At 44.4% G+C, this 72,089-nt stretch overlaps 5 protein-coding genes across 5 annotated transcripts in view; 2 read left to right on the top strand and 3 right to left on the bottom strand.

The window, feature by feature from the left end:
• Window positions 1–21,541: 21,541 nt before the first annotated feature.
• Window positions 21,542–21,967, bottom strand: LOC308322084 (profilin-2-like; the record flags this gene model as incomplete). Its single annotated transcript, XM_080773279.1, has 1 exon — window positions 21,542–21,967. One exon carries the CDS (start codon window positions 21,965–21,967, stop codon window positions 21,542–21,544), a length of 426 nt encoding a protein of 141 aa, XP_080629405.1.
• Window positions 21,968–23,792: 1,825 nt separating this feature from the next.
• LOC308322215 (neutral alpha-glucosidase AB-like) lies at window positions 23,793–26,567 on the bottom strand (the record flags this gene model as incomplete). The annotated part of the gene is made up of 1 exon (XM_080773409.1): window positions 23,793–26,567. The coding sequence occupies one exon, from the start codon at window positions 26,565–26,567 to the stop codon at window positions 23,793–23,795; it is 2,775 nt and encodes a 924-aa protein (XP_080629535.1).
• Window positions 26,568–28,643: 2,076 nt separating this feature from the next.
• Window positions 28,644–29,912, top strand: LOC308322214 (UBX domain-containing protein 6-like; the record flags this gene model as incomplete). Its single annotated transcript, XM_080773408.1, has 1 exon — window positions 28,644–29,912. One exon carries the CDS (start codon window positions 28,644–28,646, stop codon window positions 29,910–29,912), a length of 1,269 nt encoding a protein of 422 aa, XP_080629534.1.
• A 4,727-nt stretch (window positions 29,913–34,639) lies between these two features.
• Window positions 34,640–37,518, top strand: LOC308322213 (hyaluronidase PH-20-like; the record flags this gene model as incomplete). Its single annotated transcript, XM_080773407.1, has 2 exons — window positions 34,640–36,038; window positions 37,511–37,518. 2 exons carry the CDS (start codon window positions 34,640–34,642, stop codon window positions 37,516–37,518), a joined length of 1,407 nt encoding a protein of 468 aa, XP_080629533.1.
• A 15,710-nt stretch (window positions 37,519–53,228) lies between these two features.
• Window positions 53,229–72,089, bottom strand: part of hspa9 (heat shock protein 9) — a 23,194-nt gene continuing 4,333 nt past the window's right edge. The window contains exons 4-16 of the mRNA XM_080774520.1: window positions 71,899–72,080; window positions 70,722–70,846; window positions 70,318–70,391; window positions 67,904–68,010; window positions 67,528–67,690; window positions 66,110–66,202; window positions 63,045–63,254; window positions 62,354–62,581; window positions 57,777–57,999; window positions 56,955–57,049; window positions 56,691–56,783; window positions 55,790–55,930; window positions 53,229–54,621 (exon numbers count right to left, since the gene is read on the bottom strand). Coding sequence (XP_080630646.1) covers window positions 54,535–54,621; window positions 55,790–55,930; window positions 56,691–56,783; window positions 56,955–57,049; window positions 57,777–57,999; window positions 62,354–62,581; window positions 63,045–63,254; window positions 66,110–66,202; window positions 67,528–67,690; window positions 67,904–68,010; window positions 70,318–70,391; window positions 70,722–70,846; window positions 71,899–72,080 — 1,821 coding nt within the window. The 3' untranslated portion in view covers window positions 53,229–54,534. The remainder of the gene's footprint in view (window positions 54,622–55,789; window positions 55,931–56,690; window positions 56,784–56,954; window positions 57,050–57,776; window positions 58,000–62,353; window positions 62,582–63,044; window positions 63,255–66,109; window positions 66,203–67,527; window positions 67,691–67,903; window positions 68,011–70,317; window positions 70,392–70,721; window positions 70,847–71,898; window positions 72,081–72,089) is intronic.

The raw sequence follows: 72,089 nt of genomic DNA, 5'->3' as shown, positions 1-72,089 counted from the left end.
GCCTGGCTTAATAGACAGTCTGGCTTCTTATCTCTGATTATGTGATCACAGATTTACTGATCCTTCTTCTTCATGGGGTATTAAGGCAGTTTGCATCCTTAATAGTTGCATTACAGCCCCCTTCTGTATATCTCATTATCTTTACTAATCTATTCAAGACTTACTGATACAAGGACTTAAGCTTCTAAAATAAATACTGCTGCTGTAATTAAAGAGAGAACATACTCTCAATAGTGGATAGACTGAATGATTAACTACCCCACAAATATAGTTTACATTTTACCACTACTATTAACTTAAACAGAATTATTAATATTGTAAGCACAATGATATTGTCGCATTGTGATATTTGGCCATAACTCCCTCCTCTGAGGGAGCTACCTTTGGGGAAGGGGGTTGTTGTCCAGACAGGGGCCAGACTGGTGAGGGTCATGGGTTCATGTAGCATGCCAAAGTTTGTGCTATTGCCATTGAGAATGCATTGGTCGTTTAAGTTAAATAACTCAGAAACTACAAAACATTTCAAAGTAAAAAGTTCCAGCATGTGTCTCCACAGTAAGCTGAATTTTACAAAGTGTGAATGGAGTTTCTAGGTGAAAGTGATTTTTTGAAGTGCCACTATCTGCCTATAAATGTCTCAAATTTGAAAGCAATATATTTCTAAAACTATGAAACATTTCAAAGATTCCTTTTCAGGCACACATGTCCACCGTAGGATGAACCTAAATAGGTTTGAATGGGGTTTCTAGGTGTAAGTATGTAGGACTAGTAGTGGGTGAAACGTTACAATATGTTGTAAAACAATGAGTAATGGTAATATTTAGTGGTTTTCACTTTTACAAAAACAAAAGAATAATAATATAATAATTCTTCTTAACCGTGCACTTGCACGACAGCAAACCTATTTCATGGGGATCATTCACCAAAAGCAGCTGATCTACAAGCTCACAAGCTGTCGTGATGTTGTGCAGCCTATATATTTTGGTTATTTGATTTTATATAGTGCTTAAATTAGTCCTTTAATGCAGACCGATACAAATAAGGCAACATAAACCCATAATAATTGAATAAATCTGGAAAACATCATTGGTTTGTAATCAGTTTGACTGCTTAATGAACAGTAAATACATCAGGATTAGGTTAAACCTGGCTGTTAGCCTGCTCGTCCAAAGCATTAGTTTCCATGGTAACTAATGTAGCATCACTTTCATGAAACCGAATCAAGCCTCAACAACATATCCAGGTTAACTGGTTAAGTTAATCTGGCAAGATCCACCAGCTTTCATGAAACCGGTTAATCACTGATCCAGGATATATTAAACAAGGATATGTGTTAAATCCCGGCTTAATCTGTAATCCAAGTTCCGTGGAACGGGCCCCAGGAAACATGATGCAACACAACACGACTGAACAATCACTACCAATCCAGATGGTGATTAGCCTGATTATCAGAGTGGGCAGGGTCTTTGGGCTGGATCCAGGCTAGCCCCACAGGTCAGAACCCAATGGTACTGAAGTTTCTGACATTTTTGAGACCCAGACCATGGGGTCCTATTCCACTGCTAACCTGCTACCTGGTACGCAAACATAAATACCTTCGGATTACCTCACAGGATCCTGTCAAGTCTGTGGAGACTTCCAGCTCAGCTGTAGGAAGGTCTCCAGCAGCACGTACTGGCTCCTCAGTGACAGTCCAGTCTTCAGCCGATGGCTCGCTTTCGCAGTCTTCCTCAGCAGATGGGTCACATTCGATCTCCTTAAGAAAATACAAGAGAGTTATAGACGGTCATTCACACAGAAATCCTTCCCCCCCCCCCCCCCACCCACCCACCCACCCAAAAAAAAGGGCTTACATTGGCAGTGCATCCCTGCCGGTGTAAATGTAACATCTGCACAGGGAATAGACATGCACACTTTATGCAGTTCGCCTTTGGCATCCTGGCAAACTGCGCCGTGACTCGTAAGGCAGTGGCTCAGTTGACATCTCCTCTTGCAGTGGAGCAAGATATATTGTGATCTTTCCATTGTTGGACACAGTCTTGAGGGCATTGGTGGTGTACCCGCCAGGGGCCTGTAAAATGACCGACAACTTCCGACATCCGGTACCACCTAATTTAAAAATGAAAGCGTGTCCATAAAAACCTAGATGATACATCAATTAATATCAGGCAAATGAGACTGTAAAACAATTTGAAGCGTGATGTTGATGTTAATGGTTAATGCGAAGGATTTTCTCTGGGGATTTTTATCATTGACAATGGTGAACAATGTTACCTGAAGACTTGTATAACATCCATCCTCCTTTCAATGTCTGCAGCTTGGGAAACTCGTCGAAAATTCGAGTTTCCATCTGTAAGACAAAAAAAATAATGAGAAGAAGAAGAAGAAAACAACCCACTATACAGCAAATTATCAATATGTATCATTTATCATTTAGCATAGACAGATACCTCATCATGGTCACATTTATCTGGCAGACTAATAAGCCTTTTTCCAAGCCCAGCTAATGCAAGCTGAAGTTCCTCTTCTGGTCCTTTGGGGGTGAACTCAGCAGGTCCCGGAAGGAATGTTGAAGTTGATCAACTTCACCACAGAAGTAGTGGCGGCGGAGAACCGTTTCTTCCCTCTTGGCTGCTCGGCTCTTGTATAAAGATGTTTAAATGGCCTGATGTGGGAATGATAACATTTGTGAGTGAAACCAGATAGGAACAAATGTATAAATATACACGTTTCCGTTTTCCATATGATGTACTGTATGCTTGTCATAACAAACTTAATCTGTGAAATGAGGGTGAATCTCATCTAAAACACAAGTTTGGTAACTGCCACATTATGAATTGTATGTAGAATTTCAAATAATCAACAGAACACAAGCTACATCATTGAGACAAGATGTAAACCTATTGGTCGGTCAAAGTGGAAGTTAAAACTAAAAGAGCACATCTAGCGGTATGATTAATAGTATTGGATTAAAACAGTAAGCTATCTCTTTGATCTTGGCTTGCCAACTTTAGTTTGAAATGCATCACCTTTTCATGGTCTGCCCCACCTCAGGAACACTGCTACATGGTAGGGTGGTCTGGAGCAAGCTGCCCCTCTGCAGGCCCTGCCTTGACAGGGCTTGAGGAATGACCAGCACTCTGGCCACTGTCAGAAGAATCAGTTTTATAGTCACATTGGTAACTTGGTAAGTACTTGTGCTACACTTTTGCTCTGTAAAGCACTTTGAGCTACATGTCCTGAAGGTGGTATAAAAATAAAAATCATCATCATTATATCACAGGTTTACAGAAGTTGGATAGCTTTAGTACAATTAGTAGTGCATCGTTCACATTTTACATGGTTCCTTACCTGAGCCAACTCCCGCCACTGACTGGCTGTGGCCTGCCCTGGCTGCAGTGGCTGGGTGGTACTCTGTTGGTTTCTAAAAAAGTTCATAGTTATTAATATTATCACAGTTTTAAAGAAGTGGGTTTAATTAGCTGTAGTGCATTGTTCCTAGATATTTACAGGGTTCCTACCTGTAGAGACTTCAGAGCGGACTCCTGCCATGACTGGCTGTGACCGCTGTGACCTGGCCTGCCCGGGGGTACAACTCATTGCCCACTATTGTCAATAATTCCCAAGGAAGCCATGCCCTGAGGACATAAGGTCTGTAAAAAAGACACGGTGCTTATTTTGGAAATCATGCTGTAAGATTAGCCCTGGCCTGCAATAAATAACATACCACAAGATGGCGCTACCTCTATATTCAAGTGATTGAATAGAGAATGTTAGAACTTCTCATTCATTTAATAGACTAAGAAGTCTGGGTCCGAGTCCACAATTTGGACAAACAAAATAGTGCAAACGTGTGTGTGTGTCTCTCTCTCTCTCTACTACTACTAGCGACACTACTAGTTAAGAAATGGAGAGAGAAATGTACAACAAAGTGGACGGTTCACCATCGTATCAAATCAAAAACAGGAGTAAATGAACAGTCTACTTGCACCGTGGCTAGTAGTTAGCCTAGGCGAGTATAGCCTGGTAGCCTACAGTTGAAACGACGCAACACTGCCAACAATACTGTAGTATCAATGAAAACTGTACTAACATAAGACCAGAATGCTTCAACTCATAATTCATTAAGAATGCATTATTTACAACGAGGATATAAAGCCAAAAACCAAATTACTTACAGATGCATGCATGGTGTTGAACATTTCTAGGCAGATTACTGATCATGTTGTCTCTGCTCTGACTGTCTCTTTCTTCTGCCAATGTCCCGCTTATTTCTTTGTATGTGTGTGCAGGTGAGCCAATGCAATGCGTCTGATTGGCTGATGAACCTATCAATCAGAATCAATTTTGATTGACAGGTCTATCAGCCAATCGTAAGATTGGCTGATAATAAGACGTAAAATGAACAAGAAGCCCGTCGGCTCCGTCTCATGCATATGGTCTCATGAGCAAATTTAGAACTTCCTGTCTGAGAGCTAGCAGATTTAAGACATCCGGTTGCCTTCAGAATAAAATAAGGTAATTTAATTCGTTAATTAAATAATTTTTACATTACATTAGTATTATTATTACATTACAGTTATTGTAAAGACACACATTATGTTTCTGTGTAAAAATAAGTAATTAAATAACATAAAAAAGTTATCTAAATGGATAAATGCTATTCACTGGAGTGCATGGACTTTATAAAGTGGACACTGGACAAAAGACGGCTCCGCGAGGCAACTATCTGGACATACCCACGCGTTCAGGGAGATGTCCTCTACCACACCCCACTCTCCGCTAAGCGGGAGAGGTGTAAAATTCACAGCAGCAGAGCTTCTACTGGGGTCAATGCTCAAAACAGTACCGTTTCCGGTGAGCCGGTTTAACGTGAGAGCAGATCAACTTGAAATCGCCTCGCCTCGCGACGGAGGCGCGCCGTGTCTGGTGGCCTTGAGCCACGGGAGGCACCGCCGAGCGAGGCGCTAGCCGAGCGAGTCGCCGTGCCGAGCGTTGCGACGGCCACCAGACCCGACTCAGCGCCGTCCGAGTTACGTCCCGATAGGCAGAGAATAGTATATATTAGTAGCCCCTAGTTTCATTTGCGAGGACAGCTACGCGTTCTGTCGCCGTTAGAACATCTGCGCCGAAGACGCCGTTTCCACGGCGACGGATGATGTCATTTCATTTTGGTCTGATTTCATCCAAATCTGATACACCGGACCCAGAATGGACACTGGACAAAAGACGGCTCCGCGAGGCAACTATCTGGACATACCCACGCGTTCGGGGAGATGTCCTCTACCACACCCCACTCTCCGCTAAGCGGGAGAGGTGTAAAATTCACAGCAGCAGAGCTTCTACTGGGGTCAATGCTCAAAAGAGTACCGTTTCCGGACCCAGAATGGACACTGGACAAAAGACGGCTCCGCGAGGCAACTATCTGGACATACCCACGCGTTCGGGGAGATGTCCTCTACCACACCCCACTCTCCGCTAAGCGGGAGAGGTGTAAAATTCACAGCAGCAGAGCTTCTACTGGGGTCAATGCTCAAAACAGTACCGTTTCCGGACCCAGAATGGACACTGGACAAAAGACGGCTCCGCGAGGCAACTATCTGGACATACCCACGTGTTCGGGGAGATGTCCTCTACCACACCCCACTCTCCGCTAAGCGGGAGAGGTGTAAAATTCACAGCAGCAGAGCTTCTACTGGGGTCAATGCTCAAAACAGTACTGTTTCCGGACCCAGAATGGACACTGGACAAAAGACGGCTCCGCGAGGCAACTATCTGGACATACCCACGCGTTCAGGGAGTGAAGTGTCAACATAGTGTCTTTTCCATAACATTATGACTTCCATTTTCCACGATTTCTTGTAATGTATAGAAAACGGTAAAATTGTCATTTTACAACTATAAGATGTGTAATTCGTAGGTTGTAGTGCTTGTTTAAATGTCTATATTTAAAATGTAATTAGCACAATGTTCATACACACCGTGTGTCTTTCTCAGAGTGTGCTGATACCAGACATTGAATAGGAGGAGAGTGGATACATGTCTGAACACTCTGGGGTCAATGTCCCTGTAATGTACAGTCCTCTTTCAGATCATGAAATGTTGGAACAACATCAATCCATTGCAACATTCAGACTGTTTTGGGGTGGACATATATCTCAACACTGTCCAATATGTTGAGCAATTAATTCAGGCAACATCATAATGAGATGCTGGGTGTGTCCAAATAAAATACAATTGTCAAACAATGTACTTTGTTGTTGTTTACGGGACTCGTCATTGTGAAGGTTTAAAGGTGCTATAGCACAGACTTTGAAAAAAACAGATGTATTCAACATTTGCACACAGCTTGTTTTCCTTCAACATGTCAATCAGTCCTCTTCATACAAGCCTTTCCTGATTCATTCATGGTGCTAAAACATTCATAAGGAATACATTAGTGATGGGTTATTAAAAAGTCATGAAAATTAACTTCACTTAATGCCACTCACACTGAACATTCACCATTGGTTTTTTTTAATGTTCTGTGAACTCTGCCATCGAGTTTTCTTTAAATATGGTGTTAATTGACATGACCCTGTGGCTGGTGGAACGTAGAAGCGTAGACCCTCATTTCCTGACATATCTGTGGAAAGCCCACTGGAGGCCGAGAAATCCCCTCGTCTGCGCTCTTGATACTGATGGTGTGGTCATCAGTGGAGCGCCAGGTGTAGACATGGTCATGATTATAATCCAGGGTGTCTGCGGAATTTGGACAAAGATACATAAAACTTATTTTTGTTTGGCTTCCTTGAGACAATGCAGAAGCATAGAATAAGAGTGAGCTTCTCAACAAGAGCTTCTCAATTTAAATAGTGATTTTGACTTGTACAGTATAGACTACCAATTGCAGTTAACATTTAAGAGACCGTAGCAGCTAGTAGACCAAAGCAGAGCATTCTGCAATAATAATAGCCAATCTACATAAGCTCAATGCATTGTGCAATTTTGTCACGCAAGCTTGAAAATATATATCTCACCTATACATTTAATAAGCAATGGTATATTTTGTCCATTCTGATCATTCCTAGGCTAGACAATGAAATACAATGTAATGTATAAATTGTCATCGTCCTCTTCCTCGTCACATGTAGGTTGTGGCCAGCAAACGTTCTTGATCATGTTCTACAAGGCATCAGATACAACTTTTGAAAGGTTGCGAAAGTGATATTCTTTGTAGAAAGGTTAAACATTCTCATTGCTTTAGGGGCGCTAGCCCCTCCTATATACACAGGTTTTTAGTTCAATGTTTGTTTTAAAAATCACACCCGTGTGAGGGGCGCTAATATATTAAAGTCTAACTCATGTTGATTATAGGTGATGTAATGGTGATGTAAAACAAACTGTCAAAACAAACATTAAATTCTCTTTATTGTTAATGGCATGTAATGTTTGTGTTAGGGACAAGATGACGTAAATTTTGCTTTCATTGTCACCAGGCATTTTCCGCTCGAGCTCCCAGACTGTGGAACGCACAGCCAGTGCACATTAGGGTAGCCCCATCCTATTTAAGTCTCGTCTGAAAACCCACCTTTATACAGAGTATTTTTTAACTACCTAATTAGCCAATTTGTACATACTTGCTTGCTATTGTTTTGTGTACCATTATAATTCTGTTACTGTGTGTTTCTTGCTTTTAATCCTGTTCTGTGCAGCACTTTGGAACTATGTTTTAAAAAGCGCTATACAAATAAAGTATCATATCATATCATTGCCCATAGATTCATGATTATCTCTCTTTTCTTGTATTTGCCTCTGAGATGGAGAAGAAGTAAAATAATTGAAAATGGTAAATATTCCAGTAAAGTGAAAATGTTGTAAATGCAGCCTACAGTATACTTATCTGTGTGCAGTGCGTGCGTGCGTGCGTGCACACACACACTAATTGAATTGGAAGCAGTCCCTGCAGCAACATTTAGAATGCAGCTTGGGAAAAAATCAATACCTGGATTGAAGTTCATTGCTGCAATAAATCTGAAATTACATGGAACCCATCCATATGTTCTTTTTTTGTTTTAAATGATGGATTTGCCTGCAACATTTGTACACTTTCAGAGTTAATCACCTAATCCCCACAGTCTTAGGAAAAACCAAACGGAACGAGAGTTACAACCCTGCGAGTAAATGTACAGTATATGTTACAGCAGTGGTTCCCAAACCTTTTTATGCCAAGGACCACCAATTGACACTTATTAGCCTGAGGACCTCCAAATGAAAATATACACCAGGGACCCCCAAAAGAGGAGATTTTTACAGCTCTAGCAGTGATTCTCAACCATTTTAATTTCAAGGACCCCCCAGTTTGACATGAATTAGTCTACAGACCCCCATTTAATGGCATTTCTATTTCTGGGACCCTCACTTTTATTGTAAAATAAATTAATTTAACTCTGAGAGTGTACAAAAACCATTTGTTCCATTTGTACACTATCATAGTTACGGACCCATAAGGGTCCATTTGGTTCCAAACAATAATTTAGCTGGGGACTCCCTGGAACTCCCTCAAGGACCCCTGGGGGTCCCCAGACCCCACTTTGGGAACCACTGTGTTACAGTACATGTGGTAAACCAGTGGACGTTGGAAACCGGTACATGAAGGAGAGGAGGAAAGAGGAGTGCCCATTTTTAGCTGCAAGTTGGCGCTGCAGGCCTGCACGGGTTGTGTTGGGCAATATTACTTAGGAAAGTATTACACTTAGTATGTATTAATTACTCTTTTAAAAATGAATATATTACTTATTACTTTGCATCAAGAAAAAACACAAGAAGAAAAACAACAGTGTTGTACCCTGCCCTTTTTTCTACTAATTATTTGTTCGGCCCAAATAAATGTGTTTATTGTCATGATTTGTCACAATCCGAGTTGACTTTGGCTTTAAAGGTCTTTAAATAAATACTTTCTGAAACGTCTATGGAAAAAATGAATGGGAAATTCTCTTCCAGGCCGTGCTTCAGGGGCGGGACTGCAAACGCAGCATTGCTGCCTTTCAAACGAAATTAAGTGGCAGAAGCAACTGTCACAAAACATCCTGATTAATTTCCCCACGTTGCTGTCTGTGACTAGTATTTTAGACAGACTTATAGCTTATTACGTAGACAGCACTAGAATTGCATTTTATGTAGTCATAGCACTTTATAGTATACTATATTGTATAATATATAGTATAGTATGTATAGCTGACAGATACTCCACTGTTACGTTCTTAGTTTATACACGATTCATGACAACTATTTTTTATATATGTGATGTATGACATGCTTTTGTTTTTGCTTAATGTAAGTCGGAAGTTGGATCAAGAGCGTCTGCTAAATGCCTAAATTGTAAATTGTGACTGCACAAAAAAGGAGCTAATGGCAACAGCAACATGCACAGGTACATGGCCAAACTCTCACAGCTGGCAGACTTCTCTGTATTCAGATAACAGTTTGGGACCTATCCCAGCCAGCACGCCTATGTGGGTCTGTTACGACCCCTTGTCTAGGGTAGGGAGGGGTAGGAGACAGCTTTTCAAAAGAAGTTTTAGATTTTATTATCACTCTTTTCTGTTTTAGCAGAGGCAAACTTCATCATAATGGCTTCAGGGTGCATTTAGAAAACTTGCTACACTAAAGAAAACCCTAACCTAACAAAATAAACAAACCAAAATACAATTGACTAACCTACTTATCTAAAACTAACAAAAACAGGAGAAAACAAGGAGTTGGATAAACCAAACAAAAACCTACCAAACACCCTTACAGGATGAAGTGGGCTTTGACTTAGAATAAGGATATACAGAAATATAATATACAATATAAATATGGAAATATAACTTAGGATCTTACTTTAACGAATTAGCAAATAAACAAGATTACAAAAGAAACAAACTAAGAACTAACATAAACCAAGAAGAAATAACTCAACTTATACTCACAAAGGACTAACAAACTCACAGAACTGAACATCAAAGGAAACAAAAAGAAAAGGGTTGCATTGGGTGGCAGACACGACAGAGCCTCTGCTCTAACTGCTAGCTGGTAGCTGTTGTCCTCAGAGAAGCCAAGTCAGACTGTGCATTTTATAGAGAACAGGCTATAATAGCTCAGCCAATCGCAGATGAGGGCGTGGATGGGAATCAGCGAATTGAGGAGGGAGGGGCAGGCACAAGTTGTGCCTGTCAATCTGCATCACCATCTGGGTTCAATCAGCCACTTCACACTCACACTATCAATCAGCACCACACCCAACTCCAGACTTCTCATTCACCTCCATTCACCACCTTACAGAAACACAAAAGGAAAACAATATAATACAAGCCACAAACTATACAGAATATTCCACCTCAACACAACATTTCCCAAATACAATAATCATAAGGACCTTGGTCCGTAACAGGGTCCCATATGGTTTAGAGGTGGGCTACCTATATGGGAGCCAGGTGGGCTATATGGAACCCATAAGGAAATGTCAGCGGGCACCAGATGGTTCACAGGGTTGCCCGTGTGGGCTTTAATTGGGTTCTACCTGGGCCCTAAGTGGGCCCAATGTGGCAAATATCTGTGGGGCTGACATGGGTCCCATATGGTTTCAAGGTGGGCTGAACTATATGGGCCTCAAGTGGGTTCCATATGGTTTAGAACTATATATATATATATATATATATATATACTCACATACATGTGTGGTTATAGCAGTGACTGAGACAGCATAAGCGCGCGTCCACAACTGGTTGTGGCCCACTTTTTGACCAATGTGGCCCTCACCCCAAGTTGAGTTCGACAGGCCTGCTCTATGTAATGGGCTGCGTCTATCAACTGAGATTCCTGGTACTTCCCTACAAAGCCAAAGTGCAGTAACTATACAAACACATTTTTTGAGTGGCAAATGGGTTTAAAATGGTTTCAACTGGTCAGCCAAATGAGATATACTGTAAGTGGTGTTACTCTAATTGTATCTCTATTCTTGACGTAACTGTTTATCCCCCAAAGTATCCTTTACACAAATAAGTTGGTGTGTCCAAAAACATAGTTTTGTGCCATAAAACTCATTCTTTGCTACACCGACATACAGACCTGTACATACTTGGTCCCTGATCGGCCGACGGACACCACCGACATACGCAGCCGATTACAGTACTTGCACGCTCTGCTTGCGCAAGTAATAATAATCTCTCACCTTTTCCTCTCTCTCTCTCTCTCTCTCTCTCTCTGATAACTCCCCCACAGCTAATTTCCCATCAGGTTTGCTCTGAAGACAGAGGGAAGACACACTCAACTGCGTTCATTTACTTCACAAAAATTAAGCACCACTAATGGGAGCATTTATCAGATTTAGGCAGCTAGGTTCTCTTTCTCACGCACGCACGCACGCACGCACGCACGCACGCACACACACACACACACACACACACACACACACACACACACACACACACACACACACACACACACACACACACACACACACACACACACACACACACACGCACGCACACACACACACACACACACACACACACACACACACACACAAACAGTGGTGGAGTGGACAATGAATATTCTCAAGTTCTCAGAAGTATACAAAGTACATTTCAAAATAGCCTGATGCCACCGAGAAACAATGTCGCCTGTCGCGGGTGGTCTGCGGCAGGCGGTATAGTGTTTCTCGACTGCGTCAGTCGAGTGTCATATTAATCCTCCCAGTTTCTCCCAGCAGCGCCGTAGCTGTTACCGGAAAGAGATTACATACGCCGGTAAGAAATTACATATCTTGGCTGTATTCTTGACAACAAACTGACGGGTGAAAACATGGCAACAAGGCTAATCAAAAAAAGTAAACCAAAGAACAAGATTTCTGGAAAGAATTTCCTCGTTTGTCAACAAAAGTGCTCTCAAGACTCTAGCTGGAGCCCTAATTCAGCCCTACTTTTACTATGCTTGCACCTCTTGGTTCTCAAACATCTCTACTGTATGTCACTAAAGACCAAGCTACAAAGCTCCCAAAACCAACTAATTTGACTACTCCTCGGTCTTGGGCCCATGACGCATCTTTTTGCAACCCATTTTGATAGTCTAGGGTGATTCCGGGTAGAAAACAGAGTTAAACAATTGAAAGTGGCACTGACATGTAAAATTGTAAATGTAGCTTTGCCCTCTATGCCCGCATACCTGACCCCCCCCCCCCCCCCCTTAGTAGAGTGATTACCTACTCTACCACCTCCTCTTTGTTCATAACCTGTACATACTGTATTTGTTATTTTTACCCATAAATTGAATTCCCAGATGGTGTACATTTTCCCTTCATTGTCAATGATATTTAATGTTTGTGTTGCAGACATTTTGTGGGGACAAAAGCTGTATATAGGAGGGGCTAGCGGCCCTCAAATAAACAAGCTTTGGCAAAGCCAAAGCTTGTTTATTGCAATCTTGCAATCTTGCAATCTTAGAAGAGACGTAAACCTATTTGACTGTGCCAAAACAGAATTGCCTTCATTGATGCATTAACAAGCGTCAACGGGCATCAGTTGGTCACAGGGAGGGAAAGCTACTGTGACGCATAAAGAATGGTAAATGGTAATTTGTGCATTTATATAGCGCCTTTTTCCAAGGCGCTTTGCATTAAATTTCATTTCACCCATTCACACACACACACACACACACACACACACACACACACACACACACACACACACACACACACACACACACACACACACATCCACACACCGATGGTGGAGGAAACCATGCAGGGCACCAACCTGCACAACCTGCACACAATTAGGGGTTCAGAGTCATGCTCAAAGACACTTTGACAGTAACTCTGAGGGAGCCCAGGTTCGAGCTGGGACCTTGACAGTAACTCTGAGGGAGCCCAGGTTCGAGCTGGGACCTTGACAGTAACTCTGGGGGAGCCCAGGTTCGAGCTGGGACCTTGACAGTAACTCTGGGGGAGCCCAGGTTCGAGCTGGAACCTTGTGGCCACCCCTGAGTCACTGCTGCCCCAGTGGCAGAAGCTTGCTCCTATTGAACAAATATGTCCTTGTTAAAGAAAACATATCAAATTGTTTCTGCAATTAAGTATGTATTTATTTAATTGATTTAGTCTGTATGGATTTGTGGGTGGTGGCCCACTTGCAATACCCGCATGGTCGACCGGTGGGCACACAGGTTGAGAATCATTGATCTAAAGGTAAAAGGTGCATTCAGACTTGAATAATGTATGTATACGCACCGGTCCCGTTCGCGCAACTATCGTCTTTGCATTGACTTTGTACTGTATGTAATCGCGCCGCTCTAACCATCCAAGTCTGAACGCAGCTTAACAGTGATGTCTTCAATCAGTTTTGAGCTGAAGAAGACCGACATTGGGCCCACCGACGCTGACCGCCCTTTCGACGACCTGCTCCAAATCGTCCCGATGTTTCTGCTTCCCTTCTGAAAACGGGATCTGTGAGGTTCACGCACAAGGACACAGCTCTCACAGTGGCCGTACAGAGATCGGATGGCCCTCAACAAAGTCCCCATATAACCGTAGCACCTCCCATAGAGCTTCCCAGGGGACCCGGTCATATAGCTTCTCCAAATCCACAAAACACATGCCGACTAGACCGGATATGCATACTCCCAGGGCCTCTCCTAGATCCCTGCAAGAGTAAAGAGCTGAAATGGAAGATAAAATTAAGATTAAGATTATGAAGGTAATTGAAGAAACACGAAAGCCAGAGTAGACGTTAAAATGACCTGATCTTTTAAAGTGATTATTAAGTAATGTTTCCAATGCAGAAGAAGAAAAAAGAAAAAGCATACGATCATTCCGTCATTATCATTCCGTGGTGCTTGTGTTGGAGGCCTTGTGGGTAAAGTAAAAAAAATAACAAGGTGCAATGACCTCTTTCCCATCTGTGGTGGTCATTCTCAACCTTTGTTAATGTTCAAGGACCACCAGTTTAATATTGTTTCTGTCGTGTCTCATAATGTCCAAAACTGGTATGTTCAAATAAAATAATTCAAATAAAAAAGTTGACAAAAGTATCATGCTCAAAACGTGCCACTTTGTCATGTTTCGAGCCGCATTTCGAGCTTGTGGATCTGCTACTTTTGATGCTTTTGTCTGACGCTGTATGTGAGGCGTTAATTTACACACAAAAAACACCAACATTTATAATACGGAGATAAGAGGTTTCTGCCCGACAACAGCGATATGCATCATACCATCGACCCTAACCCTAACCCGACCAGCATTTGATGAAATGTTTACCTTTGAGACCAGACCACAATCTTCAGTGTTCTTCCATTCTTCAATTTTATTGTCTACCCAGGCTTTTGTGAACATCCCAGAAAGTGTTTTAATTGAGCTAGATTGACAGACAGCATGTCAAATAGATAGCCAGATGGTATACAATGACGGTTACACGCATGCATCCAATTTATTTAAAATAAAATAACACAAAAGAAAATGGCTTATAACTTAAGTTTTTATCAAAATTCACACTTCTTCCGGCCCTTCAGATACGGTGGCCCCGAATTGGTATCACTATTACCTAAATATTATCCCTGTGGCATCGCCATGATGACCGCTAATTGGCATCGCCATGACGACCTGCTAATTGGCATGGGGTTGGCAGAAACTTGAGGCACGGAGATGAAGGAACCTCGGCCCAGATCTACAGGCCCCCAGCGTTGCTAAGAAACAGCTGCTCCACTGCACGTGTGCATGTGTGTGTGTGTGTGTGTGTGTGTGTGAGAGAGAGAGAGAGAGAGAGAGAGAGAGAGAGAGAGAGAGAGAGAGAGAGAGAGAGAGAGAGAGAGAGAGAGAGAGAGAGAGAGAGAGAGAGAGAGAGAGATTTTTACATTAACCACTTGAACCCTAGCATCCCTATTAGCCGAAAATAGCAGATCTACAAGCACTGCGAAGCATAGATATATGGTGTAGGGGGGGAAAGAGCAGGGTATAGAGGGTATGGCAAATTGAGTGGAAAAGGGAGTGTTTCATTCAACCAATCAGTTGGACAGAATCAATCAGCCATTTTCTGTTTGGATGTAGGACAGAAAGTATAGTTGTTCTGCCACTCAATAGGCGTTCCCACAAACAACTCTATGAACATATCTATGCAATCTATATGATAAGGTTGAATCTGCAACAAAATGTTATGCATTACTATATGTAGTGGGGGTCCCTGCTTCCCCCCCAAAAAAAAGTAGGGGGGGGGGGGAGAGAGAGAGAGAGAGAGAGATGCTAGGGGAAAAGCTCTGAACATCTGTTTGAAAGCATGTGGCTAATGGCAGCCATACATCAGGTAGAGTTATATATATGGACTAAGTCACTTTCACTGGAAGTCAAACACTTATAAATAGGTGGGACATCCAGCTGCTGTTGTGAATTCTGTAACAGAGGTTCTCAAGCTTTGTTTTGTGTCAAGGACCTTGAGACACATTTGGCCATGGAATCCCATGCAGGGACCAAGAAGAGACACATTTTGTTTAAAATAAAATCTCAAGATTTGCTTGGAGTGAGGAGCCCCCACCAGGAGGATGTAAAACCTTCATCCTACTCCTGCCGACAATGCTCCCCGGTGACAGGTGTCACCCCCAGCCCATAAGAGTACGTGCAATCATAATTATCATCCTGCAAAAAAATTATAACTGATGGCGATCAGATTCTCATTATGAATAGCCAACGTATAAATGGATAAAGTGATTAGAGTGATTATGCTGTAACAAATGTAGCTGGGTGGGAAACTGGGCCCGGACCCTCTCTCAAACATTCTCGGAAAAGACCCTCCAAATTGATATGGACAAACCCCATGCAGCACAAAAGCCTAATTTGGCATGCCTGTCAAAGAACTCCATATCTGGGCATAAAAAGGACACACACATAACTGGGTGGGGCATTCATTTGACACACCACCACAATGATGCACAACCTCACCCTTTATTAGCCAATTGATCACCCCTGATCACCCCCCTATGAGCACTGTTCTAGTATCTATAAATGCACCAAGTCTCTGTATGTACGTATGTCGCCGTCTTCAAATTCTACACATGCGTTCCACACCCCCGCGGGGAGTGCAGTGCCCGGTGTCAATTCGGTCGGACCCACAGTTGTCCAGAACCGCCACAGAACCCACAGTTGTCCAGAACCGCCACAGAAGGCCTCTGCCCGGGCTCAGGACAGGGCCCCTACCTGGGCTCTATATGGAGCTGTCCTGTTCTGTCATCACAACACTCCATATTTGGGCATGCCTGACACATATATTCCATATATAGGAATAAAGGTACACAGAGAGACAGATACAGGAATATCCATATGGGCATAAATGGGCCTTCCCAACGCTCCACCATTGGCCGCCTGCTCCCAATCCTGCGCGTCCAACCAGCGCTTCCACCCTGTCCCACCTGATGACATAAAGTCCCACTGAAGACTGTGTTCCGGGCCGCTGTCAGTCTGTCATTGTTTCTCTAAGAGTAGAGTAGTGACAGCGCGCCCTCCGTGCAGGGAAAGAGAGTACTGAACCTGTACATCTATTTACTAAGAAACCTCCTAAGAGAGTATATTACGGATTGTTACATAAAGTCATAATGTGCATTTCATTGAACTGTGAATAACGAGCAGGTAGTATAGTAAGTATTTTCCGTATTAGTATTCTCACTGTATCACGTTAGCTAGTTAGGCAGGCACCTTCACATGTACTTTTGTTTGACGGTATAGGCATAAGATTAGAGTAGTCAGTCAGTTAGGGTTTTCTTTTGTTTACCAGTCAGATAGTCAGTATTGGGAGGGGTTTAGTATAGGGTCCAGTGATAGGATACTTTTTGTTGTTTTCATTGCTTTTGGTCCTGCTCAGCCTGCTCACATATTGTTCACCATTGTAGCACATTTATTGTTTCACCCTGTATGCCACAGAAAAGTAAGAGATGACTATAAACTATACTCAATAAACAAACAGGAACTGTTACAGGCTTTTTATCCTACAATGAGGCCCTAGTTGGCTTGCAGTTCTCCCCTGCATCAAGTCAGACTGATCCCTTCACCTGCAGCAATCCTGCTCTTAAACAGGTGGGGCAAACCATCCTCTAATCAGTACGTGGTAAATAATTAACTCAACCACACGGCTAACTAAGGCCTACGAGTAATCTTCCACCTCAATACCTTAAAGGAATATTGAATATACATTTACAAATTTGACAAATAAGACCAAACATAATAGCATGAACAAACACCCCTCCTCTACAGTATTGGCACCCTCCAATCTAGAAAGGAGTGCCAGCACTGCAGAAGAGAGACAGGTGACAAACATAATGCAACTTCAGTGTCAATAAATTAAAATATAAACATTTAAAACTCTTTCAATCATTGTGTTAATTACAAAAAATGTCCAATATATATAAACTGTTACTTCCAGTCCAGCTGTTGGTCAATATTGATCAAGTTGACTGTGTGGTCTGTTTGCAAGATCCTTGATATTGTCTATAGGGCAATGTGGCTAGGTTGGTGACTAGCATTAGGAGGAGGTGCCAGATGTGGGCTGTGGCTGTGTATGGATCTTCCACACGCTACTGAGTTCACAGCTCAGTGTAAAATTAATAAAGTGTAAAAATGGCCAAATGTGGGAGAGTGCATTCGTCCAAACCACTGGTAGCTGGGGTGCCAGCCATCCGAAATTTGAGAGGACCTGTGATGTCATGACATACTTATTATTTATATTTTTTCAATTCATATAAGGTCCACAGAATGAGAGGTCTGCTCTGCCGGAAATACAGCGAAACAACGTTATGGCCATTTTTGTATACCCCACCGGCATAGACAACCAATATAAGGCAACATTTCATCATCTTTAATAGCATGTGACATGTCAAACTAGGGGGTTTTCATGATTCTGAATCCCTTCAAAGCATTAGTTTAGCACGAAAGACACTCCTATCACTGTTTTTAGGCCAAGGAGTGTTTTGCAAAACTAATGCTTGGAATGGATTCAGAATCATGAAAACCCCCTAGGTATCAACTGCTCTACTGTGGTTTAGATCCTACCTGACTGACAGTTTGATTTGATTTGATTTGATTTGATTTGATTTGATTTGATAGTTTGACATTTCACAGGCTACTATGATGACATTTTGCCTTATATTGACTGTATATGGTGTGGTATACAAAAATGGCCATAACTTTCGCAATGTTTTCTTTAAACGTTTAAATGTTTTTTTTAAACTGCGACCTATGGTCGCAACAATACCATTTGTATTATCAAAGGGGAGAAATAACAGACCAGATGTTTCCGAACATATTTTGAGTTTATAATGCACAGTAGGCTACACAGCGGCTGCTATGCTCACACACACACACGCACACTATATATACAGTGTGTATATATATATATATATATATATATATATATATATATATACACACACACACATACTGTATATTATTGAGGGGTGCTCCTATACACATGTATACAATGTTTGTCTTTAGTTCAATTTTGTAAACGCATTGACAATGAAGGGAAAAAGTTTGTTTTACATCACCATTATATTACCTAATCAACATGAGTTAGACTTTAATATATATAGCGCCTCTCACTTCACACGGGTGTGATTTATATATGTATATATATATATATATATATATAGAGAACGAAAATGCATCGCATGGATGCAACTGGGACTCACCTCCGCCCCACCCCCTCCTGGTGCTGCAGCCATCTTGGAAACTAAACACAATATAAACAATGGGAGAAGGGTGGGGCCGAGAAACATATTCTACAAATGTCTTCTAAATCATGACAGTTTTCTGAAAACCCTATGTTTCTATGTCAGTGGTTCTCAAACGATTTCATGTCAAGGACCCCCAGAATGAAAATATGTTGTTTCAGGGACACCCCCAGCCAGAAGCTAATATTTGAGTTAAAAACGTCCACTGTGAAAGAATATACATTCAAAGATTTGCGACACATTTTCACAATTTTTCAAAAATAGCAGATCTACAAGCTCATAACGTGGCACCAAGTGCCACGCTATGAGCTTGTGGATCTATTATTTTTCAATAGCTAAAGTATAACATAATGCAAACACCAAAAGGGGTTCCCGTCCTGAATGGGTTAAGAACTGATCGAGGCCACAAAATGTATTTTCCAGATGAAAAAAAGGAGACGATCGTCTGTCACAGCACATCGATGGACTTCAAAATAAGGGTTTCAATGAAGAATTTGAATAATTAATGAATTCATGTATACTTGGCAGTGAATGTGTTTTAATCCCCATTGAGGACTGATAATGATGCATCTTTTACAAATATTGCTGAAAAGTTCACATAAACAGGGCCATGCAAAGATCGTGGGGGGTATGTCGTCGTAATGCATAGTTATAGTCCTTAAAATGAAAATGTTTGCGAATCACTGATCTCAATATCATGTAACACCAGTGGTGTGATTAAACTTGCTTCTATGGGAGAACAAAAATCTAATAAAAATAAAGAAATAAAACCAATTACAATCATACAATTAAATAAAATCACAGCAATATGAAATATAAATACATAAGTAGGCTACAGTACTAGACCCAATAGAACCACCACCGCCGGGCCAAGGGATTCATTCATCACCGCGGCCATATGAACAAACACAGTTGTGTGAGTATAGAATCGTGAATAGAATAGTTACACAATCTCACACCGCATCGTGACACGTTATATGAGCTTGCATACCGGGCATTTCACTATTGGGACCCAATAGTGTAGTAGTTTGAGTAATGTCCTAGAATTGTAGGCCTACTGGATTCATAAGTGCTAAATGTATTGGCTATTTGAAATGTGATAGACATGAGCTTGAAAAAAGAAGAGAGAATAGAAGTACTCAAGTAAATGCACTTAGTCACATGCCTACCATTGGGTGTCAGCAGTGACAAGATATTCAGGAATTAGATATTGCAGTTTTGTATGTGTGAGGGAGAAAACCTTGTAGATCCCCAACCCAAAATAGGGATGCACCATGAGTTGGCTCTGTGACTGGACCGCATTTTTTTCCTCGTCTGAACCAAATATTTTCGCCAGAAGTAGCAACAACATATTGTAGATCTGCTCTGGATAATGTTCCCCCCGGAACTGTGGTTCAAGTGGTTCATGATGTTCAGCTCGTCGTTCAGTGACCAGTGATCAATAACTGACACAGATGACACTGTGAGGCTGAAGGGAGAGCCAAGTTAAACCCCCTTATACCCCTCCTCACATATCCCTGGGGTTTCCCAGGGCTCCGTGATAGCTCTGCCCCTTCCCACACAAACACAATTCTTAGTGGAATGCTTGCCACAGAACAGGGATGCCAGGGTTTCAAGGACTAGTAGTTACTGATTACTACTTACTACAGTGACTGAGTGCCACCTAGTGCGAACAAACAGGATGACAAGCAGTGAAGGAAGGGTGCAGACTGTTTTAGAAGGGACAACAGATATATTGTGGTCCCCCATCCCAGACACACTCTAGGATAGAGGTTCTCACCGTGGGGGGGCCCGAGTGGTCCTTGAGGTTCCTGTGGGGGTCACCAGCTAAATGATAGGAACAAAATGGACCGTCAATGGTCCTGTAACTCGAAGAATGAGGAAAAAGGTAGAAGTTAAATTAACAATGAGGATTTCAGTGTACAGTAGATTTGGGTCCTATATATGTATATATATATATTGTGTGTGAATTGAGGGGCGCTTATATATATATATATATATATATATATATATATATATATATATATATATATATATATATATATATATATATATATATATAGTGTGAATTGAGGGGAGCGCTCTTATCATCATACATCATCATACCTCATCATTCCGACCAATCACAATTGGCGTCCTCGCTTTTCTGTCCTCACTTTTCACCTCAATTCCGTGCTCAGACAATCAAATAATGGCTATGGGGTACACACATTGCTCAGCCAATCAAATCATCGCTATGGGGTACAAACACAAAGCATCATGGGCATAGGACACGCACGCACACACGAACACACACACACACACACACACACACACACACACACACACACACACACACACACACACACACACATATATATATATATATATATATATATATATAGAAAAATCTCGGTTGTCTCAGTTATTAACCACTTGTACCAGGGTCCCCTAGGGGTCTACATCCTCTCCTTTTTAGAACTCTTATCTCCTCAATGAAATTAGCTGATGGAAAGCAAGGGTGTTGTGCTTCACTGCTCCCACGTCGAGATAGCTTGACACGTCTGCTAAGAAACACTGAAACGAGTCATTGAGTGCAGTCAAAAGTCCACTTCTGCTTACTCGGCGCTATTCACGTACCACCGACAATCGTAAATTCATTGCCACCACATCAACGTTGCATTCAACATAGTAAAATCCTCTGGTTTGGACAGGCTGTCCGGCCTATAGTTGTTGAGAGTCAGAGCATCCTGATCAGAGACTCGCCAATCCCAATCTGTGGTTATATCACCTCCCTTTTACCTAAGAAAAGTCTGGACATCGGAAAATAAGCACTTCAGTATCCAGCCCTCCTCAGCTCGTCAATCATCTCAAACGTTTTCTTGTTGAGTGACCCGCCGTGGACCCCTTCACCCCCCATGACGACGACCAGCACCTTCTCTGCGCGGCCGATGGAGATGTTGTATGTGGGCTCTCCGTTCTCGTTCTTTGTCCGAATGTCCATGGTCCAGTCGTCGTCCACCTGCAGGCTGTCGCGGATGACAGAGCACTTCCTGTTGCACAGGACCAGCCCGTTGGTGAGGAACACCTCGCGGTCACGCCCCACCAGCACGTCAATCTCCTCGCTCGTCATGTTGGCAAAGGTGCCGCCTGAATGCGACGCCCACACGTACTTGTGCGCAGGCTCACCATAGCCAACAATGGCAGCATCCTGGCAGCTGCCATCCGCCATGAGGCTGTCCACGAAGCTTTGCCAAGTCATGGTTCGTTTTTTGTTGTGGAATTATATTGCAAAAAAGGTTGGGAGGAAAGTACTTTGAAGTCAAACGAAAATGAAGGATGTTCAACAGGCAGTGCTTTAAAGAGCTGTGAGCAAGCTGTTTGTATCGTAGTCAGGTTACAAAAGGTATATGCAGGAGGTCTCCCAGTTCTCTGTCGAGGTCAAAAGTTTATTTATTAAGAAGTGTAGTTTAACACATGTGAATGAAATGCCTTTTAAACGGGAGGGTGTGACATATATGTACAAATGTCGCTGACATATGTGTGACATCATGCCGTGGTTCTCATAGGGTCTGCGTCTGCTAATGATGTACATTGTTTGCCAGCCCAGTCTATGGACATTAACTTTTGTTTAGGGCACTAAGTGACTGCTAGGGCGTCATGTCGGCTGGCCAATATACACCTTGAGTGACTGATCTCGTTTTATTAGGCTACTTGTGCGACCAGACCGTGTAATACTATAATCGGCATGTCGGTAGCGTCGCACGGCCAATGAGGGATTGTGTATTTTGGTGGTGTCGCTCAGCCAATCAGGGATTGGTTGATGACTGGTACGTTTGGTCATTGGCTGAGTGATCGGCTGGGTATGTATGTATGTATGTTGGGGTAAGAACGGTGGTCCCTGACTGGCCGAGGGACAACACCGATATACGTGGCTGATTGAGATTTATATGTATATATGTATGTTGACCGCTAACCGGATAATAAAGTGCCATTATTGTTGGTGACATTTAGAAACCATTCTAGTGGACATCTTGTTTAATATCACTCAACAGATTTAAAGGTTATAAAGGAATCAGACAGAGTTATGTAGAGGTCTGCAGTTGTACCTCGGGAACAGAGACTGAGTCTTAAATCCCACACCCGAGTTTAGTCTAAGGGACCGAGACAGGGAGGGGATGTATGCACAGAGGTCTGTGATTGTGAGCTAACTTCTATATAGACAGTATTATATTGAAGCCTGGTGTACATAGGCCTGCTTGATTTGCCTGACCGACATGCTTGCAATATAGTATATTTTTGTATAGATATTTATATGCAACACATCGCATTTTGTGGAAAGTATATTAAGTGCAAGAACCTATTAATTACCTAAAGTATTTTTTTTAAACAGTTGTAGGAAAATAAATGTGTTTTCTATTTAAAGCAGAAATAGCATTTTAAAATGTAACCCCTTTTGGACGACTGGGTCAAATTTGGCACATACCAGTTAATGGCCAAATATAGGCTGTCAATGCCTAGTGGGTCAGTTTTGGCACATGCCAAGGTCTGGAAGTACTTTGACACCATCAAGTGGTTTGGAGAATAAATTACATTCATTTGAAAAAGCAGTAAGTGGAGATGACAGCACATGGCTCTAGGCTGCCAGTGTAAGACTTACTGACCAAATCTGAGATTAGTTGTCCTAAAATAAAAATACACACCAGCTAACTCAACTATAGAAATATTGAAGTAGATTACATTTGACCTTACTTTTGTCTCAGATTTTTGGCAATGTATGTTTGGGACAAATTTGACCCATCAGGCACTAGGACTACTGTCTGTTTGGGACAAATTCGACCCATCAGGCACTAGGACAAGTAGCCTTGGGAACTGAACCATGAGGTCCAAACTCAGGAGCTTTTCTCCTGTTTCCATAGTGCGAGACAACTTGGTGCACATGCATGGACATGACTTTAGCATGTCACATTTACATATGTACATATTTCCACCACCCAACCCTTGATGTTGCGTGCCAAGCAGTGAGGCATTGAACGCTGCCCTCCCAAGTACCAGGGTATGACAGTGCTACTCATTTTGTCACCAGGTTAATGGAGCACCACAGTCCACTCTGACCCGGCGTTCATGCCGGGCTTGTGAATCGTCAACACTGACATGGAGGGTTCATACTCGACCTCCAGTTGTCTCTCCTCCCGACCATCAGCAGTTATTAGGGTAACATTGCTGGGTTTTCTGGCTCCCAGTATGATGATGCGTTCAATCCAGGACTGTGTAGAATACTGAGCATCTGGAGCGATATTACTGGAAGAGAGGGTATTGTTGGTGAAAGACAAGCTCCTGTGAATAAACTCATGTTTCTTGTCAAAGTTAAATGTGTGGCCATCATCTATATAAAGTTCACCCTGTGCAGTTCCCTGGGCACTGAGGGCTACATGTAAGGTGTAGGGATCGTCTTCCATACAAGAGGATGACCTACGAACCCTATTCTTCCTGGGAATAATAGAACCACCGCGCTGGAATACTGGGATAGAACTCATAGTGACCGGGATATAAAGGTTCTGGGCGCCATTGTGCTTTTGGAAAGTCTGGACATCAAACCAGATCTCCCCTTGACCTGGTAGGTAGACAGAGACGCCCCTTGCCCCCTCTTCAGTCACTGGATGAACCAGCAGGTCTCTCCCAAGCAAGAACTGGTCATCCATAATAAATGTAGCAGTGTCCTGAGGATACTCCACCCACAGTGGTCTCATGACTGGTTGTCCTGTGCGGTGTGCGTGGTAGAACAGCTGATACCAGTGAGGCAGCAAGGCGTATCGCTGTCGAACTGCCTCGCGGATTAGCGCAGTGTTCTCTGGACCAAAGAGCCAGGGCTCACGACGGGGGGTGTCATGGTGGGCATGAGCCCTGAACAACGGTTGGTAAGCACCTGTCTGGTACCAGCGCACCAGAAGCTCACTGCTGGGAGTCTTGGAGAAGCCGCCCACATCAGCACCACAGTGAGAGATTCCCACCAGGTTCAGACTCAGACACATAGGGATAGAGATTTTCAGGTGTTCCCAGTCAGCAGTGTTGTCACCTGTCCAGACAGCACCATAACGCTGTGACCCAGCATAGAAGGCCCGGGTCAATACAAATGGCCGCTCTACTCCCCCTGACCTCTGGATCAGACCCTCTGCTGTGGCCATTTGCACATAAAAACCATAGAGGTTGTGTACGTCCCGGTGCTCCCAGGAGCCATGCATGGCGTCCTTGTGCATGGTGACCTCTGGCCCACTGAAAACTGACGGCTCATTCATGTCATTCCATATATACAAGTTATCCATGGATCCCTTGTATTGATCATAAGCAAACATGCTGGCCCACCATGCCCTCATCTCTGGGTTGGTGAAGTCTGGGTAGCCTGAATTCCCTGGCCAGCAGTGACCTTCATAGTCTTCACCATTTTTATTCTTGATGTAGAAGCCTAGGGAGCGGATCTCATTGTGGATCCTAAAGTTGCTGTCTACTTTGATATGAGGATCAACAATGGTGACCATCTTGCGTCTCTTGTCCATGATGCCCTGCAGCATCTCCCTGGGTGTGGGAAACGTGTTGGGGTCCCAGGTAAAGTAACGCTTCCCGTCCGTGTGCTCGATGTCCAGCCAAATGAAGTCGTAGGGAATGTCATGCTCATCAAAGCCGGCGTCCACCGACCGCACATCTTCCTGATCGTTGTAGTTCCAGCGGCACTGGTGGTAGGCCAGTGCGGCCATGGGAGGGAATGCCTGGGTTCCTGTGAGGGAGGCATACTGGGAAAAGACATCGCGTGGTGCTGGTCCCAGCATGATGAAAACGTCGATGATGCCGCTCTCAGAGATCCATCGCACGTCTGTCTGTGCTGTCTTGCTGGAGCCCTGCAGGTAGTCCAGCATCTTCCCAACAACTGTATTCCCTGCCGTGTTAGAATGGATGTCCACCCATGTCTCTGCAGCGTTGAGCCAGAAGATGCCCATGGTGCGCTGGGCGTTGTGGGACAGCATGACTGGAACCGCACCGTATAGAGCCATGGGGTTGTACAGCTCATACTCGAACACATCTAGGTTATACAGTCTGTATGGGTCTCCGCTGTCTGTGCTTCTGAGTTTGAGATTGTCTGCATGCTCCGGAATGCCGTAGACGTGTTCGACGCCTGGCAAGGAAAAGTCTAAACTGACAGATGATGGTCCATTGGGTTTGCTGTCCGAGTGTGATTGAAATGTTTCCTCCCACTCGCCGGGTTCTGTGCTCCTCACTGCCTCCTCGTCTCGGCTCGCTGAAACGGCCCGGTCCTCTTCCTTTGCCCGCGCCCTCAAGTGCTCGAATGACAGCAGGCCACGGGAGTTTAGCGACATTAGCACCTCGCTGCCCTCCATTATGTCCAATCGGAAGGGCCGAACACTGACAAGGACCCTCTGCGAGTCCCCGAGGGATAGAAGCACTTCATTGTCATCCTTAGATATGAGAGACATGGGATGCGTTGGCGGCTCACGGACAAGAACATCCGGGACCTCATAGCGAGGCTTCAGTGGCTTCAGCTCATTGATCTTCACCCTCGTCATGTTGCCATGGAGGCAGAAGACCTCCAGCAACAGTCGGTGAGACTGTTGCTGAAGCTGACTAGCACTGGCCATGCCATGGAGCTCATCGTCGATGAGCTCCATGCGAAGTCCAGCACTGGTCAGTTCCATGGTGTCTAGCAGGGCTCGGTATGGAGACTGGCCGGGCGTCAAGGATCGCTGGCGCCGGCAAAAAGCACTCTGGTCACAGGTCTTGAAATTCCCCCTGTCCACGGCCCACACCCCGTTTAGGCACGCAGCTAGTAGGAGAACCAGGACAAGTGACATCCTCAATGGGGACGTTGGTGTGCTAACTGTGATGGATGTAGCAGGCTTATAACATGCTAGTTCAACTAGGGGAGATTGGATGTATTCCAGCAGCAGCTAATTGTGCCTCAACTTTACTGTACGTAGCCGACAGCACTGTTTTATCTGAATACTTGAAGGCCAGTTTATGATGTCATCATCTATGACATCAGACATGTCCATATTTGGACTAGGGATGAAAAGTATCAATGAAATTCTCCAAATCCTCCTCATTTGATAATTGATAACCTTACTGATCAATAAGCCGGTTAGTTGATAAGCAGTGTATATTTGTTGGGGCGCTAGCCCCTCCTATGTACATCTTTGTGTATGTCCGTTTGAGGACGGAATAGGTTTGTAGCACGGAATGTGATGCTTTGATTGTCTGTTTGAGGGGCCCCTACTATGTCAAGCTTTTGGTGTAGGTCCACAAACTCTGTCCTACACAAACATTAAATTCCCATTGACAATGAATGGAGAATGTTACGTCATAGTGTCTGAGCAAATAGACTATTTTACGTCATGATGATGTATGATGATAAGAGCGCCCCTCACTTCACACGGGTGTGATTTTGATCAGATAATCTTAATTTCCCTCAACAGTTGTCTATTCCTACAAGGGAAAGTGGAAAGCGCCAAAGATTGACAACCCCGCCTACCGGGGCGAGTGGAAGCCGCGGATGGACATGCAAAAGCAATGTTGCAATATGGGGGAATTTTATTAACCAGCCAAAATGTGTGTTCCTCGGCCACACGAGCAGACAACATTACATTTACAGGCAACTGCCCAATGAACCGCAGAATGTTTAATTGTTAACTGTTAAAGGACCACTTCACCACTTTTCAATTTATCTTCATATAATTGGATGGGTTTCTGAACTGCCCACAGTCCTCCTATGAGACACAGACTGAGTAGGGAAAAATGGTGGCATTTCGTCATGAACATTAGTGAGGACCAATTCTATGAAGGTAGGTTGAAAAGTAGTGAAGTGGTCCTTTAGGTTGAATTGAATAATTTCTTAACAGGGATTAATCGATTATCAATTAATTGTTAACATCCCTAATTTGGACCCCTTTGTTGAGAACCATTTTCTGAAATGTCATATTTCTGACTGTTATAGTCTAGTACTCCTTGTATTCTGGGCTGCTAGATTATTCAACTCCAGGGAACACAATTACATTATGCCCATTCTGGCCTCTATCCAGTGTGTGCATGCGTGCGTGCGTGCATTTACATTAATTACATTACATTGCATTACATTCACCCATTGATACACCGATGACATAGGAAACCATGCAAGGCACCAACGTGCACATCAGGAGCAATTAGGGGTTCAGTGTCTTGCTCAAGGACACTTCGACACTAACTCTGGGGGAGCCCAGGTTTGAACAGGCAACCTTGCAGTTACCAACCGGCCACTCTACCCCTGAGCCACCGCCGCTCCTACAGTACACAGGAGCGGCAACAACGGTCTGGTAACACCCACCTATCAGTACCTGGAGTGTGAAATGCCCTGAACCTGTCCCTTACATTTTGGGGGTGTCACATCACAGAGGGCACCGAGTGTGGCTTATTTACGAATAAACGAACTGGTCGTTTTAACTAGTTAAAACGTGAGCAAATGCAAATGATGAACACTTGTATGGTGATGTATGTACTAATGCTTGCCTTAGCTAGCTTAGCTTTCCCCCCGGGGAGCGCTCGGACATTTGCTCGGTGCAAAACTCAGTAGCTGTTGTACCCACTCTCAGAATACCCAGCCCAGACACATGCTCCGATTGACTATATATGGAGATCCAAGGATCACTAGTGAGAAACAGCTGATGTCATATCATTTAGGTAAACTGGAGTTCTACTGTATACGCTGCCATATATTGGGCCGACAGAAAAAAGGGCTACAAAATAGAACTGGAAAGAGAGCACGAAAGAGACACAGAGAGAGAGAGAGAGAGAGAGAGAGAGAGCTCCCTTTAGCCCTGTGGGCTTATAGTGTGTATGGACAAATGCTAGCTGGCTTCTGCGCATTACAGGTTGGTTTTCTGTCAAGGTTAAACAAAATGAAGGCGTTCCTTGACAACATTAAGAAAGACATCAAATTCAAATTTGCCGGATCCGGGAAGAAACTCACCAATGCGGCCACTGGCAGAGCACAGCGGGTAGGAGGCACAGCAGCGGGAACGGCAGCAGGAGCGGCAGCTCTCTCCAGGATCAAACATCAGCAATGTCCAAAGGTCCACACCTCACAGAACACCCCCAGGAACCAGTTGAAAGTGGAACTGGGGGCAGAAACTTCTGCAGGGGATAAAAAGGACAAGGCAGCAGCACCAGAGCTGGAATGTCCCTCAGTGTCAGGAGTATATTTTACCTGTCCTCTAACTGGAGCTACTTTAACCGGACGTGACAGAGAAGTACGACTAAAAGAGGCCATTCTCATGAAGTTTGAGAAGGATGCAGTGGAGGCTTCCATCATGATGATACACACCCTCAACAAGGTCAGAGAAGCGAGGGCCGCCGTGGACGTCATTAGCAAGTATGTAAACAACGTGTGCAAGAACCCTGCGGAGGAGAAGTACAGGAAAATTAAAGTCAGCAACAAGGTGTTCCAGGAGAAGGTGCTCTGCGTTGAGGGGAGTAGAAAGTTTCTGCAGGCCTTGGGCTTTCAGAGCAATAGGATCCCTGTAGAGGGACAAGAGGAGGACGAGGAGTTCCTGGTCTTACCTGAGCAGGGCACAGCTGCCCTGCAGCTGATGGCGGAGAGGAGGGATCGCCTCCAGAGAGGGGAGCCTCTCAGAGCTCAGCTGGATAGACGGCCTCAGGCTTTCAGACCCTCCCCCAACGCCACCCACTTCGAGCTGCCTCCGGAGTTCTATGACCTGACAACGAAGGAGTTCAAGAGAGAGCAGCAGATGAGGAGCGAGCAGGTGGAGAGGAATGCCTTGCTGTGCACCAAGGCTATGAGAGAGAAGCAGGAGCAGAAGGACAGAAGAAAATACCCTTACACTCTCCTGCGGATCAGACTGCCTGATGGAAATCTGCTACAAGGGACCTTTTATGCCTGGGACCGGATGCCGGTGCTGTTCAACTTTGTGCGCGACTCCCTGGTGGATGGCCAGCGACCCTTCAAGCTGGTTGCTCCTGGATCTCACCAGAGCTTACAAGAGTCTGAAGACATGGCCCTCTTTGAATGCAACTTGGTCCCTTCAGCTCTGCTGATGTTTTCCTGGGATACAGACACGCAGTCAGACGTCACAGCTACCGGCAGCGAGAGGAAGAGCCCAGCTCTTCTCAAACCCGAGCTGCTGGAAAGCATGCAGACCCTTAACTGAACAGAAGTTTTCTGGATGTGTTTCCATACACTATGAATGAGTCTCAGATACGGTTCTCAGAACCTAATTTGGGATCTGCTCAGGAAGTGGTACTGTCCTGGGAACTCAGGACTGTTACTTTCAAAATGTTTCTAATAGGGTGGAAAAACGTGTATATGTCACCAAGAGGGGGACGGCGTCTGAAAAGCTAGCGGCACCATTCTTGTGGGCTTTAAACTCTAGACCACATCACTCAGAATAGAGTGATGGTGGTATGTTTTTGTACATATTGAGCTCGTTCTTGGCGACAACATAGTGAACCAACACCAGGATGGATAGAAAGAACGTCGGGCCCAAATACATTACAAGGACATGGAAAATGTCGTGAACAAACACGGCTGTGCTTAGATACTTTGTTGAACGTTATGTCTCTGCGCCCATGCGCCGTACAGCCGAGATCCAAGCAATTCTACGTCTTTTTGTAAACTTGTCAACCTGGGTTCCTTTTTTCCATTTTCTGGCTCATTCCCTCGACGTGACCTGCTGTGGCACTTATTTACTGAGCAAGTCTGCACCATTGTGAGGTCAGTTTAAAAAAAGAATGCATACAAGCACACCGGATAGTCGCTCAATGTAAACAAAACAGACAAGCCAACAAGTATGGCGGCCGCTACCATGTGACACATATGTTGACACCCCCTCAAGGACATTTTGGTACGCTCTATAAAGTGAGAATACCAAGATACTGAGCTTGCATATTGCCCATGTTCACCTTTTGTACAAGTTTCTGTATGTACCTCCCCTTACAGGGCTGGTTCTGGTTATTATGGAAACGAAACAAAACAAAAATCGATCACAGAGCTTCACATGTTGTGGAAGGTTCTGGGTTAACCCTTTCAGGCGATGGGACAGCATCCCGGGTGCCGTCTCTATTAATATATATACTCTTAAGATCAAGGGTGCAGTTGTCCCTCATCAGTGATTCTGAAGTGAAAAGTGAGGATGCCAATTTTGTTTGGCTGGAATGACCAAAAAGTGAGCCTATGGTGATTGTCCGGAATGTGATGTTGTATGATGATAAGAGTGCTCCTCACTTCACACGAGTGGTTTTTAAGGGGCGCTAGCCCCTTCTATAAACAACTTTTGCCCCCACACGTCTCCATATTTGCCATTGACAATGAACGGAGACGTGACGTCAGAATTCCACTAAATATGACGTAAATTAAAAGTCCGATAGTCTTTGTATACAATTATTTTGGCAAGGAATTTGCTGGGGATAGACAAAAGGGTGATGCCACGCCAGTTGTTGCAGTTGCTGAGGGCACCTTGAGGACATCACAAGCAGGATCAGCAAGGCCAGAAACACCTTACAGAGGCTTAACAACGTCTGGAAGTCGGCCCAGTACAGCACCAACACCAAACTTAGACTGTACCAGAGCTGTGTCCTGTCTACCCTGCTATACGGTTCTGAATGTTGGAGAACGACAGAAAATGATCTACACAAACTGTCAATCTTCCACACCAAAAGCTTAAGGAAAATCCAGCGAATATTCTGGCCCAAAACCATCTCCAACCAACACCTTCTTGATCTGTGTAAACAAGACATGGATCCTTATGAGAAGGCAGTGGAAATGGATTGGGCATGTAATACGCGTAGAGAACATCACCAAAACTGCACTGGTATCAGAGGGCAAACGCAAAAGAGGCCGACCCAAGAACACATGGCGTAGGACAGTGGAGGGAGAGTTGAAGACCCTGCATCACACCTGGGGATCTATAAAGACGCTGGCCCAGGACAGACTGAAGTGGAGATCCTTTGTTGCTGCCCTACATAAAGGGCAGTAAGTAAGTAAGTAAGTAATGACGATATGTTTTAGTGTCGGGAGGATTAAAGGTAATGCCCCTATGTATACGTAATCTGACACCACTGCCGTATCAGGCACAAGTAGTCATTACGTCATACGCTGGGACGACGCATACGCATCAAACTGTTACGGTTCGCTCTCCATCACCTCTACATCCATGTGCTGTGGGTGTTCTGGGCACTTCAGCGCCTCCAGAGCACTCCAGAGCACTCCACAGCACCTCTCTCCTCGTTACTATCTCCCCACCTGGATGTCCTCTGCAATCACCTGATGAGCCTACAAGAACCAGTAAGACACGCAAACGCGGGAAGCGAACACAGCTGAGACCCTGCAGATCATGTCTGTCTGTCTGTGTGTCTGTCCCGCTGTTACTGTATATGTGGACCTGGCCCTTTTTGTGCCCATATATGGAGCTGAGTGGACCTGGCCCCTTTTGTGCCCATATATGGAGCTGATTGATTGCTGATGCAACACACTCCATATTTGGATAGCGGGACAGACACACGGACACACGGACACACAGACAGACAGACAGACATGATCTGCTAGGTCTCATAGTAAGTGCTCACTGCATTCGCAACCAGGCCTGTCTGCAGCTCGGCGCCAGTTCTTCCCCAGTCTACGGTTGGTAAAGTTAGACAGCCATTGACTCGACCTTCTCTTCTCCCCTCCAGTGTTTCCGGGACCCGAGCTCTGTGGAGCAGCCTACGGACCCCTGCACTCCTTTCACCCCCCCGTGTTTGTGAATAAAAACCCGCCCGGGTGGGCTTTACTCTGCTTTTGCCTCTCCTTGCTGTGCTTTTGGGTCACACCACACTCGAGTCATAACACAAACATCGCCCTGGACGAAAACTATTACTTGCTCGCTCTGCTTGCTCAAGTAATAAACAGCTCGTCGTTACAGCAGGTTGTCACCAAAAATCCCTCAATATGGGGTTGTGGTATAAAAAATCACACCCATGTGAAGTGAGGGGCGCTCTTATCATCTTACAACATCGAGGAGGGAATTCGGTAACGAGTCAAACTTAATACATACAGGTATGTTTTACGTGTAACCTCAGCAGGGCTTGACATTAAAGGAGAATTCCATGCTATAAGGCTTTCTTACCTTTATTTGTAGTAGTTACGTCCCCACCAAAGAGGTCCAGGTTTTATTTTGTGCAAAAGTGCATTATTGGCTACCGTATTACCCCATATATAAGCCCTTAATGGGGGTTGGGTTTTTGTGTTAATTTGCTTATTTCCATCGGAATAAGTAGTAAAGTGTGCCGCTTGGGATACTATTGATTTTTGAGCGATGGAAATAAGCGAATTAGCACAACACCCCAATGCCCCATTCAATTCAATGCAATTCAATGCGCTTTTGCACAAAATAACACCTGGACCTCTTTGGTGGGAACGTAACAACTACAAAAAAAGGTAAGAAAGCCTTCTAGCATGGAATTCTCCTTTAAGGCTTGTCCGCGAAGTACGGGACAAGTATTACATCTTCCTGGACAAGTGCATTAAAATTGTAATGTCTGTTGGACAAGTGACTCTTGGTTTAACTTTTTCTGTGACTCTCATACCAGCCAACAATATTGTATGGAATAGGATGTCTGTAATCTTACATACATTTCATGTATTCCAAATACCAAATACACAGCCATATATCAGTTATATCAGAGCAGTTAGCAGACTGACCACGTCAGCATATAAACTTGTAGCACTGTGTGTATACTCACCCAGTAATTCATTCCTAAGACTTTGAGTCAGATATTGTTATGTAAAATATCGCCACTTTTACATGAGGAAAAGCTATAGACTGAAAATATAAAAACTTCCTTTGGGAACAGCCGATGTTTGGGAAGCACACACACTATGGTGCACACAATTGACAGGTGTGTTGTGATGGGTGTTGGGTAATTGATCACATAACTTTTAACTTTTGTGTGCAGGGGCGCAACTGGGTAGGGGGTGGGGGGGACAGGTCCCCTGCCAACATCACATTTGTCCCCTCCAGATGAGTAGGGGGTCCCCTGCAAAGTCACATGTCCGTAGGGGGGGTCCCCTGCAAAGGCACATGTCCCCCGCCCTGCTCCAAAGTGATCTTATAGGAGTAATACTTTTGAAATCCTGCGTTCATAAACACGATGTATTTTGAAGGATGTATTTGGTCCACCCCTGTGTAAATCCCAAAAAGGTTTGGCCCGTTCTGCCGTTCCCTCGCTCTTGTCCCGGCTCAGCTTGGTACAGCGCCATCAGTGACCCATTGTGCTTTGCACTCTGTGTGATGTAAAACAAAAAACTTACATTATCTTTATTGTTAATGGCATTTAATGGTTGTGTTATAGGGACAAGAGGACGTACATTTTCAATGGCGTTTTTAAAACAAACATTGAACTAAAAACAAACATTAAACCTGTATAGGAGGGACTGGCGCCCCTCAAAAAAGTGTTTTGAACCCATAGCTTAAACACTGCTACAGAAAGAAGAAATGTTCCTATGACACAATTGGCCTGTTGAAGACAGCCAGGACTAGATGGTAAAAGCCAACAATGTGTGCAAGTGTGCGTTGTTATAGGCGTGCAATGGCAACGGTTTGTGGTGAGTGTGACGTCAGAGTTAAACACTCGACATCTTATTTAAGGTGTCGCAGCTTAATAGAGCTCACCATAAGCAGTGTGTTTGTTTTATTACAAGAGATTTAGTTAATTTGTTTCTTACTCTCTTTTAGCTTTAATCAATACTTCTTTTGATATTAATTTAGCATCTTGTGTCAAACGGCATATTACTGTTATTGCGAGTAGGGGCAAGAGTAAGAAAGAGGGGGAGGGAGAGAGGGAGGAAGAGGGAGGAAGGGAGGGATAACCTTATTGCTACACCTTGAGAATGAGTTTCACAATGATTGCGGGCAGACTGCCCCACTATGTCAGGCTCTGCTTCATTCATCTCTTCATCTCACTGGTTGTACTTTCCACCAGCTGGGGGGCGACACCAGATCTCCCAGATTGGCCTGAGCCACCGGCTCATGTAACCTACACAAAACCACCATTGGTGAAAGGGGAGCCCTTCATCGGAATTTGGAATGTTCCCGATGCATGTTACAAAACAACCGCTTTAGGCAATAACCTCCTCCACAATCGGGAGCACTACTTTGGATTCATCAGCAAATATGGTAATGTCAACGACCAGGAAGTCAAACTATTCTACAAGGAGCACTTTGGCAAGTTCCCTTACTTTGCCCATCATAAAGAAGAGCAGCCGAAAAATGGAGGTATTCCTCATAAGGGTGACTATGGGGCTCACATCAATCAGTCTATAAAAGGCTATAAAGAATTTATCCCCACGGACAAACCAGGCCTTGCCATCCTCGACTTTGAACAATGGAGGCCACTGTGGGTCCGAAACTGGGGCGGGAAAAAACTATACCGGAGATTAACAGAAGATTATTGTAACAACGAGGGTTCAAATAAGGACAGATGCACAGAGAAGTCCCAAAGTTTGGAAGAGTATTATGAAGAGGAAGCCTGGAAATATTTACTCGACCCCCTTTTAAAAGGTCTAGAGCACAGCAAGAAGAAGCTCTGGGGTTATTACCTCTTCCCTGATTGTTACAACACCCATTACAGTAACGACCGCATGGAGACGTGGTTAAAAAGACCTGGGTGTCCTAATACGGAGTTTAAGCGTAATTTCGGTCTGGCTAGACTTTGGAACCATTCTACTGGTCTTTTCCCTTCCGTCTACCTGGATTATGTGCTCGCAGATGACATCTCGGGTCGCTATTATACGAGACATCGCATAAGAGAATCCGTGAAAATGTCCTTTGCTCCCAAAGGACCAGGAGAGGATGGATTGGGCCATCTGAAAAAAGCTATATGGCCAGAAAAGAATGATGGAAAGTGGGACACAGGAGCACCAACACGGGACTTATCGATCCCCATCTACGTCTATGTCCGCAATGCCTTCAAAGACAAAGAAGATATACACTTGTCAGAGTTGGACCTGGTGAACACCATTGGAGAGTCGGCGGCACAAGGTGTCTCCGGTTTCATCGCCTGGGGCAAGATGCGTTTTGCCATGAACAAGGAGACCTGCACGAACGCTCGGAAGTTCTTGGACGACGTCATGCTCCCGTACATGCTGAATGTCTCCACAGCGGCAAAGTTGTGCAGCAAGGCACTGTGTCACGCGAGGGGGCGCTGTTCGAGGATACACTGGCAGAGTGAGACCTTCCTCCACCTGGATGCAAGGCGCTACCAAATCAAGAAAGGCAACGACGGGGAGCTGGATGTGGAAGGCGAACTATCTAAGGAAGACTTAACTTATTTCAAGGATCACTTTAAATGTGTGTGCTATAGCCAACCCAAGGCTGATTTACCCAACTGTAGCCTTCCAAGTCCTGTGCAAAAACCTCCTATTGGAGACAAAAACTCTACGGCTAAGCGAAATAAGTTAGTGGTAGGGTTAGCGGCGGGGGTAGGGGTAGGGTTAGGGGTACTGGCAGGGTCGGCGTTAGTCTATAAGTTTATCATCAGATAATTGTCAAGGTTAAGATAAGGGCCTCCTGACGCAGAGCCTCCTGCACCTCCCCCAACACTGACTCTATTTAGAGTTAGAGTTGATTTTTTTCTTGATTTTTTTAGTGTTGCAACCACTCCTATAGTCAGCTATGTGTGTCCCTTGCTGTGTCCCTGGCTAGCTGTGTCTGAGCACGAAAATAGCGGTCGGTTTTCACCACCAAGTGTCACTTTTGCTCAGCCTAACACACATACACATATTAACTGTATATATGATTCCGGGTGTGACTGTACAGTACAGTAGGCTACAGTACAGTAGAGGGACCCACACATGGTAACTGTCATTTCTCAACCATTTCGGCCGCGGGACGTTCGCCGGAACCAGGCCGGGCACGTTCCTGGGGGTCTGGATGTTTCGGGGACACCCACATGGTAACTCTGTCACTTCTCGACCGTTTCTGACGTGGGGCTGCTTGCCGGAACCTGGCTGCATTCCTGTGAGTCTGGAACTTCCGGGGACCCCCACTGCACCACTCACTTCACACGGGTGTGATTTTTATTTTATTTTATTTTAGTAATTTTAGTAATTTGAAAGGTTTTAGTGTTAGTCTTGTTTTAGTCGACTAAATATCATGAGACTAAATATAGTCGACTACATATCATGAGATTTTATTTGACTACATCTACAATTGATTTAGTCGACTAAAATGTATTTTGGAAGGTCATGATAGCGTCGTAACGTGCGTTGTGACCTTGTAGATCTGCTATTTGCAGCATGCAACCAAGCGTTCCTTCTGGATCTAGGTTTTATTTGTTGACGAAATTGTCAGTACATTTAGTCTAGGCTTTAATCATCATAGCGTAGTTTATTTATTTTTTATTTATTTGTTTTTTGGCAGTGACAAACAATCTTCATCTGTGTCTGTGTGTGTGTGTGTGTCTGTGTGTGTGTGTGTGTGCATGTGTGTTATTTAAATGATGAATTTGTTTGTTTTGTTAATTGTGCACACTGCCAGTATGCCAAATAAGCCTATCCACTATTATGTTTTAAATATTTAACATTACATTTTATGATGGAATGCGCTGAAACCTTCCCATATTCCAGGCGATATTACAACCTGTGATGACGGGCTGAGCCACGTCATTCCCATGTGGATCCCAAGATCCACTTACCGTAATCACTTATTTTCAGGGATTCACACAGGCATCAAAGGGGGCTTCAGCCCCTGCCCTTTTACCCGTGGTTTTTCAGGACCATGAATTTACTATGGTGAAAGAGATGCAAATGCCACACTCCTTTCCATGCCATGCCGGAAGGCAGCATTCAGAAATTGTTTAGAAATACTTACACCGCATCTCCACTAGCTAAAGAGTGCTGGGTTGCGCCCCGAAAATGACTGATCTACAAGCTCTCAACGTGTCGCAGCGCAGCGCGTTGTGAGCTGTGTGATTATGATTGTGATTTTTTTTGCGATTGTGATTTTTATTTTATATACACAAAATAGTTTGAGAACTATTGATTCATAAGGCATTTATAGGTCTAAACATTCTGGCGTCTCACATTTTGTTTTAAATGCTAATTTTGGTCGTGGGTGGTATGGCCGACATTATGGGTTAAACCTCCTTCCTGTTTTCCTTTTCCCCTTTTTCCCCTCCATATTTAGCAGTTCCCATGCAGTGTATTCCCACACACATATCCCTGTTTGCTTGTAACAGGGTTTTTTTTTTTTTAATCTTAATCTGTTTTAATATATATTGTATAATTTTGTTTAGCTACTATTACTTAACCACTGAAACCCTGCAGCATCCATATTGTGGGGAAAGCCTTCACAGAACATAGAAGATCAACAAGCTCACAATGTGATGGGCACAGTCTGTGCCCATCACATTGTGAGCTTGTGAGGAACAGGGCACCACATAGGGCACCCCTCTGTGGATTAGTCTATAGGAACTTTACTCCTGTGTCAACCGCTTTGTGGACGCTTTTTGGCTCTTTCCAAGCAAATACAATGCTCTTGCACTGACGGTTTTCAGCGTGGCTGAGTACATGGCTGGTATATTTAAGATGACAACCGTTTGAAATAAATAATTAAAAACTAATCTTTAGACACTTATAGAATAGATCTTCAGGAAAACAAGGGTGCAATGACAAGAACTGGAAGTCCATTGAGGATAGGCCATTGCAAAGGTGGAGAACCAACCACTTGTTTAAGTCCAAGCAAATGCAATTCACCAGCTCTCAGCGTGTGCACTAACTGGCCAATCACAATGCTCCTGTCTAGGGCTGGGACTGTCATTACCACACATATCATGGTCCTGTGTCCTGCTATCCCCTCTTATTCCAAGCTTTGTGTGTTTGTGTGTACCCATAGCGATGATTTGATTGGCTGAGCCCCCCATAGCGATGATTTGATTGGCTGAGCACCCCATAGTGATTTGATTGGCTGAGCCCCTCAAAAAGTGAGGACAGAAAAGTGACTGAGAAGTGAGGACAGCAATTGTGATTGGCCAGAATGTGATGATGTAAGATAAGAGCGCCCCTCACTTCACACCGGTGTGATTCTTTTTATTTTTTATTGTAGGCTATTTAGTTACCGGTATGTCTATTTATTTGATTGTAAAATCATTTATTTATTTATTGATGTGTTTTGTTATTAGTTTGTCAAATCACTTCATTAATTCGTTCGTTCATTCATTCATTATCAATAATTCATTCATTCAGTCATTTATTTTATTGTTTTCGGATGAAAGTTCCAGCAGTGCATTAATATGACATGATACGGGACAGGGAATGTTTTCCTTGTTTATAGTAGGCTAGTAGTGAGTCGTGACACTGCACACAACTGCGCACAACTTACTGCTTCCATTTGATGATCATGCCGGCCGGCTGTTTGGTGTAGCTGTTTACAATATTATTTTAAAGGGTGTTTTGTATATTATTGTGTTTGTAAATCAGTGGACCATGAGTGACACAGCTTAACACAACTCTTCTTTACTTTCAAACTCAGAGTAAATATAATAACAACGGCAGAAGCAGCAGCATCACATCATCTTGTTGTATACCAGTAAGACACGCAAACGCGGGAAGCGAACGCAGCTCGTACATATTTGGGTTTTTTTAAGATTTATTTTTAAGTTATTATTTTTTTAAGTTAAGTTATTTTTAAGTTAAGTTTTTAACTTAGCCATAACCATATAAGGAGTCCCCAAAGCAGCTATACGTCCAAATATGGAGTGTGTTGCATCAATCACAAACAAATCACTCAGCTCCATATATGGGCACAAACGTGGGACACACACAGACACACACACACACACAGACAGACATGATCTGCTAGGTCTCATAGTAAATGCTCACTGCGTTCGCAATAAGACTGAAGTACGGTACTAGATCCCAGATAATCCCCCCAATCATCACAAGGCATGCAGGAACATGCAATGAGCGCAGCACCATCGAACAGCTGTCAGTGAGACATAACATTTCCCCCCCCCTGGCAAAAACTCAAGCATACAGTCCCGACACAAAGTCCTGTAAGCGGGCAGGGCGAGAACGCACACGAGTAGGACGCGGAGTGGCACAGGCCTGAGGCCGAGCAGGCCCAGGAATGTCCATGACCTGTGCAGGAATAGGCAAAGCCACGGGATAATCCACAGAGAGAGGCGCAGTCACGGCGTAATCCACAGAGCGAGGCGTGTCAACAGCCGCGTGTGGAGGAGCAGGGACCTTTTGAAGACGGCTGGAGTGCCAACGAGAGCCATCGTTGAGGAGGTAGGTGGCGGGGCCCAGCCGGCGAGCAACTTGAAGGGGGGAGGACCAGAATGAAGCCATTTTATTGTCCCGGTGAGGCCGACGGACCCTGAGCCAGTCGGAGGCGGCGATGAGCGGCTCCTTGGCCCGTTTAGACTGATCGTAGCTGGGCCTGCTGACGGGAGACCGAGGCTCTAACCAGGGGAAGGGGGCAGAGAAATGGGCGTAGTGGAACGGAGCCTGTCAAGGGGCAAAGCGAGCTCCCGGCCCAGCATGAGGGAGGCCGGGGAGACGCCCGTGGTCGAGTGCTTGGTGGCTCTATAGTGCAGCAGAGTATGACGGAGGGCCTGGGAAAACGAGCACCCTTGGGCCCTGTGTGCTCTGATGCCGTTTTTCAGAGACTTGTTGAAACGTTCAACACCACCGTTGGCCTGGGGGTGGTAGTATGCAGTGCGCACGTGTCGGATACCCTTGCTCTGGAGGTAGTCAGTGAACTCAGCGGACACCATCTGGGGGCCATTATCCGTTGTGATGGTCCGGGGAAGGCCCCAGCGGGAGAAGAGAGAGTCCAGGAAGTCGGTGAGGACCCGAGAGGTCACAGAACCAGTAGGGGCAACTTCCGGCCATTTTGAGTGCAGGTCGTAGACAACCATCAGGAAGCGCTGATGGTGTGGGACCCCGTGGATCTCACCACAGACGTCCAGCTGCAGGTGATCCCAGGGCTGAGAGGGCCAGGCGAGAGGCTGCAGGGGAGGGGGTGGCTGGTGGCCTGTCTTTCCACTAACGAGGCAGGCAGCGCAGACCTTGACCAAGGCCTCGACGTCTCGATCTATCCCTGGCCACCACACCAGGTCCCTGCAGCGTTGTTTCAGCTTCACGATGCCCAGGTGGCCCTTGTGCGCCATGGACAAGACGCGTGCACGCAGGGCACCAGGGATCACTGTGCACAGCCCACGTGCCACACAGGTGTCATTCCAACAGGAGAGCTCCTGACGCACACAGGAGAACGCAGCAAGCTCCCCCGGGACCACATGAGGCCAGCCATCGTGGATGTACGTGCGGAGGGCAGAAAGGATGGGGTCCTGTTCAGAAGCGTCCTTGAGCTCCTGCAGAGAGACAGTGGCCTGAAGGGGCGCATGCAACATGTTAACAATGTCCCGTTCAATACAGTCAGTGTCGACGTGCCGGGGCGGGGACAGATCGGGACAGCAGGTCAGCCACAACATTGTCTCTGCCCGGGGTGAATTTCAGATCAAAATTGTACTGACGGAGGCGGTCATACCAGCGGTGTAGTCCGAGTGGTCTGTGGCCTGTCCCGGACGTGGACAGCAGCGCCGTAAGAGCCTGGTGGTCAGTTCTGAGAGTGAAAGAGCGGCCATAGAGATAGAGATGCCACCTCTCACAGGCCCAGATGCAGGCCAACGCCTCTCGCGCGCCCACGGAGTACCGCTGCTCAGTCGGGTTGAGGGCCCGGGAGGCGAAGGCGATGGGTTTCTCGACCCCGTTCTGGATCTGCGACAGCACCGCTCCTATAGCTATAGAGTATAGACGATGCGTCACAGCTCACGAGGGTGGGGCTGGCTATGTCAAAGTGAGCCAACACTGGGGAAGAAGTAAGTTGTGTCTTGAGGGCACGCACAGCATCACTGCACCCCCGAGACCCAAGGCTCGTCCTTGCGCAGCAGCCGACGCAGAGGGGCTGTGGTGTCAGAGTACTGTGGGAGAAACTTCAAATAATAGCCAGTCATGCCCAGGAATGAGGCAACCTGGGAAGCTGAGCTGGGGTCTGGGATGGCCTGAATTGCGTCCAAGTTGGAATTAAGTGGAGTTATGCCACCCGCAGACAGCCGGAACCCTACAAACTCAATTTCGGGAACAGAGAGGACACACTTGTCAGTATTGAGAGTAAGGTTGTGCTTGGCCAGGGCAGCAAACACCATGTCGAGTCGCTGGTCATGAACGTCAGCAGTGGCCCCGTGCACCACCATATCATCGAGAAAAACGGCCACGCCCGGTATACCAGCCAGCACAGAGACCATGACTTTCTGGAAGCAGCTAGGGGCGGAGCATATGCCGAACGGCATCCGAGTGTAGCGGAACACCCCGGCATGTGTGACAAAGGCTGTGAGGTTTCTGCTGCTGGGGTGAAGAGGCACCTGGAGGTACCCCTGTCTGAGGTCCAGCTTAGTGAACACTGTAGAGCCGTAGAACTGAGCCGTGAGCTCCTCTGACGTGGGGAGGGGGTACTGGTCTGGGACCACTGCCTTATTAACTGCACGCAGGTCCACGCAGACACGCAGGCCCCCCGACTTCTTCTTGGCCACCACCAGGTTCGAAACCCAGGGCGAAGCATCCACTGGTTCAATGATACCAGCTTCCAGTAGCTGCTGTAGCTCAGCTGAGACCCCGTCACGTAGGGCCAGTGGGATGCGGCGCAGTGGCTGAATGACAGACCTAGGGGTCGATGAGGGGTTGGTGGGCGAAAGCAGAGAGGCAACCCAGACCATGAAACAGAGCCGGCCATTTCTGCTGCCATGGCGTGGTGACAGTCATAATGGCCGACCCCCCCGTATCCAGGACAGAGAACCCCAGAGCGGTGAACACGTCTAAACCCATCAGGTTAGCCCCCTGGCGAGCCACTTGGAAGACACAACCGGGCACAGTCTTAGTCCCATAGCGGGCAGTCACCTGGAGAGACCCCACCAGGTCGATGCCTGACCCCCCATAACCATACAGGGCAGTAGAGGGCACGGACAGGGGCAGCGAACTGAAAAAGTTATTGTAGGTATTCATGTTCAGGAGAGACCAGCCCGCACCAGTATCCACCAGCAGACGGCAGCACACATCATTGAGGTAAACTGAACATGACTTGAATGGCACTGCACCCGAGGTCACATTGTGGATAACAGTGGGACCAGACTGGGAGTCCTGGACCGGGGCAGAGCGACAGACAGCAGCAAAATGATTTAGCTTACCGCAGTTACGGCACGACTGGCCACGGGCAGGGCAGTCCTGGGCTCTTGCATGTGTCCTAGACCCACAGTTACCGCAGGGCTGTTGTTGTGGTCGTGGGCGGGGCCGCTGACGTCGTTCCAGTTGCATCACAGCTGTGGAGTCAGGGTCCGTTGCATCGCTGCGTGGCGGGAGCAGAGAGTGGTCAGACGTACGGCTGAATGTGGCCACTTGTTGTGTAGTTAACATAGCTGCACACTCAGTTGCACTCTCAACATTAAAGGCAATAGCAACAGCCTCGGACAGCAACAGTTCATCCTTTTCCATTAACAGTCTCTCACGTACTTTCACGTTGCTTGTGTGTTCAATCAATTGGTCTCGGATCATTTCATCCTGCAGCGCGCCAAACTTGCACGAGCCAGCCAGCCCCCGCAGGTTAGCCACATACTGGTGAACAGACTCACCGGGCAGCTGGCGTCGTTGTCTGAACATAAAGCGTCGGAGAAGAGCGCTTTGCGGGGCCGCGAAATGTCCTTGTAGAAGCACCACGGCGGCGTCATAGTCCGTATCGGGCTCAGTTTCCAGCGTCCCGAGCACCCGTTGACCCTCTGTTCCCAGACAGTGTTGCAACAGCGCCTTTTTGCGCGCCGCGCTGACACCGGTTAGCCCCATAGCAACTAGCCATGTTTCAAAGGACTGTTTCCAGCGAGTCCAGGGCACTGGAGACTCGCCCGGCAATTCCAGGAAGGGGTTAGGTGGTGGAAGAGAAAAAGCAGCCATCCTCGTCGCCAATATTGTGTTTGTAAATCAGTGGACCATGACACAGCTTAACACAACTCTTCTTTACTTTAGTAAGTATAATAACGGCAGAAGCAGCAGCATCACAATTCACATCATCCGAATGAGCTGCCTCTGCACATAAGACAAGCACCCACTCTTCAGGTGTTTAAATCACGCCTCAAGACATATTTTTATTCTTTGGCTTTTCCAAGCATAGTATGAGCTTTTGATGTTGAAAGTGACACTGTGTACTGTATGTTGTTTGTTTTTAAATGAAGTTGTGATTTTTATTATTTTATTGTAAAGCACTTTGGTACAACTTGTTATTTAAATGTGCTATAGAAATAAAGATGGTATGGTATGGTATGGTATCATCTTGTTGTATATAAGACTGAAGTACTAGATCCCAGATAATCCCCCCAATCATCACAAGGCATGCAGGAACATGCAATGAGCGCAGCACCATCGAACAGCTGTCAGTGAGACATAACATATACGAGTAAGACGCGCAAACGCACTCAGCTCCATATATGGGCACAAAAGGGGCCAGGTCCACAACAAACAAATCACTGGCCCCTTTTGTGCCCATATATGGAGCTGAGTGGACCTGGCCCCTTTTGTGCCCATATATGGAGCTGAGTGATTGCTGATGCAACACACTCCATATTTGGATAGCGGGACAGACAGACACACGGACACACAGACATGATCTGCTAGGTCTCATAGTAAGTGCTCACTGCATTCGCAATTATGTGTAATCAAAGATGTTCCTAGAAGCTTTGTCATTGGTCGAAAATAAAAAAAATGGTCGCATTGACTATCCAATTAGGAAGCTGACAGGCAAATCGACCAATGACAAAGCTTCTAGGAAAATCTTTGAATGCAGATTGCGGCCCCTACAGATGTGTCACAGAGACTCAATTTTTTTGGGGGAGCGTTCTACCCATTGCTGGCTGTCTAAATAAAGAAAAAAAGGTCATTAAAAATGTGACATATTATTGCTTTAAGCAGCTTTAAGTTAACATTTTGAGGGGTGCTAGCCCCTCCGATGTCTAGCTTTGAGGTTTTGTGTAAAAACAAACATTGTGTTAACACGAACATTGAATGCCATTGACAATGAATGGCCAGCTTTGAGTGTTTTTCTACCACCACCTATGGCTAGTTTTGAGTGTATGTGTAAAAACAATTATCCTAGAGTAAACACAAACATTGAAGACAAAAGTGAGAACGCAAATTGTGATTAGCCAGAATGAGATGAGATTTGAATAAAACAATTGAAAAGCTGTTGTCCTCATTATGTTATTTCCCCCACCCTAGATGTGGGTCGTAACAGTTTATCGTCAGTTGAAGCACACAGCAGTGTCCACATTATATTAGTAATTAATTAATTAATTAATTAATTAATCAATAAATAGTATTAAACTCGGGTACAGAAACTAAACCAACACTGGCTTCTCAAACTAATCACCATGACAACACAGCATGCACAAATTGCACTCCTTAGCCTGCTCTTCCTTGGCCACCATACTGGGCAGTGCCAGTGACGTCACACCATGCCACACATATGTATAAGACTCACCGGCAATGCCTGCACTGCCATATGATTCACTAGTTAGACTTCAAGAAGTGTAGAAAATCATTGAAACGTGATAATCTCCTGGAGCTTTACAGGGGGACGAACACAGGAAGGAGAAACACTACTTCTGTGTGAAAATGGGATATATTGAATCCCTCCGAGCAAGATACGGCATTGAATTCCTCCGTAAGCACACGAAGTTTGTCTTCAAAGGCAGATTCATCCTGATCTTGATGTTTCTCGCAGGCATTGTCAACATAAGTCTGGGCATCGGCTTGCTTACGGAGGACAACGACACTCTCCTGAACAACCTGGATAGAATCCTGAAGGATGACAGTAAGTCAGATCTCAGATGGAAGGTCCCGCTGGTGGGCTCGCTGATGATATGTGTGGGATTGGTACTTATCATTAACGGTTTCCTGGGCTGTTATGCAGCTATGGAAGCAAGCAGGTTCTGGCTGAGCCTGTTCTTTGGCACGGTGTTGGTGCTGTTCATAGCACAGGTGACTGGAGCAGCATTAGTCCTGGGTAGATCAGTGGCGTGTGACTATGCAAGGTCAAAATACAACATAACAAAGGAGTATGTAAACAACGGCTCGGTTAAGATGGTTGATATAGTATGGACAGATATCATGGGAGAAGGCAATTGCTGTGGATTCTGCAACTACAAAGACTTCCAAAATTCTATATATTATGAAAACGCCGAAAAAGCCGATAAAGTCCCCGGGCAGTGTCCTGAAGGTGATAATTGTTTTGATAAATATCCACCAGCATGTTGCCGAAGTATGGAGGCAACATGTATTGAGGAAAAAGCTGAAAAATTGGACAAGGTTGGGAAAAGAACTGGCTGCTACATTGAGATAAAAAGAGCGATTGAGGATGACTTCGATTTTGCTGCACGTTGGGCCCTGGGTGTCGCGGTTCTGGAGTTTTGTGCCATGACTATCTCCATGATCCTCATCTACACAACAGGTAATCATTTGGAAAACTAGCACACAGGTACCTAATTGACCCTGGAGGGCCAGAAGAGAATAAGCTTATTATGAAGACAATGATTGTTAAATGCAAAACACATTGTGAGTGCCACGTGTCAAAACCAGGCAACAAGAAGGCTCCGCTGGATGCAAAGCCGATAAATAACTCAATATAGTTCTCCTTAATGGCCAAGAGTCTCCATCCAACTAGGTGGTGAGTGATGTTTCAGTTGAGTCATGTGCACAGAGAACAAGATGACAGCAGGCACTATCACAAGACAAGTTCTGAAGTTTAATATACTCAGCTGCCAGAGTGCTCACCCGTACCAAACGCTTGCAGCACATCACCCCCACCCTCAAATGCCTCCACTGGCTTCTGGTTATTCCGCATCACCTACAGACTGCTCCTCCTCACCTACAAAGCTCTCCATGCCCTAGCCCCACGGTATCTGTCAGACCTCCTCAAGGACTACACCCCTGAGCGGAACCTGAGGTCTTCAGACATGCTCACTTCACACAGTGTAATTTTTTATTACTTAATTACTTAAATAATTTCAGTCATCAATGTTTATATAGCCCATTGTGTATATTGCAAGCAGCTATATGTATTATTAGTATTAATACATAGAGAATATAGTTTCGGAAAGTGGATACATGACATACCAGAAGATATACGACGAGGACAAGAATGTATAGGAATAGAACATGCATCTCGTATCATTGTGCACATTGTGCTCTGATGAGTTAGTTGATGGGAATCGTATCACGGGTATCAATTATGCTTAGGTATATGAGTGATTCACCACGTATGTACTGGGTCAAGCAGATAAAGGTCATAATTCCTGACAATTGTGGATTTGAATTAGCTGAAATGCAGTCTTCAAAACGGGTCTGCAGAATCCAATGGGTGGCGTTGCGCTTCCCTGTGTCCATTATTTTTTAGCACTGCTAACCGCTCCAAAGTTTGAACGTGTGTGTTGTCTTCCCTATTTATTTATGGTAGATAAACTTTATTTTGCATTTGACTAAAATGTTTTTATTTATGGTACTGGTCACACTTGCAATTTCCCAGAATTTCACCTTTCTACTTATTTATTATTTTTCCCCCTGTGACCTCATAGATACTTTATTTTGCCATAGACTTGAATGGGAAAAGGTTTTTATTTATGGTAGATAAACTTTATATTTGGAGCAACGTACCACACTTTCAGAATTTCACCTTTCTAGTTATTTTTTTTAGCTACCCCTGTGACGTCAGGGTTTTTTGCAGTTTGGTAAAAAACTGCCACCCCCATTATTGTCTTATGTAGCAACATCTGACATCACACTAGACTCACACCAGCACTCATCTATATCATACTGACAGACAGGCAGACAGACACAGACCCAGTCAAGGCAACTGTCCTGCTCTCATAATAGATTACACACTGCAGACTATAGTCCAAACTATCCAGAGTTGTATCGCACACGAGCCCATAAAAAAGGCAGATATGCAGAGTTGTATAGCACACGTCGGCAAAAGGGCCTGGCGAGCCTGAACAGCGAATCTCCCAATGTACTGCTCTGGCAAGGAATCAAGTAAACTCAGGACTGCATATGTCCGTGCGATGCTTCCAGTTGGTGCTAGATACGGTACATCACTTGGGACTGTTCAGCTTAAAACATGCAATCGTCAGAACTTGCAATGAACCTAGTTTTACAGCATGGCCCTATAAGAGGCAGAGGCATCTAGAAGAGTGTCTGTGTGGGCTAATCACCACTGTATGTCCTGGGCATGCCGCCAGTAAGCCAAGGAAGTACCTATGTACATGTTGTATACTGTTTTACAGCTTACCTGAAGGAGATAAGAGCTACTTTTGGTGTTATATGTGGTCTTATTTTTTTTTGTATAATGCATCCTCTGCCTTTATATTTTTATTATTGATTATTGCTGCCTGTTAGGCAATAGATAGATCTAATCTTCAGTGCATAAAGTGATTCTCATCATTTAATATTCACGTTTATTCTGTTCAATTGATTGATTTGTTTTTTATTGACGGATTGTTTATTTCTAGGCTATATTTAGTCACAGACTCACATGTGATGACAATCTGTCATTGTTGGAGATAATTCTGTGCACCTGTCAGTTATGTCATTCTTGTTTTCTGAGTGCTCTACTCGGATCTCGGTAACAATTTTACGGTTCGGCTCAGTCATTAAAAAATATCTCGGAACCACTCAAGCCTTTACCGGTAGTTTCTCCACACGAACAACTTAACACAGACGATGGGAACAACGCTTGAGCATGTGGGAGAGTTTATACCTTTTTTTTAACGGGCTGTGTGCCTGCGTCTGTCGCCTCAGAGAGAGGACCCTCTGCCAATGATGCGTTCGTGTGTGCTGCCAGGGGCGCTGTTGCACAGTTACAACGGAGGACAGATCCAAGATGGATGACAGATTCCGAGACAGAGTGGATCAAGAAGTGGGGCAGCAATGTAAGCACCTTAGATTTTGCATTTGTACATGTTAACACGATGCACGCCAAAACGCTTCGTCAGATGACGGGTTAAGATTTAACCCCGGAGGTCGCCATACCCGTCAAATGACGTGTAGTAAGGGTTATATCAATACCAAGCAGCCGAAGCTCAACACCATAGACTGTAAAAAATATGGACAAAGCGTTCCCCGGGTCTAACATGGACGTAAAATGAAGCCTGTCAGTCCTTGAATTGTAAGTCGCCATCTTTCTAGATCCGTTCGGGCCCAGCTGGCCCATTGGCTGGCCCAGACAACGAGGCGGGACTTCCCCCCTTCTTCTTAGTTGGTTTTTATTTTGACTCGAGTGGGTGGGGAATCCCGATCATAGACTGTAACGGTAGCCACGCCCCTCAGAACATGCACGACTTTATGGTAATTTCTTATAAATGGGACCATATTTTTCCAAAACGAATATTATGAGTGAGAGTGAGAGGGGGGGGGGGGGGAATTGCACCACTCAGTTCACACGTGTGTGATTTTTTTGTAACCTATAGCATAACCCCAAAAGTAAATTTTCTGTCCCCTTTCTGATTGGAAAATAATATGTCCAGTCAGGTAGGAGTCACATCACAAATATTATATGTAGTATAAATGTCAAGACAGAATTCATCAAGAACAGAATATTCTAGTACATTGTATAAATGCATGTACTATAGTATAGACAGGCAACCACGCTCCAAATTCCCTAGCATGTCATCTTTCTATAGTTATCGTGCGCCTGAGCACACAATTACAAGGGTGGAAAAGGCTTCCCAGAAGAAATACAAAAAATAATTCAGATGAAATTAATTTCCCAGCGGATGTCTCACATCAGACCGATAATGTGGATAGTTTTCCACAAATAGCCTATAAAATGAAACAATGTATTGAAAACCTCATGGGATGCAACTATGACATACCATGCTGCGACCACTTGAACTTGAGATGTACGATGCTAGCAATTTTGACACATGGAGTATATTATAGTACATTGTGGGTTGTATATTGAGATGGCAGGTATGCGACATTAAAATGGACAAATCAAATTATGGGACACTTTATTAGAACACCAAATAAATCGCTACAGCCTCAGTAATCAACCAGTGAGATTAGGCTTCTCATAGGGATTGCATTGACAGCTGCAGTACACCGTTCTAACGAACCTGAAGTGGAGCCGCTGTGGGGGTGTGCTGTTACCGTCCCTATGTGTCTCTATAAGACCAGTAAGACGCGCAAACGCGGGAAGCGAACGCAGCTCGTACATATTTAAGTTGTCACCATGACTCAGCCATAACCATATAAGGAGTCCCCAAAGCAGCTCCATATATGGGCACAAAAGCGTGACACACGGACACACAGACAGACAGCATTGCGTTCGCAATCACTGGGTTCGCAATGACAGAGGGGGGTTACACATCTTTATTCCCGGGCCCGTTGTCCTGCTTAGTCCCCTTTTATAGTCCGCCCCATGTGACGTGTGGGTGACATGTGGGTCAACCAATAGGAAGACAGGGTTACATCACATCCGCACAATGCAGGAGTTGGCTACTGGGCTGTGACGTCATGTGGGACTAGTAGAAAGTAGCAAGTCCATCGTAATTATTCCTGGGGCCGTTTGCCCTCTGGGCTGTGATATCATGTCAACCAATAGGAAGAAATAATTGCCCCCCTGATTGGACAATATACAGTGACATCACAATATGTGTATATGTCCTGCCCTGTTCTGATTGGACGTTATTCCTATAGAGGCAACTACTGAACCACGCATGCTATGTCTCAGTTTACTATGGAAATCGACTGTCCGTCACACCTTGTGACATATGGCCAGTACAGAATGTATTCCATGTTGATCTGACCCCATAAAACCCTTAGATCTACATATATGGAGCTGACCTGTTCTGACGTTCCATTATGTTGATCTGACAATGAGTAGCCTACATTTTATATCAATATAAAATATATACAATACAATACTATATACACTTATTTTCCGACAACAAATCAAAACAACGTAACTAGCATTCCTATCCCTTACTGGCTGTACATGGCTGTTTTCCTCAGGTCCCAGGCTTTCGCTAGATAGTTTACCAATTTACATGTATTTTTCAAATAAGCCGTTAATAAGTTGTGCATCATTCATATCCATGATATTAACATACATTAAACGACCTCACTTCTTGCCCTCAGGGCGTCTTACTGGTTATTATAGTGTCAATCGGCACGCAGTACCGTTGCACAACAAACTAGTCTCTCGCTAGGAAGCGCCTGTCCAGCCTACACACAGGACATTGAATGACATGAAACATCATCTTTGGGGATCTGTTGGGAATTGAATATTCTACATTAAACCAGCACCTTGCACATCAGTCTCAATGTATTTACGATAGGGAAAGAGCTCTCCAACAGCATATTAGACCTGACTCGTTACTAAATTACTACATGGACGGTCATCATAGGACACCAGGTCATTCAGTTCACTGTTGGAATTTCAGCACCTCTTTTCCTGCATGTCACCTATGCTATAACAGAGGTTTCATCACTAATACCAATCACTGTACCACTTATAGAATAAGTGGTTGCCGGACTATCGGTGGTCCAAAGTTATTGCATGTGGTCCATGACCATGCATTCAGTAATATAGGATCGTCATGTATTTTACACACAAGCGTTCTACCTTAAACTAAACGGTTCTTAAAAACAGCAGGCAGCAGATATAAGCTCAATTCCAATAACACAACTTTCACACTCGCTCACTCTCCTCGTGTCCTCCACTCGCTCCTCGGCTCCGCCCCCAGCGAGGAGGAGAGGATAGAGTGGTGGTCGAATTTTCCTCTAGAATCGGAATGTACTACTCTATCATTTCAAAGCGACGGCACATTCCGCGATCACAATCACTAATGACGTGTATCAATTCAATGGGCTTTATTGGCATGGGAAAACATACGTTTACATTGCCAAAGCAAAAGTGGTGGAACAATACAGTGTCAGTCACACAGCTGGATCACTGGAACTTCAAACAGAGCCGTACAGTCTAAAGAATAGACAATTCATCATTTTGTGCATGTAACCGAGGCCAATGTGTATGTATTGGTAAATACATTTGTCACCGTCATTCATAGCAGTCTGTGCATGCACAGAGATAAATTAACTATAGCTTTTGAGGTGCGCACAATATAGCCGGCCTAATTTATATATCCTACTTTTATTATGCTTATATCACACAACGCAATAAAGCCAGCGGCTTGTTGTGGTCCTTTCACTTTCACATGTAGGCACAGTGCGTGCATGTGCGTGTTGGGTCAGGGACTCAGCCGGCCAGTGGATGGGGTGTATCGGGTTTCAAGCAGTGTTTTCTGTGCCACATGTGGAGGAGGCGGACTTATGTCACTGGAGAAGGAAAGAAAAAACATGTACACGTGATGCGGAAATCCGCTGCGAGGAGACAAAATACCCCGCCGAGCCTGCACCTGATGTACACTCGCTCCATGCGGTCTCGGAGAGCCCACTCCTCCACTCTCCTCCTCGATGGAGCACTTTAACAATCGGAACGTTAACCATTCCATCACGCTGGAATGACCCCGAGTGAGCGAGTGGCCGAGATTTTGGGTATTGGAATTTAGCTATAGAGACGCAGGAGAGGTGAAGTTCTCTGAGTGGTGGCAATTTATTTCAAAGTAGGCTACAGCAGCATAGCCTCCCCGAAGCCAGAGTGGCACAAGGCCTGGCCTGCAGCAGGAATCAGGACTGATCGCCTGGTCAGAAATGACACTCCATACATTTTAGTCAGAATATATGTTACATTACATAGAGATCTAAAGAAACCTCTATTATAGCATAGGTGACATGCAGGAAAAGAGAGATGCTGAAATTCCAACAGTGAACTCAATGACCTGGTGACCTATGACGTCCATGTAGTAATTAGGAGCGCATTCGGAAATGGCGCACTGTGCAATGCAAACTAATAGGAGAGTGCGCTCCCAGTGAGTATTTTCGAACGCACCCTTAGTAACAAGTCACGTCAAGAAATTCAACAGGAGGGAGTTAGAATCTCAAGAGGGGGAAGTGCACTGGATTGTCTGGTTGAGTCATTATTAGGAAAGTATTGGTAGTCAATGGACCATTGGTTGAGAAATAGTGGGATGCATACACATGGGATGCATAGAAAGTGTTACAAAAGCACTAATCTTAGCCCATATCCCTACCCGACAACAGTGGTCCCCCGGTTGATTCTAAGTCAAGGTGGTGGTCCCTCGTTCAGTTGAAAATCGCTGACTTATACCATAGCAAACAACTTGTAGTTTGCTATAGCATAAATGGTGGTCTCAACAGCCAAACAAAAGTAGCCTGGCTAATAAGCCAGACCGAATAAGCAGTTGCCGGCGGATTACGGTCTGGAGAGGCTCAATTGTACGCTCATTTCCTACACCAGATAACTGGTGTGGCCAAGCGGGACACGGTATGCAATATGGGCGGGCTTTGGTACAGTGACGTTCAATGCCTGAGACCTTTGACTGACAGTAGCTCTGACCAATTGCGTCAAAGAGAAAATGTTTGAATCCGCCCCCCGGGAAACAAGATCCATACACGGCATCTCCAGACTAAAATACCACACTACAGTGTGATTTGAGTCTGGCTAAAACAAAAGACCTTACAGATCTTATTTTAGACGTTTATTAGAAAAGACAGCAACAGTAATTGAGACAACTCAATTTCACTCATATTTATCCTATCCCCCAAATACATCACAACCCCCCACCCCTCCCCCCTATTCAATTTCACAACACTGCCACGTGCCTGCTTCCTCTCCCACCATGCACAGAGCTCAATGGCAGGCATCGAGGCAGCATTCGTATCGTATAGAAAGCATAATGGCAACAGAACATCCAGCTTGGGATGCTCATTAGAAGATGGTCCCATTTCTGTCTATAGTCACTGTGTCTCAGAGAAGGGCTGGGGTTACTTAGGAAAGATGCCTACCTGTGACATCGGTAGATAGGTTTGGTAATTTAATTTAACTTCTCTTTTCCTGTATTGCAAGAACAATGTCTTCTAGTTCAGCATTCTAACCTTCAAGGAAGGGAAAGGCTGTAGTTTGTATTAGCTTGGAATCCTCATCGATGAGGTCATTGTATCAAGTGTCCATAACTCACCGATGAGACATAGTGGAGACCGAGATGCTGCCATCTTATGAGCATTAGTGAGGACCATTAAATGGATTTAAGTCCCAACCTGTGGCTGAAAAGTGGCACAGGAGTAGAAGTTGTGCAGTAAAGCAGGCCCAAGTGGTGGATGCTTTTTCGGAGACACGCCACCACAAAGTAGAACAGATGAAAGACAACACAGATGTCTTCTTCCAGGTATTGCATTGTCACGGCCAGTCGACCAGAACTAAACACAACGGAGCAGAGGTCAGGACAAAGCCACGTCCTGAAAGGAAAATGTACTGCACTAAAAAGCAAATTAAACTAAATCGCTCTTGGACAATTAAATTACAAATACAAACAGATCACAGGGGTTGAGGACACACACATTGACATTCGTATTCATATTCGTTCTCCACTATCGTTTTGACTGCCAAAACACAGTATATATATATATATTTATATAACATGGTGAGAATGACTAAGAACAGTTTGTGGCTCAGGAGCGCCCCCCAATCTGAGCCCAACCGCCAGCCCGCCAGTTCCTGTGTTGTCACGGCAACATCCCTGTGACAACACCCAAGTCCAAAAAAGGTCAGAAGTCAGGTTCTACTGCTGGCCCTCTTTCTTCTCTCCCTCAGAGGACGAACTGCTGCCACCACTGCTGCTGCCTCCACCTTCTCGTTCTGCCGCCATCTAGAGGAATGGAGAGGGCAAGGTTAGTCAAACACGGACGCATTCAGATACATATCGCCATGACCAACATTGCCGTTTTCAATTTTGGGCAGGTAGAGCAGTGCCCACACTCCTTGGGGTGTCACTGTGTGTGTCCCATTTACCAATCCTATAACAACTAGTGAGCTGCCATTCACTCAATTAGGGGTTAAGGGACACATTGCTGTCCTGTCATACGCTCAGAATGCATGTTGCGACACGTTCCGAGCATGTAGATTTGCCAGATTGGAAAAGGTAGAGCTTAAAAGGACCACCTCACCAGTTTTCCCAAAATTCCCATATCTTTGATTGGCTGAGCAGCAGATTTGAAATGTTGCGTTTCCGGTTCAAATCTGCTGCAGAGCCATTCAAATGAAGATACATTACTAACCCGGAACAGGTGTATGTTTATGCCAAAAGGGAGACCTGCTACAACTATGTAGCCCAGAGCCTAGTGGTGTTCATTATAAGATGTTTCTGTATTCGCTCATGAGGGCTGCGGACATGCCTATGCAGACATGCCTATGCAGACATGACGGTATGCAGATTTGGTGAGCAAACAATATTTCAAAGTAGTTTTTTTTGCCTCCATTTCAGCATGTTCACTTTTCAGGAAGAGAAAGTATGTAGTTTCCATTAGCTTAGAATCCCCATCAATAAATGTCATTACAACTATAACTTATTTTGGGATGATTATTTCTCCCCTGCTATACGAGTAAGACGCGCAAACGCGGGAAGCGAAGGCAGCTCGTACATATTTGGGTTTTGGACATATAGCTGCTTTGGGGACTCCTTATATGGTGCCCCTTTTGTGCCCATATATGGAGCTGAGTGATTGCTGATGCAACACACTCCATATTTGGATAGCGGGACAGACACACACACACACACACACACACACACAGACAGACATGATCTGCTAGGTCTCATAGTAAGTGCTCACTGCGTTCGCAAACACCAATTGTTATTGTGTTGCATATCATTCAAAATCCGATTCAAATCTGATTAGTCACCTGTACAACACGGTACAGTGTTGTACAGGTGACTAATCAGGATTAGTAAGGGGTATGCATTTGTGTTATGAGCAACACGGCTATCCGTGTGGGTAGGACTTTATTTGGGACCTACTGGTATAAATCGAGTGTTTTACCTTTTTGTATGCCATCTCAAACAGTTTGAGTGAGGCCTGCTGGAGGGTGGTTGCAGCCTGCTTAATGTTCTCTCCTGTTTCGGAGTCCTTGTTGCTCAGAAGATCCCGGACCTTGGTGATCTCCTCCTTCAGTTTGGTGCACTGGTAGAAAGATAAAGACAGTCACTTAGTCTTGAAGAAGTCAACCCCAAACCAAACCACTATTCAACTGTGAATCACTAAATAAGATTGTGCAAAACAGCAGCAATAAATCAGAGAAGATAAATTTTTTCACCGTCCGGTAGAAACCTTTATGTCCCAATGGATCAATATAATTATTTATCACAAGCTTGTGATAATATTAGATAATACTAATTTAAGAAAATATAATCTAAATGGCGATACTCGCTCATATGTTGTGAGCTGGGAACTTTTTTCACCCTGCTACTTGTATGACAGAGTATGACGAGTAAGACGCGCGAACGCAGGAAGCGAACGCAGATCGTAAATTGCAATAACAATTAGAATAAATTACGAATTAGTGTCACTCCATGTCACTCCAGGTCCACAACAAACAAATCACTGGCCCCTTTTGTGCCGATATATGGAGCTGAGTGATTGCTGATGCAACACACTCCATATTTGGATAGCGGGACAGACAGACACACGGACACACAAACAGACATGATCTGCTAGGTCTCATAGTAAGTGCTTACTGCATTCGCAATCACTGTGTTCGCAACAAAACAAAATCATAAAAATGTATTGTAAATCATACAAAAATAGCTGATCTACATGCTTACAACGCAGATGTGTTGTAAGCTTATATATCAGCCATTTCTGACATTGTTGGAAAATCTCAAATAATTGTGATTATGTGATAACAGGCCTAGCAATGGTTACAGATTTTTTCAGAGCGTACCTCATCTGCTGGAAGCTGGTCCTTGAACTCCTCCATCTTGGACTCTGTGTCATGAACGATGCCCTCTGCCATGTTGACTGCCTCTACTCGGTCCTGCACGTGGAAATACGGGCACCAAACTCAGTTGCGCTTATTTTAAGACATTCAAAGATCTTAGTGCGCCTTTCTTTTGGCAAAGCGGCACCTTGGTTAGTGTGATGGAGCACAGATTAAAAGGTTCACGTTTTACACAAAACCCCAAGATTCAGTTTATCGCTCTCTCACCTTCCTCCTCCTGTCCTCCTCGGCGTACCTCTCAGCGTTTTTGATCATGTTCTCAATGTCATCTTTGCTGAGACCTCCAGAAGACTGAATGACAACTGGGTGGGAAGAAAAGGAACAAAGGCAATCAGAGAAGCAGGGAGACGTTTAACATGCCCGCACGGCACTATCAAGCCATACCTCTTAATCATTCAGTGCCAATGACTTGTTTTGACAAGTTATTTTTTGCTCACAGGCCCTCAGTGGCAATCAGGGATTTTGAAGTGTTAATTTTTCTAATTTTCAAATGTTAGCGAACAGCGCGGTGTAAAAAAATAAATAAAGAATGATGCCCACAGGAAACTGGATGATCGAATATCCGGATCTCCGTCTACTTCCCGTAATTCTATTTCCAACGGAAACGCCTGATTTCGCCCGCATAATGTTTGATAGTTTAAGACACAAACGAGTTCATAATATGACTGCATTAGCAGTAAATATAGAAATTAGGATGCACCATAGAATCAAATCAAATAGTTACCAGGTGAAACGAATGGTGGGGCCAATAAATATGAACACCTCTACCAGCCACTCCTGCATTCGTATCAGCTGATTAGTCTTGAATCACCATTTCTATATAACCATTAAGCTTTTTCCCTCATCTGGCCGAACACAGAAAATACATTTTATATTATTCATTTACACTACTTTCGTCCAAACAAATCCAGTTGCTAAATATTCGTGCATCCATAATAATGACAGACACCTAACAAAGTTCTCAAACTGGACACGCTTCTCTTGGTGACAGTATACCGTTATGTTTGAGTGGATGGCTCTGACACTTACTCTGCTGTTCGCGGCCAGTGCCCTTGTCCTTGGCCGAGACATGGACAATACCGTTGGCGTCTATGTCGAAGGTGACCTCGACCTGTGGCACGCCACGGGGGGCCGGGGGGATGCCCACCAGGGAGAACTGACCCAGCACCTTGTTGTCGGTTGCCATCTCCCTCTCTCCCTGGCACACTTTGATCTCCACCTGGGTCTGTCCATCTGCTGCCGTGGAAAACACCTGCAGAGGGAGAAGCGTGTTGCTTTAACCACTTGTCCACTTATAGCCTACCTACATTAACCCAATCCCTCCCACCACAAGGGCGGGGATCATGAGGCCAGTGCCAGTCAAATGCTCGAAATACCACAGTAGAAGAGATCCCAGAGCAACCTAGGAAATATAAAGAGGAAGGTGCACGGAGGTGCGGCTAGGGCTCCTGCGGGAGGTTTGCACATGTGCAGTGTAAACAGGAACTGCGATGATGGAGTGTTCCAGCAGAGGTGCTAGAGGTGCATGAGAGTTACCGACCCTGAACTGAAATAATAAAAAGGGTATAAAAAAAAAATAGTACAATTTAGTTTTGATTTTAAAAAGTACGGTATATCAATTTCATAACTGTGGAAACAATTTTATGTATAGCAGACTGAAAGATAAAGGACAAGTACATTTACTAAATGTTAATGTTTTTGTATATTTTCTTTTGTGGATTTTTCATGTTCTTTTGATGCTCACTTTGATTGAAGTACATGTGTCAAACTTTTATTTTTGTGAAATGACAAAGGAACATGGATACTGTTCATTAAAGTGCTGTGGATGAGATAAAACATTTGAAAAGGGAAGGGTAGCTGCCGTTTAATTCTCAATTGTTCTGGTTCTCATTATTTACATCACAAGTTATGAGCTTTCTATCTAGCACCTCTGCTCCATCGCAGTTCCCGTTTACACTGAGCAGGTGCAAACCTCCCGCAGGAGACCGGGCCACACCTCCGTGCACATTCCTCTTTAATGTTTCTAGAGAGCAACCAGGAAGTGTAGACCCCCAGCACAGTGTCCTAGACTGTAGGCTGCGGTAGACCGTGATGACCGTTTTCGTCCACGGATGTAAGAAGAGGGATAAATAACCTTCCAAACAATGGCTTATGGCTCATTGAGCAGAATAAGGAGTAATAAGCGTGCACGTGTGCACGTCGGATCCATATGCAGACTGTCTAACATGTGCGTTAAAGGACAAAATAAGAATAAATGAAAATATTTTTTAATTACTCGATTAAATTAAAGAAAGACGAGGTCCCTCGTTTTGGCACATGCAGGTCATGGAGATAACGAGGTCCCGCGTTTGTGGCATTAATACAGAGACCCGCACACCGACTGCACTTGCAATATGAACACTTTATTTGGCAACATTTCAGTCAAAGACCTTCATAAGACTGTTTATACGGTTAATTGGTTATTATCGGAATCGGTCTTGAGAGACAGGAAGTTAAATAATATATATTTTTTGGGAACCACAGGAATTTGAATGATTACCTGTGCGTCCATTAAATTGAAAACCTATTTACATCACTGCACTGATGTCACAACAGAAACCCTGTCAAATGCACACAGTATATGGAGATGTACAACATATATAGGACACAACTAGGGATGTCAGTAACGGATAGTTTCCCAGCCGGTTAGCCGATAGGATTAACCGGTCATTAACTGATAGTGGTTGATTTTCTTTTTTTAATAGGCTACCCCAAATGTAATATGCATGTATAGGCTACATAATTAAAGTTGGTAGACGAATGGTATACATTTATTTATTCTCCTTTTTAAAAGACAAACAAAAAAGCAACATTTAACAATATGAATAAATTGTTGTCAATAAACAACGCATCGCATCTGTATGATGCTGATGCATGCATCTGCGCGTCTACAGTAGGTCCGCCGGTTCTAGTTCAAAACATAAATAAATCCAGTCCAGATCTGAGCAACCTATACCTATAAATAGAGGCGGTCATCGCCAGGTACCTGGCGATGCGATTACACATAGTTTCCGAGGGTCACGATTCGATTAATCCCGATTAATTGGGCTATGTTACGATTCGATTAATCCCGATTAATCATGATTAATCACTCACTGTTAATCACTCAGTCACTGTGTGACTAATAAACAAAGTGCTTTCTAATGATTATGAATATATATATTCTTTCACAGTGCACGTTTTTAACTCAAATCTTTGCTTCTGGGGGGGTCCATAGAAGAAAATATTTTCCGATGGGTGTCTGTGGCCAAATACAGAACAGTAATAAGCAGTTTTCTTAAATAAAAAAAGAATGAGTTTGTACAAGCATACAATAAATATATATTAATAATGACATAAGCTGTCATGTCATAGAAATACATGGGCAGGATTTCGGTTGAGGTCAGCAGCACAGTCAAATTGCCTTTATTCTTTGTTAGGACAAAAAAGGTGCTTCTTTGTTTCCTTATTCAGGGATTTCATTTTCAGTTACTGAAGTGTCATTAAGGAAGCTTTGGGGTAGTTATTGAGACTATTATGTTGCACCTTTCTGTTTGTTTGCACACATTAAGGAGCATTTGGTTTAAAGTATTTTACAAGTGTATGGCAACATTTTGGATTCTATGATGTTGAGGGGACACGGGAACTCGATACAACTCACAACGTGTACAAGACCATATTGCCCACTGACATCCAGAGATGCAGTCAAGACAACCATCCCGATCCCGAACACACGGACAGCTGCCCATGCACTCAGAAAAGGCGACTAGAATTACGAAGTCCATCGGCACTTTTATTGCAAAGGATTTACGTTCACATTCGGTCGTGGGGAGCGACGGATTCCGGGCCATGTTAGCACTTTGGAGCCACACTACATCGTCCCATCTCGGCCACATTTCACAGGCGGTCGATGGTGTGAGTTTTATCGAGTTCTCGTGTCCCCTAAACCTCATACAATCCAAAATGTTCCCTTTCTGTCATCTTTTTTTCTCTTCCCCTCCGCGTTGGTAACTCGTTCTGTTTTGGTTGTTGAAAGCTAAAGCGTGTGCGAGCGCTGTGTGCGTCACTCTAAACGGTCCGGTACGACGACGCAGCGCAGTCGCAGATTAGTTCCGCCCTTTTGCTCCGGTAAAAAAAAGACATTAAATAATCGATGTTTGACATTTGTGCATCGATGAATTATCGCCCATGATGGCATCGCGATTAATTGACTAATCGATTTTTTTCCCCACCACTACCTATAAAGCCACTCGACGCATGGGCTAAGCCTTTTTTTATTATTAAGGAAGATCTGCATGCATGTCACCGTGTTCCGTTTGTTGACTTTTCGCTGACGAGAAAACTCTCAAACATCGATAGCACATGGCTAACTTGTTAGCCGTAACCCGTGCCAGTGTGGGGACTCGGGAGACGGATAGGAGGAGAAGGAGGAGGAAGCAGCAGCGACTGTAAACGTTCTCCCTCCAGTCCAAATGGCCAATAATGGATTTAATAATGTAGGTCTCTGCATCTCGTCTTGCTGTCAGCCTGTCACTCACTTACATTTTGACTACCGCAAAGCTACCGTTGTAGGCTTGTAGCCAACTAGCCATTGAAGTACAACAGAGAACTGTGGGACATTGAGGGGGCAAAAAACAGAGCCCGAGCGCTGTTCATGCAGCCTGTAGTGTGACAAGCTGGGCGGCGCAAATAGCAATTTTAGGCATGTGTGCAACATGACAACTGTTTTAAAGTATTGTATAGTGACAACTACCGGTACAGTCTCTGTAATGTTTATGTTGTACTATTACTAAAAACTATCTAAAATAAAGGGATTTAAGATCAGAACACACATTTAGTATTATGCAAATTACCGTTAAAGCTGAAAAAAATATCCGGATGTTTCTTAACGGTCGGCTAACCGGTTAACCCCTGACATCCCTAGACACCAGTAAGACGCGCAAACGCGGGAAGCGAACGCAGCTGAGACCCTGCAGATCATGTCTGTCTGTCTGTGTGTCTGTCCCGCTGTTACTGTATATGTGGACCTGGCCCCTTTTGTGCCCATATATGGAGCTGAGTGGACCTGGCCCCTTTTGTGCCCATATATGGAGCTGAGTGATTGCTGATGCAACACACTTCATATTTGGATAGCGGGACAGACACACAGACAGACACACAGACAGACATGATCTGCTAGGTCTCATAGTAAGTGCTCACTGCATTCGCAACAACAAAAGGGGCCCTGTAAAATGCACGGATCGAAAGTAATTTGTCAAATTATGCTTTCAGGGGAGATAAAACAAATAAAAAATAGAAATCAGTTTGTTTGGGGATGCGTTTCGCGTTTCAAACTCAGGTGTACACTAATAGAGGTCTTCACAGGTCCAATTTGACCGATCCGTACCCAAATAGATCCATGCAAATTCTACCCAGAACGGAATTAACCCGTCTGTTATTAGTTTCAAACCCGAAAAGTACAGAGATGTTAGAACCAGTACAGAACGAGCTCACTTCTTGTGAATGGAACCATGATAGAGCCGGGTTCGGGTCAGATCCCGGTCTTGGGTTTACCTTAGAGGCTCTATTGTACATTAGAGTTTCAGTACCTGGCTCTTCTTGGTGGGAATGGTGGTGTTCCTGTTGATGAGTTTTGTGAAGACTCCGCCCAGAGTCTCGATTCCCAGCGACAGAGGCGTCACGTCCAGGAGCAGCACGTCTGTGACGTCTCCAGCCAGCACGCCTCCCTGGATAGCGGCTCCTATGGCCACAGCCTCGTCGGGGTTAACAGACTTGCTGGGAGCGCGGCCAAACAGGTCCTGAACCGTCTGCTGAACCTGCACATGGACAGAAACAGCATGCATCAGTAAAACGTCCCGACTTTGGAACCGAACAGGGATATAATTTACCTACAAGCACAGACGTGACACGGAGATAGCATTTTGGAAACACAGGCAAACTACCGGAATATGCTGGCATCATGCAACAGTGAACATGACCATATGTATGAAAGCTACATTAATGACATTGTACATTACTATTCTACCAAATCAGCCGTTCATACCTCTTTCAACCTTTAGTTGAACGAGGTAGGCATAGCCTGCCCTGAAACAAATTGAGTCAAGTTTGTTTATTCTCTGAAATAATTACAGCACATGATGCGGTCTAGCTTGTATATTTCCCAAATACTTGTTGGCCAGGAAAATGCCTAGCAGAAACCCTGAGACCAACAGGGGTTTATGAAAGATTCTTCCATTGCTAGTTTGACCAATTAAAATTCTGTGTGCGTGTCTCACATACCTTGGGCATACGGCTCATGCCTCCGACCAGCAGCACCTCTCCGATGTCTCCCTTGGACACCTCCGCGTCCTGCAAGGCCTTCTGGCATGGAGCCACAGTGCGGCGAATCAGGTCGGCCACAATGCCCTCAAACTGGGAGCGGGTCAACTTCATGTTGAGGTGTTTGGGCCCAGCGGCATCCATAGTCAGGTATGGCAGGTTGATGTCAGTCTGCAATGTGGTAAAGGGAGAGATATAGAGTTCCAGACATATATCCACATAAGGACAAGGACACTTTGGTAGACAACAATGTCAAAATTCTATTGTGACATTTAATGCAATTAATAATCCAATAACAGTGTCCTCGTTGACACAGCAGAACCCAGGCTGGCTGGCCAATCACAGCTGAGTTTTGCTGCATGTGGATCGGCAGGTGAGTGGGCTAGCCAATAAGAGCTCTGTGTTGCGTGTGAAGAGTTGTGTAGGTTAGTGTGTGTGGTGTAGCCGAACTGGGTGGTGAGAACATGAGGGGGATGTAGCACAGCAATCGGTGACTTAAGCTGTGTCATTCCCAACATGCAGTGTGGGGGCAGTGTGTGTTGTGGCATAAACTTATTAAATGTGGCTATTACACGCAAGCAGGCGCACATATTGGTGCGGGAGCGGAGGCTGGCCATGCACCGTGGCGTGTGATCGTGGCTGCTGCTTAACAGCAATCCTGCCCTGAGATAATGTGACGCGCAGGTATTGTCTTGTAATATAGATATTGTCCTTGAGGGGGCAGTGTTTTAACTTTTTTTCCCAATTATTGCGAACGCACTGAGCACTTACTATGAGACCTAGCAGATCATGTCTGTCTGTCTGTGTGTCTGTCTGTGTGTGTGTCTGTCCCGCTATCCAAATATGGAGTGTGTTGCATCAGCAATCACTCAGCTCCATATATGGGCACAAAAGGGGCCAGGTCCACTCAGCTCCATATATGGGCACAAAAGGGGCACCATATAAGGAGTCCCCAAAGCAGCTATACGTCCAAAACCCAAATATGTACGAGCTGCGTTTGCTTCCCGCGTTTGCGCGTCTTACTCGTTTAGTTATGTACTGAGGGGGAAAAGAATACAGCCCAATTCACACATGTTAAGGACAATATCAGTCACCAGAAGTCCAGAACCAAGGACAGGCATTACAATGGGTTTATACAAGAAGGGGGCTGGCGGATATCACCAGGTACCTGGCGATGCGATTACACATTTCCGAGGGTCACGATTCGATTAATCCCGATTAATCCTGATTAATTGGGCTATGTTACGATTAGATTAATCCCGATTAATCATGATTAATCACTCACTGTTAATCACTCAGTCACTGTGTGACTAATAAACAAAGTGCTTTTTAATGATTATGAATACTAGCCCTTACCCGTTGTGAGATATTTGCCCCTTGTGGCCGTGGGGGGGTACTGCGCCCGGTGCGTTTTTAATTCACTGATAAATGTTGCATCCTTTGGTATTCTTCTCCTGATAAACTACACGGTTTGCACACATCTCACCATGCACAACGGCGACAGGTAGCCTGTCCACACATGGACCGCTACTTTGCATTCATATTCATGTCATATTGACAGTACAATACCCATTTTTGCATTTTTTAATCCACTAATAAATTGATTATAAATCATTAATGTGTCAAATCGGAAAAAGGGCTCCATTAAGACCTCCATATAATTATGGTCCATGCCTGTGTGAAAAGTGGGAGTGATTGGGCCAGCCAATGTTGAGATAAGGCGCTGTCAGGGACATTCATTCAGACATTCGCTGAATTATTATAAGGATATAAGGATATATATTCTTTCACAGTGCACGTTTTTAACTCAAATCTTTGCTTCTGGGGGGGTCCATAGAAGAAAATATTTTCAGATGGGTGTCCGTGGCCAAATACAAAACAGCAATAAGCAGCTTTCTTAAAAAAAAAAAAAAAAAAGAGTTTGTACAAGCATAAAATAAATATATATTAATAATGACATAAGATATCATGTCATAGAAATACATGGGCAGGATTTCGGTTGAGGTCAGCAGCACTCTGTCAAATTGCCTTTATTCTTTGTTAGGACTAAAAAGGTGCTTTTCTTGGTTTCCTTATTCAGGGATGAATTTTCAGTTATTGAAGTGTCATTAAGGAAGCTTTGGGGTAGTTATTGAGAATATTATGTTGCACCTTTCTGTTTGTTTGCACACATTAAGGAGCATTTGGTTTAAAGTATTTTACAAGTGTATGGCAACATTTTGGATTCTATGATGTTGAGGGGACACGGGAACTCGATACAACTCACTCACAACGTGTACAAGACCATATTGCCCACTGACATCCAGAGATGCAGTCAAGACAACCATCCCGATCCCGAACACACGGACAGCTGCCCATGCACTCAGAAAAGGCGACTAGAATTACGAAGTCCGTCTGCACTTTTATTGCAAAGGATTTACGTTCACATTCGGTCGTGGGGCGCGACGGATTCCGGGCCATGTTAGCACTTTGGAGCCACACTACATCGTCCCATCTCGGCCACATTTCACAGGCGGTCGATGATGTGAGTTTTATCGAGTTCTCGTGTCCCCTCGACCTCATACAATCCAAAATGTTCCCTTTCTGTCATCTTTTTTCTCTTCCCCTCCTCGTTGGTAACTTGTTCTGTTTTGGTTGTTGAAAGCTAAAGCGTGTGCAAGCGCTGTGTGCGTCACTCTAAACGGTCCGGTACGACGACGCAGCGCAGTCGCAGATTAGTTCCGCCCTTTTGCTCCGGTAAAAAAAATATATTATATAATCGATGTTTGACATTTGTGCATCGATGAATTATCGCCCATGATGGCATCGCGATTAATTGACTAATCGATTTTTCCCCCACCACTAGGGCTGATGCAATTAATTAATTTAATCAAATATCTAAATATTGAGCAATATATATCAAGCAGCTTTAAAAACTGTCACTGAGTGAAAAACAAAAGCCAGAGTGCACATTAAAACAAGCCTACACATATTTTGAGTACAGATAATAGAACAAAAAGTGTTGCCCTTTTCCAAGATGTGTGTACCTGCAGTGCAGATGACAGTTCACACTTGGCCTTCTCGGCAGCCTCTCGGACTCTCTGGAGGGCCATGCTGTCTTTGGTCAGATCCACGCCAGACTGTAAAGAACACACAGGACAGCACGCCAATCAAAACCGTGCCTCAGTGTCCCTACCGCAACACACCCTACTATGATCAAAGCTACTACATCACTGCAAGCAAAGGTTGCCTCTTGCAATTAATCCATTTACCAATCTTACAATTTTGTTTTGATAATTGACATTAAGTAAATGTGTGTACGTTTTTTTATTGATTACCTTAATTTCTTTGTCTAAGTAGAGGAAAGCGGGGTGCATACTTAGTTTAGACTAGTCATTGGTTAGACATGGGTTAAGGTTAGGGTTAGGTTTAGGGTGAGGGTTTGAGATAGGTTCTAGTTGTAGGACTAATGACTGGTCTAACCAATGACTAGTCTAAACCAAAAACTGTCTAAACTAAGTACTGCACCCGAGTAAAGCATGTAGGCTAAAGGGATAACAGAAAAAATGTCCTGGGGACTTGTTTCCATTGTGGTCCTATGTAAATTACATATCAACAGAGCATAGAATCTTAACACATTAACCCATTTAGACCCGAGAACGTATCTGTGTTGCCTCAGCTTTTAACCACTTTAACCATTATATATATATATTATCTACAAGCTCATAGCGTGGCACAGAGTGCTGTGCTACGAGCATGAAGATCAGCTATTTTTTAGAAATCGTGAAAATGTGTGCAAATTGAATATATAATCTTTCACAGCAAACGTTTTTTTTCTCAAATATTGGGGGGGGGGTCCCTGGAACAACATATTTTCAGATGGAAGTAGGCAGCCAAACATCATTCTGGGGGGTCCTTGACATGAAATAGTTTGAGAACCAGCGATATAGAAAAATAGGTTTTTCAGAAGACATTTGTCGAATCTGGTCTGAGGTCAATAATTTCCGTCTCGGCCGAAGAGGGCTCTCTTTCTTTGTTAAATGTCGCGCATTTCACTGGCACTAGCCTCACGATACTGCCTATGGCAGGGGTGTCTGCAGCTTTATACCCAATTTCCCAGAGTATAATTTGTCAGTGTTCCTTTTTTTCTGGTTACATTTGGTAATGTGGCATATGGCTGAAAAAGGCTGAGTTACACTTGTTCACAGTACACAATTGACATTGCCATTGATATTAAATATTGATGATAGTAAATACAATCGTTTAAATGTGATGCATATGTATGTGACTTTCTTATAGTCCGAAGGTACATCATATCAGGAGATTTAGTTGGCCCTTGGGTGTTTAAATATCGTCTAATATGGCCCCTTTGAAAAGTGTTTGGACACCCCTGGCCTATGGTAACGGCATGGAAACACTCATGCAGCATCATGATCAATATCAGGCTCCTGAATCCTGTTCCTACCTCTCTCTTGAACTCCTTGACTATGTGTTGGAGGAGGTGCTGGTCAAAGTCCTCTCCTCCAAGGAAGGTGTCTCCATTGGTCGACTTCACCTCAAACACACCCTTCTGGATTTCCAGAACCGAGATATCAAATGTGCCTCCTCCAAGGTCGTAGACTGCAATACTGGAATGCAGTGGTGAGAATTTACTTGAGTAAAAGTATGAAAGCACTGGCATCAAAATGTACCGACAGTCTTAAACACACTGTCTAAGTGGGGTACAAACTCAATCAGATGTATATAATATTGCATCACTGCTTTGTAAAGTGACAGAGACAACCCAACCCCCAAGCACACCCAGCCCATTGGCGTAGGACTGGAAAGCATCCATCTCTTACATCTTGTCCTGGGTCTTGTCCAGTCCGTACGCCAGAGCGGCAGCTGTCGGCTCGTTGATGACACGAAGTACATTGAGACCAGCGATCTGACCTGCGTCTTTAGTTGCCTGGAGAGACATACAAGTTCATGATTATTCAATGACCCAGAAAAACATATTTAGGAAAACTACTGTGCTGGTGAGGTGCAGGTGAACAGGGCTGCCTTGGATTTGGTCACCAAAGCTGTGCTCATTTGGAGGAATTAATCAGATTCACTTCCATCTGTTCCGGTTCCAAAGTAAAATCATTCCTAAAGGACATTTCAGGACGATCAAGGCACAACTTCATTTTCAGTGAAGTGCCATCTAATTCAAAGGCCACTCCAAAGCCAAACAAGCCATTTTCACAGAATACTGATATGCAGCAACAAATTCATTATATTTAAATTAAAGCAGATTCCTAAACATATACACTTCCAGCACCTATTTGTATCCCACTTGTTGCCTTTTAATTTCAAGAATTTGTATATTAACAATTATTTCAGATATGAGGAAAATAAAAAGCAAAAATGAATTGCAATGAATTGAAAGCCCCCTCACATATTAGGACATTATCAATCACCATAAGCAAGAATAGGTGTTTTAAATTAATCTATCAAAGTTACATTTGAGTTTGAAGTTCCAGTGGATTTGTATAGGAACTTTAGGAAGTGGGCTTGTCCAGTACATTTGTAAATGATTTAGCCTGGGTAAACCCACTCCCCCTGCTGGACAACATTTCATTCTGCCAGGAGGGGTGAGTCTGGCTAAATGGGAATACAAAGTCCTTAGCATTGTATCAGCTTTGGTACGAGCCAATCCGCGACCGAGCTCAGGGCTCTGTGATTAACAGCGCACGTTGGCTAATCAGGAACGATTTGAGCAGGCTAGGATCCCGTTCGTAAATCTTCCTGGTGTTAGATAAACGGCCGGCTTTCCGACAATTATCTTTGCAGAGACAGCAAAAATAGTTTACATTCGATTCAGCCATAACAAATTTGATTTCGAAATAAACGGAGACTGCTAGTGTGGCAAGAAGATTTCGCTGCTGCTGCATAGAGAGTATGTAGTATGTACTGTCTGCGGGTGGAGGAGGAATGGAACAAGTTTAGATGACGCAACTTTTTTGATATACGCTGATTGGCTGAAGAGGTTGTCCGTCAACGCTACTCTCCCGCCCCACGGGCGATTATGCCAGACTCTCCCCTCAGGCAGAATGCAAATCTGGAGAGGGGTTTACCCAAGCTATAAATTATTAGGTGGCAGAGGCTCAGAGACCCACCTTTTCCATTGCTGGAAGGGACATTGATGGGAAAGGCTGGATTAATTATTAATAGCCCAAATAAATAAATTGTACGGATTACCTCTCGAGGTTCCGGAGCACACATTTAAATGCATTTTTGTTAAACAGCCTGAGTAAAGACGTTAAAATGACCTTTAACCCATTCTGAACGGGAACCTGTTTTGGTGTTAGCATCATGTCGCGCTTTAGCTATTGAAAAATAGCAGATCTACAAGCTCGTAGCGCGCCACTCAGTGGCGCGCTATGAGCTTGTAGATCTGCTATTTTTGAAAAGTCGAAGAACGACTGACATTTTCAGAATCTGATCTCAGGTCAGAATGGGTTCATCAGACCAGTGTGTCCAGTGGAAACCTCGTATGAATCTGATCTCAGGTCAGAATGGGTTAAAAGCAAACATATTTTACTTATTTTTGACACATGAACAGTGAGTTGCACAACTTGTTCTCCAAAAGTTGTAAGAAACAATCCCTAATACATACAGTGAAACCGTAATACTGGTCTATCTTGTGATATTGTACTTTCCTCCATCTCTATGAAATTCTGCACATAGTAGTTATTGAAACTCAAGTCAAGGACTGTCTAAAGAGGACAAGAAGCGAAGAACGCAAGGGCGCCGCCATGTTGATCACATGGTGCTCCATGGAAGGAAAGGAACATGCGCAGTTGCAGACCAAGGCTGCATAAAGCCCATTGCGCATGTTTCTTTCCTTCCATGGAGCACCATGTGATCAACATGGCAGCGCCCTTCGCTTCTTGTCCTCTTTAGACAGTCCTTGACTCAAGTAAGGAAGTTCAAGGAACCAACCCATTAATCTAAAGGTTGGCTGAAGGGTTGCGATTAGGATTATTAACCCTCCAGTGTGGTTACGATCAGCTTGTGCAAGCATGTGTGGCCCAGCACTAGGTCGGTCCTGCAGTGAATATCAGTCCACTCTCGCTGGGTCCAGTCCTGCACAAGTTCAACATCAGCAGCCTCAAAAGAATAACCTGCTGGAGCAAACCAGAAGTACAGAACCTTCCTCTACCAGCACTGAACCAGACACACTGTCTGGACATCTGACTTAGAGCTGGCCTGCGTGTGAGTGTGAGTGTACCTGTCTCTGGGAGTCATTAAAGTAGGCTGGTACGGTGACAACTGCATTCTTCACACTGTGTCCCAGGAAGCTCTCTGTAAGAACAAAGGAAAAAAATCACATACAATGTGCGATTCACTTTCCTATGCCGAGGATGGACTGACACACACACACACACACACACCAATGTTATCCAATCAAGAGAACCCATTCCACATACAGGCTAAACAAGTGAAATGGAAAGTGTTGAAACAAAACAAATGGGCAGGAAAGAAGATAACACTGCAACATTGAAGCTGATGAATGTGTTCTTTCTCCTCATAGATTGAATTGTGTGACCCTCCTTAAAAGGTATGTTCTGTTTACGAGACGAACAAAAAAACAATTAGTCAGATTAATTGTTGCACGCCTACATCTGTTCATACCTGCAGTTTCCTTCATCTTCATCAGGATGAAGGCTCCGGACTGGCTTGGAGAGTACAGCTTCCCATGAGCCTCCACCCAGGCGTCACCGTTGGATGCACGCACAATCTTGTACGGAACGTTCTTTCTGTTAACGATAACGGGGTAAACGTTTTAATATGTACCGGTAAATGCCCTAATCTAGCTTTGAACCCTACCCTATATATTTAGTTGACTGGGGTCCACCATGGCTCTGTACTAGGTCTGCCTACAAAAGAAAATCCTTCCACACCAAATCTTCCTTCACCGGAAATAGCGTATCTACAAGCTTGTTTAAGTGTTGTCCAAATAATACATTTTCAGGATATGAAGAAATTAAACATGTTTTAGAACACCACAATACTGCGTCGTCAAAGTTGGTGACTTAATACATTGTCGGATACTTGAATGTGTCCTTATCTCCACAAGTTGGAGTTAGGTGGTTTGACTGACATTTGGGATCCAGTGGAGTTAGGTTTAGTCAGAACAAGTGTTTTTCTTCCAATAATGTATTGGTTCCATTTGTACAACCCACATAGACTTAAGGATGTTCAATAGCACCAATTAAAATAATTAAAAACAAAAAAGTTGAAAAATTTAGACAGCTGGTTTCTGTCTGACAGTGGCTATATACTTACCTGACACCAGGGTCTAGATCTCTCAGGTAGGACACCTACTGGTGGACTGAGTCATGAGCCAGTGCTAGAAACTGAGGGAATCCTGACTTCCCAGGGACGTAATGTACTTGGGACAAATGTTCCAAGAACGAAGAGGATCTTTTAAGCTGACTGTGCATATTACTTACTGTACACACTAGCAGCACGAGACCAGACCACTGCACGAGACACACAGAACATATCTATATACTAGTAATTAATAAAAGTTACCGCAAGCAGTATTGATCATCCTCAAGTAGTAGTTCTATGAGTGTTCCATAATGGTATATCAATGAAGGCTTGCTTCCACCTACAGATCTGGCATAATTCATAGGTTCTGAAATGCTAAATAAAGGCAAAGATAGAGCCAGGTTTGAGGTACTAAAAAACACCTGGGTTCCAGCCTGATTCGCTGCGTGTGTATAGCTGTTGTAGATCAGCTATACTAGCGAATGTTCTCCATTGGGTGTGGTAAGTGTATGGTAAAAAAAAAGGAAATACATACGCATCCTTCTGGACCTCCGGATCATCAAAACGGCGCCCAATAAGCCTCTTGGTGGCGTACAGGGTGTTGTTGGGGTTGGTCACTGACTGACGCTTAGCGGGCATGCCCACCAGACGCTCTCCATCGGCTGTGAAGGCCACGACAGAGGGCGTGGTCCTCGCTCCTTCAGCGTTCTCCAACACCTGAAGGGG

This window comes from Protomyctophum bolini, assembly GCF_963924005.1.
Source record: "Protomyctophum bolini genome assembly, chromosome: 10".
Classification (NCBI taxonomy): domain Eukaryota; kingdom Metazoa; phylum Chordata; class Actinopteri; order Myctophiformes; family Myctophidae; genus Protomyctophum; species Protomyctophum bolini.
Note: the sequence above shows the minus strand (reverse complement) of the source record. Positions and strands in the feature narration are given on the sequence as shown.